Here is a 60,948-nt window from a genome sequence, read left to right as displayed (position 1 = left end):
AACAAGTGACGTTCGTTTGCCGCAAATCAGCTTTAACGAACAAGAAGAAACTCGAATGGATGATTACGTTTGTAAGTAAAATTAACTGTCATTATTGCCTTCAGACGGCTCGTGACTCTGGATTTTATCACTTGTGAAAATCAAATATGGAATTAATTAAAAGTTTTTCTATGCGTCACAAATATTGCACTGAGACAATGTTGCACCGAATGATATTTCGCGTAAACGTTTTGACATTTAATTTTGGAAAACAATTGTCACAAGAACGGTGCACACTATATTTAAAAGTTTAACGCTTTCTGCAAAAGCAAATTATAATAGAAATTCAGCCGTTATTGTGAAAACATTCGTTGCTATATCTTACTAAAAATGGATTCACATTTTTATTTTGTTTCATACATTACAACACAATCAATCCCCTTCGATACGCTGAATCGAGTGCCTTACGAGTATCTTGTCGGCCGATCGATGCCAGTTGCACTTCACATAATACATGAAATTGATATTGCGAATGTTTTTTACTTTTATTAACAATACTCCAAATCGACACTGCCGGCACCGGGTCTCAGCACCCGACACGAAATACAAAGTAAATAATTGCTTTCTTCATTATTAAATTACGCGTACAAGTTTCCGTACTACTTTTTTGAGGGAGAGCAATTTCAGGGCGTGGGTGTCTTTTTCTTTGTTTAATAAAAGATGACGCCCACAAACTATTTTATTAAAACTGATTTCAAAATAAATAACTGCGAAATAACTGATCAAGGCGGAAAGTTTGTGTGTATACATATTAATGCCTGTCTGCGGCGTGCGGCTCTCGAGATTAGGTTAATTTCTCGTACAAAATTTTCTTTTTAAAGCGCCGGCCTGCGTCGATATTTCCCTTTTCTCGCGTGTTAAGTACAAAGTTAGGAATCTTTCTGAGCTTCGTTTCATAGAAGAGCAATCGCTGGCGCTCCGCTCGTCACAACTTGGCGCCAAACATACGCGTCAGTTAATTGTATTATTCAATTTTATTAATAAATGACATGTGACAAAAATCAAGTATTTATTTAAATCGCAAAGTTTCAGAAAAGACGCCTCAATTTCGAGTTCAAATATACAATTTTATTTAAAACAGATAACACCCATCTCTTTTTAAATTTTTGATTTTGTTTCAGAAATCCTTTGATTGTATTAGTACGGTTATGGTAATAGTAAATTATCACATAATTAATAGAATATTTTTTAATATTTAAATACGTCGGAGTGCAAAGAAAGAACCGCTTTCGATATGACCATCATCGAATTAGGCGCTTCACCTGAAGACCTGTACTTATATGAAAGAAAACAAGTGAAATTACGGAAATATGATTCTTTTATTAGGAAAAGGTTTCAATCGCTCTCTATGTATAATGTAAAATAGCCTCTGGTGCCTTAAAATTCTGGAGTGGAGACCACAGACCGCGCAGTACAGGAAGTGCACCCACAAGGTGGTGAGACGACATTATTAGGTCGCAGTAAGCCGATGCAGGCCGCATTCAACCGATCCTATTGGAAATCTATTAGTGAGACTTATGTCCTGCTGTGAACGTCGTACAGGAACGCCGAGGGGAGTACCGCACACTCCGTCCAGTCAGTTAGTTGTCAACGCTCGCGGCGCTAGCGTTCGTGTCTTTTCCTCGGCTCCCTCTCCTCCGTGCGTGCGCGCTTCTGCGTTTTTACTTGCGCATGCGTAAGAGTAATGTGATGTCGCGCATGCGTTGTGTGGCTTTGCTAATGCATTCTAATATTCGTTATGTATATAATAGTTCTAATTTCATACTGTTACAGTTTGCACTGACTGCGGTTACTATGTTTACGAATTTTGTTCCGCACACGGGCCTTTACAAGTGATACCTGATAATGATGTAAGTGTTATCAATGTAAATCTTAATTGTTATAATAATTTATTAATTTCCAGAAAAAAAAACATACGCAATAATATAAGTGAACATTTCTAAATTGAAATAAAAATTGTGCTGCTAATTATAAACTAAATTTTAATTAATGCTTATGAGAAAAAAAAATGAAATAGAAAACATTTTGTAAAATAAATAATATTTATTCTGGAGCGCCGCTAACGGTCTACGAGCTAAGTTTAAGCTTTCAAGACAACCCTGTCCTCCTCTCCTCCTCTTCCCCTCTTCTTCCCGTATTCATGCTACCTTCATTGGTGAGGGTCGTGATCCCTTGGACATGGAGTAATTATCACTACCTTGCCATAATATTATTAGATTACCTTGCACTACCTCTGAATAATGATGCAACAATTTGTGAATAGTACAGAACAGATAGTCGGTGGTGCCCCGAAGCTCTAGAGTGTAGATAGCGTGCCGACAAGAGTAGCGTAGGATGATCACAAGGTCGGCCGGGATTGAAGCCGCTTCCAACTCGCCTTACTGACTATCTAATGGGAAGTATATTATATATATACTATCTAAGGCTTAAAATAAACCTATCTGAGCTAGTTGTGAGATCTTCTCAGATCAGGCCGTGCACAGAAACCTTGTGGCTTCAAATTTGAAGATGCTTTTATAAGGGAACTCAATGTGATTCTAGTTTCTACAAAATTACTGACATTGTTCTCGTTTTATACACACGTATATTAGGTTTATTATAAGCCATTTACGTGCCACACTGTTTGTTTGCGACCAGAACAACTAAGTAAATTCAACAGACAAATAAATCAGCTGAAAGAGCGAGACCCAAAGGTTATTTTTCAAAATGAGATGAAATCAAAAAGAAACTAAACATTTAACTAGTGTAGTGTACAATGTAAAATAACAAATAATGTTATATACAAACAATTGTTAGGTTCCTGCTACATCACAGTCCCTATTCAACATTCCGCGAGCCGCGCTGACCATTCCTGCTGCGTTCTTACACCTTGCTTCCTCAAGAATACCAGGTCAAATATGTATTTTATCTCGTTATTCACAAAGTCTGTAAACTCTTTGGAATGTACAGCTTCAGTATATGTACCTGCACCTTGCTTCCTCCAGCGTACCTGTTCGGAGCTGCCTTTTTTGTCTGTTTATTTTTAAGGAGAGTTTTGTGTGGTAACGTGATTAATGGTAGTATAATAATTTTTGGCAAACTCGAAATAAAAAATCGTTTCAATGAAATTTCTAACGATCAGATAAAATGTCTTAATTCGAAACTTTTACATATATATATATATATATATATATATATATATATATATATATATATATATATATATACATATATATATACATAATTATAATGTATATAGTTATTTGCGGTGCCTTGTAGCGGTGCCCAGACGCTTATGAAACTTCAATGATTTTTGCTTTACCACCGCATTCGGAAGGTAGATATGGGTCAAGAAAAAGCAGCAAAAAACTGGTCATTTTCTCTCTTCAGAAATGCAAGGACATTACATTAATTTTCTGAAAAAAGTTGGAAACATTTTCAGAACTGTTGAGATTAATAAATATTAAGCTAGCACACTAGTTGAAAACAAATTACAAATAAGTAAAAGTAAAATAGTGGACTGTACAAATGCGTGGCCGAAGGATATGACGGTAATTTATTCCGGTGGGTATTAGCGCTTACAAGGGAATTGAATCGGCTATATAATTTATTCACACATTCGGGGTTTTGGCAAATAACAGCCAAAAATAGATGTACTTGACGTTGAGAATAAACAATCTGTTTTTTTATTAACTAGATAATTAAATTTTTTTAGGAGCTGGTATTGGGGTGTTTTCAACGTTGACCCTTCCGTCAAACGTGCGCTTCGGTCCCTATCTAGGTAAAATAACCGACCGAATTGATTCGAAGTATTCCTGGCAGGTAAGTGGTGTAATTTAAGAATACTATCTACTATCAGCCGCTGTAAAAATTTGTCACAACAATCCGTGAAGCCTTGCTTCATTTTGAGGTCTTTGAGCATATAACCACTAGTGCGAAGCCATCATAGCCGCTGCAGTTACCATTTACCAGTTTGTGGTGTTCATTCTAAATTCCTAAAGCACCAGCGTCCATCTGTTCAGCATGCTTCTGCCAGTTCACTTCGCCAGTCTAATGAGTTATGTCGTATACTTTAGTTTATCTACGGGATAACTTCGCTCAGTTTTAGCATTGTAGAGTAGTTTCTAGCACAGTTACTATTCTCCAGGGTTTATTGAGCGACTGTGAGGCTGACTGAGAGAGAGTCCACGTTTCACTGACGCAATCCAAAACTGGTAACACACATTAGGAGTAGACTTTAGTCTTGAAGCACTGGCGGATATTGTACGAGAAGATGTTAACGTATTTACCCGATTCCTGCTCAAAGTTGGACTTGACCAGTTTGGATTTTTATCTCAAGTGCATAAACGTTTTTGGTCTATTTCTCAGACTGTCTTAATTAAATCCTCAACAACTTGTCATGCGTTGTATAATGTCATTTTTATTTTAATATCCGAAGCGTTTATATTTTCTACCCTATTCCTTATTTTAGTTATACCGTTGTTACAACCAGCCGAGCCACGTTGTCGATGCCGGGGACGAGGACTGTTCAAATTGGATGCGCTATGTCAACTGCTCGCGGCATTGGAACGAACAGAACCTGCTCGCCTACCAGTACAAAGGCCAAATATATTACAGGTATAATGCAACAATGTTTATGTAATCTACTCTCTTTGGTTTTTCGCGTGTACGCACACATTCCATTGTCGACTGCGACACAGTCAGCTGTTCTAACCATTGCAGCTGCCAACAAACAATCGAAACTCGTTTCACGCACATTTTTATAGAAAATAAATAAAATAATATTATAATGATTATCTGTCTCGCAGTTCACACGGGTTATTATTTAAATAGTAACGATTGCGTTTAATTTCAAAACAAGTTGGCGAACTCTACCGTTGGGTATAAATTGTTAATACCAAAGGACTGTGGACCTACGCAGCGACACACCTTCATGCTGATCAGTTGGTCGGAAAGGGGCAGCAATGGAAATAGCAAATTCGTTATGAAAAACTACACGAACATTTCAAGTTTCATCGAGAAAACTAAAAATATTTTTAATTTAAACGATTTCATATACAACAAACGTCTGTTTTTATATGCATCGATAATATATTGAAATAAATCTTAACAATATACCTATATATATGTCTGTTCGTGTCATCATTGCATTCGTTTCATAATGTTTATCTGTTACAGGACCACTAAAGTTATACCTCCCTTCACCGAACTTCTTGTGCATTACGGCATAGAATTGAAACAATGTTACTCTACTGAAGATTTATGCGGTGAGTTTAATTTATTTCCAAGTCGATTTCAACAGATGATTAACTGAAACGAAGAAAGATAGGAACACCTAGTTCTCCTGTATCTGCTACAACAATCGAGTTTCTCTTAGACAAACAATAGGTACCTTTTGTTTTATGCCCGTCCGAGTATCATAGCTAACTGTACTTTACCAGCTAACCGTGAATAGTTTGACAATTGAAGTTGTTTGTTTATCAAAGCTGTAAATGTTGACAGCTTTTGGAACCGATTATTTTGTATGCAGCAAATGCATGAGCGTCAGCGGAAACTTTTGATACGTAGGCAGCTCAGCGTGATCCAGCGAGGCTTTGCACAAAAATTTCCAAGACCCACACAGGACTCCGTCGTTGCACTCGGCCCTGGGATAACGAGCTGACCCGTATTCGCAAAAGAAAGATATGAATGTGAAGTGTAACTGAGAGAAACGGTGGAAAGTGGCAACATCACCTCCCTAATGGCAAGTAAATAAAGATAAAATATAAATAAATGGAAAGATATAAGAATACAGAGAGAAGTAAAGATTAAATTGAATAAAAAACAAAAAAAAAGAAGAAAAGAAAATGTGATGAATGAAAGAGGATGCAGCAACAGAAATTGTGAAGAATGAGAAAGGAGAAGGAAAATAAAATAATAACAATGAATTACTGAAATTATTACTAAATAACTTCCTTGTCCTAAATACGACAAGGCGAACAAGACGCCACCAATATTGGGAGACATAAATACGATATTTTGAGAGCACCATGAACGAATATGTAAAAATATCGCACAAACAACTTACCATTAGGTGAATGTTCCAAGTCGAGCGTGATATATGTACATCACGCTTGGCTTGTGATAATGGAACTATAAAAGATAAGGATATAAATATAAAGAAACTAACATAAGTTCCCACATAAAAGCCTATATGACGAATAGTCGTCAACAATATTTCCTTATATATAGAATATTGTTTTGTCTCCTCAACCTTACATTTATGTTTAATAAATTGCATTTTTGAGAAATTGAAACAAAGGGAAACTTTTCAAACATTTGGGCATCTGCAAAACGGCCAGATGAACTGGAGAGAAAAGAAAACAAGTTTCCAACTAAGAAGAAAAAACTGGGGGAAGTACATTTAAAATCACACAACACTAAAAAGGTTTTGTCATGTCCCACATGTAAATACATATGTACTACGAAAAAAGATTTAAAAAAACATTTGCGAACTCACGCACGAGATTAGCCATTTAAGAGAATTAATTTAAATATATTCTCACTGCATAAGATCACCGGGGTTTCTAGCCTGACTGACATGGCAGCGTTTCGATACAAATACCTGTGACATAGTACATGTATGCTCAAATTATTTTTCATTCCCTCTCGAGTACAGGTGTAGTAAAAATATAGTTTAGTTAAACATAAAAAAAAAACATTTTATGATATGTCTGCGAGACACAACCGATTTTAAATAAAACTTACTTCTTTAAATTGATTATATGTTAATTGAAAAAATAGAACGCCCTGTGAAATTATTTTCTTGCCCATTATATGTAATTTATTTATAAGTCTTAACTAAAATTCGTTAAGAGTAAGTAACTTAAATGAAAATAAATAATTATTTGATTAGATATTTGTTTTATTTTGATTTAATTCGACAGAGACCGCACATGCTGTTTCAGAAAAAGAAATGCCAGTCATTGCACAAAAAGGGACAAAGGTAAATTTACTAAGTTATTTCTGTAAACAATTACCGTACAGACACCAAATAACAAATGCTTTTTCCGCACATGAAACTTTTGTTGTATTTTCTATATATATATTTTTGGATATAATTATGTAAACAATTGATTGAATCACAACTTTTTTTTGTTCTTTGCCCTTTTTGTCAGTTTGTTGACTTGCGTCTGTAAATAATTAATTAAGATTTCGCAATCAACTCTCAATAGAAAAGAGATTATATTTTCAAGAAAAGGCTAAGATTATATTAATTATATTCTTCCTACAAACATAAGTCTTTGATATCTGTGAAAACATTTATTTTTTGGATTAGATGTATCCTATATTAAATGACAACGAATGCGCAATACATTCACCCATTAACAGCCTTTTTCTGCCCATTTTCAACCACCATATATAGCCTTTCTGAGTACTACATGTCAACCATATGAAACATACCTTACCATTGATATAGTTTGAATACAAAGAATACTGAGAAATCGAGACCCAACACATGTAAACGCATGTAACCGAACCCGCACAGACACACGGACGCACCCGGGAGTCACCAAACGGTGCACGGCCCCCACAGGATGGGCACGCCCGCTGCCAACTACGCTCCAGCCACTGATGTCTACCAATTCACATCACTACAGAGTAACACCGATAACGAAACACCTAGATCCACCCAGGAGTGATAGAAACCCGGGCACGGCTCCCATGTAAAACAGGCGGACCCACTGTCTCAAGCACATCGGCCTCTACCTAGGACACCCAGTCTTACCCAGGAGTCCCAGAAACCCGGACACGGCTCCCATGTAAAATAGGTAGGCCGTCGTCCTAGGCTATCAGCAAACACGGCCGGATCACTGATCCGGAAGGGTTCTCCACACCTCACCTCACTTTTACAGACCCGCCCCAACCACCATTATTAAACATGGTCTTTAAGCTATATCTCAATATACATCATCACGTAATACCAATCAATCTACCAAAGGTTTGTGAAACTTACCCGGGCCAAGGGTAAGTACTAACTAATCGTCATCCTCCATCTCCTTGGTGGAAAAAAGACCTTGAGCGGCTTATATCTGAGGTCGTTCATCTACACCGTCGATTACATGACACGATATTCGACCGATTATGCGAGGATCTAATCTTTAAGCGCACTGAATACGCTCGAAAGCTTAGAGAGACTTTGACGGCCGATTTCCGCACATTCTGCAACCGACAAGATAAGGAGAATGTATGGTCAGTAACTAAACCTTCGCCTCCTCAAACACTCGACTCGGCGACAACCTCCTACCACTTTGAAGATAGACACAGGACACACAAATGCCCGACAAAGCGCCACAGCCCTCTTAAACCATTTCTATCCCAACGATTCTCCGGACTTTTCAGCCTGATACAGGCATCTTCGACGTCACAGACAGGATACTTCTGAGGCCCCTGACGAACCTCCTTTCGCCGTGGAGAAGGTACTGGAATTACTAAAACTTATGAATGCAAAAAAGGCACCAGGCATGGATGTCCTCACTCCTGACATATGCACACAATTTATACAGGCTCACCCATAGCTAATAACAGATTCATTAAATAGATGTTTAAAATTGCATCACTTTCCTCGCCAGTAGAAGCAGGCATACGTCAAGATCATACCGAAGCCTGGTAAATCTGATTACAGTACCCCCAATTCTCACAGACTAATGGCCTCATTCCTGTTTTCAGGAAGCTGTTGGAAAAGCTCCTGATCAAAAGGGTGATCTTTGTAGCCACGGTTGCAGGCAAGCTCAACGGTCACCAATTTGGTTTCAAGGAGCAAACTATTACAACCATGATGATCTCCTCGGCTCTTGATGTCGTTCGCTCGGTCAAACGAGCTAGAGAGGCCGTCATCGCCATCTCCCTTGACATCAAGGCGGCATTTAATAACGCCTGGTGGCCAGCTCTATTCGAGGGCCTCAGGCGGAACGGCTGCCCTCGAAACAATTTTTTCAATTATCGAAAGCTATGTTCAAGACAGGGAAGTGATTTTAGATTACGCCGGAGAACGAGTGACCAAGATGCTAAGAGCTGCGTTCAGGGTTCGGCATGTGACCCAAATATGTAGAACATTATCCTAGACGAGCTTCTCGAAATGGATCTGCCTGATGGATGCCACTTACAAGCGTTCGCCGACGACGTCTTGCTTATTACACACCACACTCGCGCTGATGGCCTCCAAGATTTAACCAACCCCGCGCTTGGTAAAATTGTTGAGTGTTTTAAGTAAATTGATGAAAGTTTTAAGCTGACCTTTGGCTCCGAAAAAACACAAGTTATTGCATTCACACCCACAGCCAAAAATGCTTAATAAGAATGGGCCAAAACTGCCTTCCGTTTATACACGAGTTCAAACTTCTGGGAGTCAGAAAAAAGCCAAGAAATTACTCTTTAATAATGTTCAGTGTACTATCAAAAAAGCCTCGCGCATATTCAACAGACTTTGTCTTTTCTGTAGACCAACATGGGGGGCACATCCCTAGAACATCCGGACAATCTACATCAGTGTTATTGAGCCAATTATGACTTATGCTACTGGCACTGGCAAGCGGCTATGAAAAAAGGGATAATAAGACGGTTGTTAAGTATGCAATGAGGCTTTGCCATCAGGATCACACGGGAGTTTAAAATCATATCCACCACAGCCGCTCTAGCACTCAAAGTTCGGGAGGTACAGGCACTGGAACTCACAAAACTTACCGGCGTCTCTCATCTTTGTGAGAAATAAGCATCTCCGTATCAAATAGCGGCAACCCTCTCGCAACTGTCTGCGTTTAGTAAAAAATACAAATTAGAATTAATAAAAAAAAAACAACCGTCATCGTGCAAGAATCTTACCATGTTAGGCCTGTGACCGTTTTACGAATCGGTCACAGCACAACACGACTTCACTTTTGCACTACTCACGCGCGCACTCCGTGCGCCAACACATGCCTCACCAACGCACATCGTATTCTCCTCCGTGCGCCATCACATGCCTCACCAACGCATGTCCTCTTTATCCTGAAAAATGCTTGCTCCGTCTTTCCGAATAAAAATTCGGTCTTCATACTTTTTCCACCTCGACATAAACTGTCATATTAAAATGTAAAAATAGCATAGCGACAATACATTGTCAGAGTGACAAAAGAGGTTTAATACATTTAATTGCACTAACCACGCGTCAGAAAAATCGCGTATTTCGCGACAAACCTAGTGGATGTAAGTGAAAAAAATTGGGAGCAGTAACACTATACATAAGTTAATTTTTAAATGTTTGAATTTTCGATGCTGCTTAGCGATAGTATGTATATTTGTCTCAATAGCGCATCATTTTCTTTAATATAATAAAATAGCATTGCAACAGCAAAATTATTTAATCAGCCGAGTTAAATCTGTCGAGTTCGTATGGAACTATAAGTATATATGACGGTCGTAGCGTTCGGCTATGTTGTGTTCTGTTTAATGATACCTACACTCGTGTACAGTAAGGAATTTATTCAGAAACTGGTTTTACGTGCGGGCTCCGGTACAACTCGGAATAATAATTAAATGGTGAACCTCAAAGAATCCTTATTATACCTGTCGACTAATCTAACAAAAAATTGTTTATTCTTTAACGGTGTATTACTTTCTATTGTTAAGATTAAATTTGTTGTTTTGAAATTTTTTTAAGTTTGAAAATTTAAATTTTGAATATTTTAAATTTATTGATTGTATAATTATAGAGATAAAGATAAAATTAATTTATTCAACATAAGAACTTTTAACTCAACTTTTATTGTTCGACAACTTATTATTTATAATTTTTTTTGTACTATTTTATTATTGAATTTACGTTGCTTCGTATGGTGTTATAGTTGTGAAGAAGAAACAGGAATTAATTCCGCAACAACATATATAAAAAAAATTACAGTTTACATATACACCCCGTCAATATCCTTTTAATATGCGTTTTAAATTTTTTTAAATGCTAATCCAATAATGTTTCGCGGAATTTTATTAAAATAATATGTTCCCGTTTATTCGTCGTTCATCTGCGAAAAGTACAATATCAGAATGGTAATTCATTTGCATATATTAAAAATATTAAACGCTCCAATATTGAACCCTTTGTTTCGCCCACTGCTTCTAGGCGCCGGAGACTTCTGTTTTATTACTTTGCACAATTTGTATTCCGTTATTTAAATGTAATTACTTATATACTACCCGGCGATAAATATTGCACATCGACCTTTGGAAAGAGACAATCGGCTAATTACGGCTTCGTAGAGCGTTATCTCCGAAAAAACGTCACATAGGTGTGCGACAGATAGATATCGCCGGGTACTGTATATCAATTTTAGCGCATTGTCCACTCCGCTAAGCTCCCTCAGCGCCTTTCCCAAGTAAAATAAAAAATGTATAACTCTTAAGCTGTCAATTCAGGCATGGTAGGTACAATTTATCCAAAAAATCAATGATTTCAGAATTGTAAATGTGTTAAAAAAACGTTTTGAAAAATTCTAATTATTACATATTAAAATTAATGTTTATTTACAATCGGTCCTTGCAGACAGGGACTGGACGAGCGAATTAATCTTTACTACCCTTTCAAGAGGTTTCCTTTTCTAACGACTAGCGGTATATTTGGAAAACTCGTTGGAATGCTTACCAAATTATTATGAGCCGCTGTATGAGGAAACCACAGCAATATATAAAAGCGCTTTGCTAACCCAGTCTTTAAGGGTAAACAAAATATTTTATTATTACCCACTCTATGAAAGAGTATTCCCCTCCACATCCGCCAACTGTTGCTATTAGCTTGACTTGAGCTCCACTACATAAATAATATTAAGAAGACATTATCATGCTTACTTTGATTTTTTTTCACATAGTTCACTTTTACTTGAATAAGAGTTTTCATTAAATTGGAAATATCGGTGCAATGCATCTCGTTTGGCTTGAGGCATTTTCAAAACAATAGAATATTACTTAGGAACCGCAATGATACTGCTATATCTCAAAAAACAATACAAATCTGCAAATGCTTCGTGACTTCTGTTACGTCAAAATAGTAAACAAACTTCAATATTATTGCGCGACGCAGTGGTCGGGCGGATGGCCTTTGTGAAGGCAATGTTTCCGCCGTTAATTCTAGTTACTATTATGTAGTTGCTTATACGGTTCACACACGCTTGAATTCACATATTTGTTAACGTTTATACTTTGGTATCTCCTTTGGAAAGTGACAGTGGATCGATCAGAATTTTTGTCACGAGTTGCAAAAACTTTAATTATCAATTGGAAAACCCGTTGAAAGGGTTTCCATTGGAAAGCTTAGCTAATAAAATATCCAGTCATATCATAGGAGTGTTTAATTGAGGTCAAATATACTAGCACTTCGAAACCCGGGCAAAAACCTTTTTAAGAGAAAGCCGGTTCGGTCCCTGCTTGCAGACATGGTACTACCAAAAGTTATTGGCATGTCGAATTTCAATAGATAAATAAGTTAATGTAACATATTTCATAGTGACCATTTTATACAAGGTGATTGGAAAAAGGTGTAAAGGCTGTAAAGATTTTTGCTGACAAATTAGCTATACATTCACACCTTTAAAGCCTTTACACCTATTTCTCATCACCTCGTATACTGGGACAAATGGCGGAGTAATCTGCAGAACGCTTCTATCGATCACTGGGTTGCCTGGTACATAAAGCCACTGTGTTCAGATAAGCAATCAATGTAGTTGGAATGGCATTCGTTATAATCATATCAGCCGATAAACGCCCACTAAAAAACATAGGTATACTCTAAATGTCGACACGAGGCAGTCCGTTGTCTGTATCCAGACTTCCTGTGACTTGGATTGTTGTGGGTCCATCTAGTATGGAGAGTTACTCTCTATGCCATATTGAATATAATATTTCGTAACAAAATCTGTGTGTCTTTTATTAAAAAGAACAATGAACTTGGAACTTAAAGGAATATCCTAGAGGTTGTAACACAACAAAATTAAAAAACAAATCGGGAATAATTATTTTAATTACACATAATTCCTTAATTAACAAATGAATATGGCGAATTAATATTAAGTAAATGCTTTATAAAAATTACAAATAGTCGACATCATTAAGAATTCTCTAGTTAATTGAATTTAATAAAATTAAAACTAATAACGTAAATTTAAATTATTATGCGAAGTAAACATTTCTTAGGTGTTTTATATAAAATGAACCTTTTACGATGATTAAAATTACACATTTTATAAAATATTAAGTCCTTACCTACGAAACTGCTAATGCATTATCCATTAAATAGATAGTGTACAAGCTAACAATTAAAAACAAGGTTTGAAAAGCTCGCCATTAATAACACTGTCCAATTGTTTTAGCCCTCTGCTCTTACAGGACAACGCTGGGCCCAACAATTTATAAATTTCGACCTTCGTCAAACAGATAACCATTTTTTATAATTTGGATAACTTATTGTGTGGAAAAGAAACCGATAATGGAGTGGCAATCGAAATCGCCATCCAATATTTTTGTCACGTTTTAATCTGCTTATTTTTAGCGAAGAAATCAATAAACTCGTAGTTGCAGAAACCGTTAACAAATGTGGCTACTTACAGGTAATTAAAAACGACCATTTCATTTTATGAAATTGCCTTTTTTAACACCTTAAGGATATTAATATGGAACTGACCCTGGACGAATGATACCCAGCAATCTGCACTGCCTGCTTGGATGACTTCTCTGCACATCCTTGAAAATCCGCTAGGAATTTTCAACATTTTCTATAACGAAGGTAGTTAATTTTAATACAATATTCTAAGCACAGCCACGATCACGAAAATGATCACACAGGCCCGAGTATCCAAATTTTTTTGGAACGAATTGTCAATGACCTTTTGAATACGGAAATATGTTGCAGCTCGTGAGTTTAATTGTTCTAATATAAAAAATATTCGTAATTAAAAAATAATATCGAAACAATGTAAAGAATTAAAATCATTTAAAATTATTGAATGAATTTATAAAAATACCTTATTGTATTAGTAATACTAATGCGAACAGCGTTTACGATTGTTGTTAAAATTTAAATATTTTCTTTAAATATTATTTAATTCTAATATCTTTTAAAGTAAGAACATAACGACAGTATTGTGTATAGTGTATTCGTAATGTAAAAATGATCTATATATACTTATTACTATATACTTGCAAAATCAGCTTTTATCGTTAAGTTTTATCGCGAAAAGATTTCGTAAAAAAAATTTGGACAATGTCTTTGGGCCGTTACATCAAAATTTTGTTTAACTATAAAAATTTCCATCTTAATGAATGAATTAAAAAGCAAATTACATTTATGGTGATTCAAAATTAATTTAAGTTGATTAGGAATTTATAATGGTAGACTAACACTAATATCTTAATATCTAAAATTAATCTACAATACACAAGGACATAACTGTCACATTGCTTATTTTCTAAATTATTCATTGCACTATATTTAATAAAAACCAAAGACCATTTATCGTAACAATGGTAGTTTACAAACTTTTTATAAATAAATTGTAACTAATTAGTATTATTGCTTATTTAATACACTCATTTGTAAGTGTTCTATTCTAAGTAATAATGTGCGTATTTGATTAAAGAGTATCACTATAAAACTCTTGTATAAAAACATACATTTATCTTTATGGAAGTCATCAAGGTCGTATGACTTTATTGGCTTTCTGTACACGTAAGCGTTATTACGTTTATATTAGATCCTTACCTATTAAACTGCCGATTATTTAAACTCAAATATCGTGGCGTTTTGGTTTGTAATTCCAAATTTAAATTAAAGTCGGCACAATTTTTGTCATTCATTTGTTTTCGCCTCTATTAATTTTATTCTAACGTTTTTATTCTGTCAACGAAAACAACTATATATACTTATAAATACTGTAAGTAATAATATTGTATTATTTTTAATTAGAGTTCCATCACGGTAATTAAAAAACACTGCACAAGGATTCAAAGACGAGTATGGATCCGCTACTTTAAAAACGGTGCAGTTTTGATTCCAAAGTTTTAGTTTTAGAAATATTTATCTAAAGAACGAACCACGTGTACAACAAGAAATACCTGCCGACAAGAAAACACTAACATATAATATACACAAGCCATAAAAAAAGACACGAAAAAAAAACATTTCTTTATTGGGTGCACGCTAATTCTCAAAACTTGTAAGTCGATAATATTTTGTAGTCCTCTCTACTTTTTGCCACTGTGTTTTGAGGATAAAAACGAAATAAATTTTATTTTAAGGCCTTTGGAATTTGGTGATTAAAGTGAGTAATTTTAACCCGTTTCAAAAATTCGAAAATTTTATTTAGATTAAATATTATGTAATACGTATTAAATATTTAGTATTATGTAATATAATCACTGGCAAAGATTATAATAATTGATTTTTCTATTTTTTTTCGATATATAAAAAATTTCGTTTACGTGCACACAAACATATTGATTATTTTGTTTTTTATTTAGATAAAAGACGGCAATTTTTTTATGTAAGGACTTTATAATTTCTACCAACTTTCAGAGTGTAAAAGTTTACTCGTATAAATGATAGAATACACACAATTTTTTTTAAGTTCACGGACCCTTCCGCTCCGTGAACTCAGTTCCGATAAAGAAATAAAAGCCCCCGGGCTAACAGCATCAACTTCCACCGAAACCGACTAGTAAACAATGTAATTTAAGAATATAAACCATTATTTTAAAAAAGAAAAATTTGATCTAAAGCGTATAATAGAACAAAACAAATGGATATCGCGAGGTATTTTTACAAACTAAGCATCATGAACGTTGCCTATATTAAAACATGTTAAAATAATAAAATTAAAAATATAATAGTATATATAACAATCTTGTTACCGCATTAAGCAGTTGGAACATTTAAGCATTGGCGTTAAAACTGCAATAAATCATAGTAAAGAACAATTTCTTTACTTGACTTTCTATATACGTCGAATGTTGTCACACCTGTACATAAAATATACAATCAAAAATTTATCTTGTTCGTGTACATTGACAAATAAAAGTTTATATAGGTTGATTGTTTACAGTATATAAAAAATACCTGAAAGTATAGCTCATTTGTTGTTAATTGATTTATGTAAAGAAAAAACGGTTTCGATTTTCAGAATAAAAATCTATACTATGTATGGATACTATGTATTACAATTAATCATAGTTTACTATCTGCCTCCGGCGACTTTATACTGCCAGAAGATATTGGCTTATCACATTATAAGAGAAAAAAATGTAATATATTTCACACTAATCACTTTATACAGGTTAATTAGAGGTGTTAAGTTCTTGATAGCAAATGAGCTATACATTGTCCCGTGTAAAACTTTTACAATTATAACCAATCACCTGTATGCCTATTGGAAGTATTCACGCCCTTACATAAAATTTAATAAAAAAATCCTAGGTTTAATTTTTATGAAACTGATGTTATATTTAAACACATTAGCTATTGTATATTATATTAACAACCTCCAACCATAGCGACTACAATGTTATGAAAGTGTATTTTTAATATTAAAACATGTCTTTCAAATAAAATTATAGTTACAATTTAATCACCTATATATGTAGCTTACATAATTCGAGTAACATCTCGTCAATATAATTTTGGGACATTGACGAAATATTACGAATCAATTAATTTATATTATGTGTATTATATAAAAAATAAGGCGAAGTAATAAATTTCGTAAATAAACACTAGTTTAAAACATGGTGGGCCAGAAAGATGTGTGAATTTCAAGTCTTCACTATCGAATTTTTTTTCCCAAAATGCATAATTAAGCCTGCAAAAGTAGGAACTGGTTCCAACAAAATGGCGCGATATCCCGTACATCCATTGAGTCTATAGTAGTTATAGTCATCTACCGGACATTCCGTGGCCTCCGCGAAGCCCAGATCTCATGCCATTGTATTTTCTTCTCTTGGGTGATTCCTGCTACAATATTCGCGAAGAAGTGCACGCTATCACATGAGCGATTTCCCATCAAGTTTTGCACGAATTGCGGTCTACATTCGAGAAGTGTACTTTTAGATGGCACAGGCCTCTGTTATTTTATTTTTAAAAAAATAAAATTCCCACGTGTTTACATGTACAAATTTTCTCTCCTAAGTTTTTTTTAAATTTTATTTACCATTTAGTATGTACTTTTTTTGTTAAGAAAAAAAGTGAAAGGCATGGAACATGGATATTGCTCTTAAGTCAATATTTCACCAGTAAGGCATTATTTTAAACGAAACTGATTTTTAAGTAATCTGTAATTGCTTCGTTATCTGTGATGTTTTTATATACGCTTACTTACACGCATTATAAGATCATAACTATAATTGCTATTTTTACAGCGTGTTTTTGTTAGATGTTTGTTTCCATTCGACACAACACGATTCGATTTATCACACAATGAATTATTATTTCTAAGCCAAAATACGTAGTTATTTCACGATTTCACTCAGTACATAAACATTGAAAGGCTTTACCAAATTTTAATGCATGCCAAAAAATTTTTTTGTTTTCTTTTTTGCATTAGATATGCAGTTTTGACAGTATAATAAAGAAACTTATCGTTATTATATATATCTTTTCTACTTGATATAATCAGGTGTAAACTGTATTTTTTTCCTTTTTTTAAAATTGTATTTATTATTTTAGTTGTAAATGTAAATTATGTACTAAAAGCTTACAGGAGGAAAAAATATAGTTTTTTACAGTTCTAAAAGGTACATCATATATACAAAATGTAAATATGACAAACATGATCGTGTATTGACTATATTGGATAAAAGGATCTAAAGAATAAAAAATGGTTGTGTAATTTAAAAAAAAGAACGACCCTATACTAGGTTGTAATTTTCAACTCAAGTGGCTTTTGCAGAATCTGCGAGTTAGAGGCGGCAGAGTCAGAGTTCGCCTGGCTCAAGCCTTTTTTTTAAGGTATCAAAGTGCAAGGGCTGCAATATACTACTATTCCACTGGATTGGGAGGCCTATCAGCTCTTAGATCCCTTTGGCGCTCCCCCCCGGGAGACCTCGGCTTGGTCTGTCACTCGTATAGTCCCCCAGGTTCTAATCTAAGTTTGAAATCATAGGCTATCAAAATAGATTAATAACATTCGGTATCCCATAATTTTTAACGGCTTGAAAACAAATATAAAATTAAATAAGTGAGAATTAAATAAGGTATTCTTTTTCAATTATCGATAATGTAATCACAGTCTAATATTTTAATGTATAAATATTTGTATACGCATCCAAATTTGTATAAAATGTTCGTTGTGAATATGACACCTGTGTTATCCAGGTTTGTAACCTTTAAGGTTTTACACTACAAATAATTCGACCATTAAAATGTCGAAACCGACTAATAATTGTAATTAAAGTTCAATATTAAAAACGATGACGTGTATTTATAACTATTTCCAACTATTAATGTAGAAATTCTCATTATTATCGGCGGAAAACTTTAAAGTACGTATGATAACAAATACATGAGAACATTGATCATAAATCAAATGTCAATTAACTTATATTACAATTTACAATAATGTTTAATGGAGGAATGTACGTATGTATAATAAGCGTAAAGAATTATGAATAATTTCGACAATTGAAGTGTACAATAAGGATAAGATAGGACACGAACTGTGCCAGTTCCGTGGTGCTAACACGATTTTTAATTGGGGTACTCGTGAATACACATTCAATTAACACTATCGCGTTCATAAAATGATAACATTCATGTGAATGTAAGACTCGTTATGATATTGTGTTGCCAATTAGGTCATTTTTTGAAATTGATCAGTATGCCAATCAGAAATTGTAGCAATACTACTATTGCTGCAATTTCTGATGTGCAAATAGTACACCGATAAAAGCTTACTGGGTAAAAGTGACCATAAAAACTTATTCAAAATTTTTTTCGTTACATAGAAAAAAATTATGACATATGAGCACTAGAATTATACGTTCATTTTAATAAAAGTATATCGAAAAAATGTCAATCCTATCAACATTCTATTTCAGTGCGAGCATGGTTGCATCTATTGTGTAAATACATTTAATTACAGAATGTCATAGAGAAAAGATATTCGGCCTCACATTTACCTAATGGGTTGGCTCGTCATAGAAAGTACCTGAGAAATAAAAATATCTAGAAAAGTATAGGCAAGTGTGCTGAAAACTATACTTCCTCATGCAAGTCAGACAACAAACTGTATCTGCTTGTATGCAGGTAAATTCTCCAATATTAACTATTTGAAGCCACTTCTATAATATTATATTCATTTAATCATTTCAGATAAACATGTATACAAATATTAGGGGGACCCGGAAAGTAATGTTGTTTCTGATGACATATATTACAGAAAAACCGATTGATTTTCACCACTCCGGCATTGAAAATTTTTATATTAGATGGCAAATGGTCGTTGATAACGAAGGTTAACAGGTCCCCCTAATATATGATCACTTCAAATAAATGTATACAAAATTTCTCTCCTTGGTTAACTTAATAAAAACAATTAAAACCCATTTGATCATTAAAAAAAATAATTTAAGTATACTTTAAAAAGAATTATCTAATTTTAAACATAAATAAACAAGTAAACTAAATTATCATCATTGTTGTTTCAGCCACAGGATATCCACTGCTGGACATAGGCCTCTCCCATAGACTTCCTGCATACAGTATTTTCCGATCTTATGAAGACCGTTTCTCAACCTTCCGATGGACATTCTACTCATAATCAATGAATTCAAATTTATTATGAAACATATATAAATACACTTCTTGTAAACTACAGATATTGTGTGAAATGAGCTGATTATGGCAACATAAATTTTTATAAAACATTTTAAAAATTGACATTATTGCATATATGACACAAGATTTTTTAATTTGAGTTATAGCAACTTTATATAATAAAGTATTTTTGTACTTTTGTCCATTACCAGGCTTCAGATATCTATGAAAAATGTTTTCTGGAACTTATTTCAAATGATTTAATTTTAGTTAGTTAAACATGTTTAATATACAATAACACTATATATTGTACAACATATATAATAATATAATATCCTTTCTAAAGGATATTATTATTAATTAATAAATGATTTGCATTGATAAACGGAATCAAGTAATGGTGTAAATTATTTACAAAAATTAGGCATAGTAATCTTATAAATATTAATTCACTGTGCATAATATTATTTAGCTTGAATATGCACAGTGATAATAGCATACTGAAAGACAAACAACCACAATACAAGTGTAATATTTCCACTTTGTTTTAGTAATCAAGCAAAACAATTTTCATAGATAACATTTTGTGTATCGACAGAGCCCCAATATAAGTCTGGCATTAGATAAATAATTTCCTTTACATTTTTTTAAAACTATGCATAAAAAATACAAATGATGGAAGTAATGATGTAGTAGATGTAATAAGTTAATGCTAAACTATATACAAATTGGCAAAAATGTATTTCATTACATCTTATTGATGCAAATGTATTTCTTTCAGAAAATATCCTATATCTAAATACTTATAAAATGATTATTATTCATTATTCAAAATCAGTTTCATTGCAAATATATATAGTATTTTAGCTTATTAAGCTTAACAAATTCTTCGTAGGACAATTAACAATCAATTAGAGTGCATATGTTATTAAAACATAAATTTCATTATATAAATTATTTTACAAATGTATAAAATGATGAATAATATTACATGTTATCTTTGGTTCAGACCAAGAATACTAAAAATTTATATAGCACGGTTAAACATGTTTGATTTAAATTATGTCAATTTTAAATAATATAGACAATAATATTTTCAATAATTTAAACTAAACTGTATCAACTTTTGCATTAGCTTCATTCAATAGTAAATGTGTAGTAGGTTTACGTTTAAATGTAACATAAGTATAAATCAAACTTGCTAAAACACTGATATTTAGTCCTACAAAGTTCAGCCATGAATAAACATAGTCCCCACCAATAACCATACCTAAATAGGTAACAAGAATGTTTTTAAGACAACCAATGATAGTTGTGGTTAAAGCACTATTGTACTGGGTACACAACATGACACTGTAAGATAAAACAAATCCCATCACACATGACATGAGAAACTGCATCAGGAAAAGAGCATCACTCCAGTGTTGATAGGCTGCTGAACGTTCCAAGTCACCAGTACGCCATGCCAATATTAAAGCCGGCAAAATCATGAACAAGGCATTATAATACATCAGGCCATACTTGCCAAGTTCCTTAGAATCTAACTTTTTCTTCATGTAAACTCCATTAGCTGCTGTAAAAGCATCATTTAATAGTACGAGAGTGTAGCCAGCACATGAAAATGAGACATCATCTGCTGCTGCTAACAGTGCTCCTGCAACCATCGCCAACACACTAGCTTGAACAGGCCATGAGGCTTTTACTCCAAGTACAAATCTCTCACCAATCATTGTCATTAGTATACTAAATCTTCGTAACGCTGTGAACATTGGAAGACTAAGTTCTTTAGTACCTCCAAGTCCTGTAGCCATGTTTCCCATGTAGATGAGTGGTAGAGGCCAAATACGTCTTGCGACCCCTCTGTCCAATGGTGGAAACTGGACTATACGCAAATAGCGACCGAACCAAAGCACCAAAATTGTCGCCAGCATCTGTCCCAGTCCCAGTGCTTGGTAAGAAGGAAATGAATACGTCGTTAATACTGTTTTATTGACGACTGTTATCATAAATGAAGCTAACGCGTAGAAGGCTGCGCTTAATATCTTCCTTGCAAGTTGACTTCTGTCAGTTTCAGCGTCATCCAGCGCATTATGTCCCGACATAGCGATTTATACAATTATTTCAACTAATAAAGTCGTATTAATATAACATGATCAAATAAAAACGTCGTTAATGCTTACCGACTGTTCTCTCTTTTCATTACGAGGGTCATTTAATTTACGAATCAGTCACTTTCATGGTCAGTATTCTTCTATCTACGAAAAAACGTAAATAAAAAAATCTTGGTCCAAAGCTATGCCAACGTACTCATTACATTACCGTTTCATGACAGATAGTTGACAGCTAGTTAAAAACAGATTTTTCAATTAAGACATTGACATTTTTACCAGTTGCCAGGTAAAAGAACCCTACTGTTTCGCAAAAAAATACTATTGTAGTCTATACAATTACATACGATATTATTGAATATCACGGTTTAAAAAAAAGTTTTATCAAAAATTATCAAATTTTTTTCGAATCATTGTTAGTTGAATTTCTTCGGTTACTTTTCCCAGACAGTAAAAATTGGTCGCGTCTGAGCACGGTGTGCTAGGACATCTTTGAATTTGCATTCTAAAACAGTATTGAGTATTGGTCTTGCTAAGAAGAAGAACTTTAAGTGGCTTCTCGATCAAGTGAGATATTTATATAAAGATCGCAGTCAAAGTAGTCCTCCACCTTAATTACTAATTAAAATTAGGCTAAGCATCCATAAGTCTACAATACCTTAAATGTACAAAAACTAAAACCTTCAAAAGTACACAGTGGTTTTTCATTGGGAAACAAAAATTCAAATAAAATTACTTTCAGATAAAGAAAATTTATTCAATTTAATTTGGACTCACTAATATTTGACATATCTTTTTTTTCATTAAATATGCTAAATAAAACATTGATTTGTTAAATTTACTGGCACATATTTATTATGTTTTCAAGCTTCCGTGAAAACTGTGTGAAAACTGAATATTACAAATATGGATTAAAAATATTGAATTACTATAATTAAATAAAATGAATTGTATACAACATGGCTTTTTTAAATTTAAAAATTAATTTGTTATTAAATGTCTCGTTTTTATCTAAAGATATTAATTTTTTTTGCGGTATTTATCAGTCATTCGTGATGATGATCGTTGAACAATGAACAGTACGTTGCGAACCAATTGTGATCAAGCGACATTTTGATATTTTATTCGTGTATTGCCATGCCAGTCACTGCGATCGATACTATTTATTTAATATTGTAAAACCTTCGCGAGTGTCGTTGTTAACATGAATGTTTGCCGTTTAAAACGTTTTTAAGTACAAATCATTACAAATAAGCTCGGAATCGTCAATTTGTGTATAGTTTTCAGTAAGTACGGACGCGTAGATGTTCTGAAAGTTGGGTGTACAGTTAGTCGCATATCTTGGGTGTCAGCGTTTTCTATAGTTGGATGACGTTTTATAGGGCGAGATGTCGGAGCAATTTTCTTTGCGATGGAACGATTTCCACACAAATCTATCCCAGTCCTTCCAAGCTTTATTGGATGGCGAGGACCTGGTAGACGTGACGTTGGCGGCGGGTGGACAGTACGTTCATGCACACAAGCTCATCTTGTCCGTTTGCAGCCCCTACTTTAAGGAACTATTTAAGGTGTGACTCACTTCTTACTTATTTTTATTATTATAAGTTTGGTCTATTGTATTTAATCAGTTTGGCTTAACAAAGCGTTTTTGAGATGTTTGTTAGTTGAAATTGGGTATCAAACGTAATAAGAACTAAGTGAATAAATAATGCTTACATCATAATCAAAATTGATTGTTTTCAAAAAATATTTTAATCAATTTAATATTAATAATTATTACAATTGATGACCTAAATCCTCATTAATTTTAATTAAATATAAATTCGTACAAAAACATTACTTAGGCTTCAAAATTTTACACATTTTTAATACAAATCTTAACATTATTTTATGTGTAAAACAAGCTAAACAGAGCTATTGATTGTTATAAAATTTGTTTGTACAATTGTGTGTTAAATATAGAAGATAATGTTTTAATATAAGACAAAACATTGAGGAAAGTTAGTATTTATATAATATATAGTCAATAAAGAAATTGTTTTATTTAAATTTTTTGTAAGATATTTATAACCTTCATTTTAATTTGGATATTATTTATCTATTAATTATACATTTGATTTTTTAAAATAATAATTTGTAATATTAAAGCCAGTTGGTAAAGCTGTGTAGATTAAAAAAATACCTATTCTCAACTTAAATTAGAAAAGTAGCAAATCCAATGATAAAGTGAACTAAGGTTTTGTACTACTTAGGCCCTAGAGTTTTACCTATATTTTACAATATCAATAAATAATTTATTTAATTTTTGTGGTTTAAATAAATTGAGAGAGAAAACATATTTGTAAATAAATAAACTTAAAAGAAATATGATTATTGAGCAACTGGTTTAGTGTTTTATGGAATGTGTTTCTTTTGTGATTCACTGGAAAGTAGTAGGGGACCTTTGTTCTATTTTGTATTGATATATAGATCATCTGTCTTGTTAAATTTTGTACTTGGGATATAAATTTGTCAATTTTTCTTTATCATCATTATCATTACAACCGTAGGTCCCCCACAGTTGGCAGTACAAATTATTTTAGTACTATATTAAAAGTTTTATCCATTGCTATTTTTACATATTCAAACCTAACTTACAAGTATAATTTTCAAGTCTTGACTTTTGATGTACAAAGCTAAGAGACAATTAGTAAACAAGTAATCAGTTTTTGTAAATGAAATGTAAACAATTAGTAATCTTAGCATTGTCTCATGGATGAAGTAAAATATACCACTGGAGCATTTTTAAACAGACAATGCTAAATATTATCATGTAAAGTATATAATTCTGATTTGTAATATAAACATATTTAGGGCAATAGGAGTACTTTCTAAAATCATCAGAGCATTGTTTAAAATATGCCACAGCAATTATGATGTGAGAAAGTTTTCTTCCTTAGTTATTTTTAAGCATTTACAAGTGAAAATTCCATTTTCTATGTCTGTTTTCATGTTTGGGCACAAAGTCATCTTGCTTTGAACCATTCCCAATGATTTAAATTGTTTAGAAGTTATCTCTAATTTATAATATATATTTATTGAGTTACAATTAAAACAATGATTCTACAAACTCCTCTTGATTTATGCATTTTGATTTTTTCAATTCTATTAATTTACCATCCATACAATGTTGAAACTAAGATGTATTAGTTGATATAGATGAACTTTTCATCCAGTTAATATAGAGTTATTGTTAAAATATAAATGATTGTATAGTTATAGAACTAAAAATGATATGTGTTATTCCTAAAACTACCTAATTTACCAAACTGTGAAACATTCATTGAACCACAGCCTTATTTTGAAAATGACAAAATTAATTTGTGCTTTGTTACATTTTATCTTTTGCCAAATAACAATTATATATGTAATGCACAGCAATTTTTAACTAAAACAAAAAATACCTTTTATTGATTTTATTTGATACCAATACAAACAACAACACAATAATTTTAGGGAAGCATTTATAAAAAAAGTCTATGTAGAGATTCATGATTAATTAATAGATGAATAAAATATAGATATCTTGTTAAGTTGAAAAATGAAGATTTTTCTTATTTGCCAACAGATGAACCCCTGCGATCATCCTATTGTGATCTTAAAGGATGTAGCTCATCAGGAACTGCGTCAACTTCTTCAGTTCATGTACCGTGGTGAGGTTCATGTGCGACAGCAGGAGCTCTTTGCATTTCTCCATACAGCTGAGCTTCTTCAGATCAAAGGATTGACATCAGGAACAGAGGTTTGTGCTTTTTACTTATCATTTCAAATATATGTATCATAATAAAAAATATGGTTTAATAGGTTTATAGGTGTCTCTCTGAACTTTCCATTCTTTTCTACCTTTTAGAATTATGTCTCTACATACAAATATATACTTCCTCAAATATTAATAATATTTGAGTTCTCTATGTACATGTAATATATATTTTTCAAATAGTAGTGAAGAGTATTGGGCCAAAATCATCAGGTAAATGACCTGCATATGTCAATAGTTTATAAATAAATGCAAATACTATTTGCCTAAGCATTAGTAGCCATATGCATTTTCTAGAAATATTCTCATTGGGGACTAGTTCATTAACAAAGTTTTCATACAAAATAAGTGCCAAGTGACTGCAAATCATATTATTATATTGTATTAATTTTGGTCACTAAAGAGTATGTTAAGTTCATCAATCACAAGTTAGAAATCTTTTCCTATATAACACCAAAAAATCCTTTTAATTCCATTCCATTCTATCTTTGGTATGTTATCATTTAAATTCTCTGAATCATAGCAACTGTGAATGTAACATATTAAATTTATCCCTAGTACTAATATTCTAAATATTAGCACTATACTAACTTGTACTAACAAAATAGTAGTATTTTTAGTACACAAAGAGTAGACAGGGTCATAAAAGATGTTAACTTTCAACCTTTTAAACAGTATATTGGTTTATTCACATGTTTATTCATATTTATGTTGCTTTTAATTATAATTGATATAAAATAAATGCTGCCGCCGCCCAGACGGGGAGATTTATGTTTCATTTTGATGTCTGCGCAATTAGTTACAGATGAGTGGTTTATTAAATTTTCAAATATAAATATACGTGTATACAGCACAGCGAATCACCGCCGCCCGTGTCGGACGAGAACAAAGGGCCCGACGTCCCGGAGCCATCGGGGGACAGCCAGACAGAGTGGGTGCCTGGGGGTGAAGATACCATAGCAACCGAATCTCCCGCCGATTTCGCCATCGCTACTATCAAAGAGGAGGCTGCTCGCAGCCCCCTGAAGCGGTACGATTGATCGATACGTTATATTTTGTAGACAGGTCTCCATTGCTGTCTACTTATTGATGTAATATTCAATTTTATAGGTTCAGACTGTTTAATGTGTTTTAATGTTAACGCGTAACAATGTGAAATACGGTTTACGGTTCGGTTCAGAATTCGTATTAAAATTATGAAATATTGAAATTTTACCTTTCTAAGCTGTTTTGCTTAGTTGGTTTTACGGGTTCCGGAATCAACGAATTTGGCACGCACCATCTTTATTTTTTTTAATGTAAATATTGATTTTTTATCTATTATTTTATTTTTTTTTTGTTTTAAGATTACTCAAAGACGCACCGAATAAGAATAGCTGTAATATAAGAAAAAAATCGCGACCAGTTAATAACAGCCCTACGCATATCGAGAACACTGAATACACTTCTGACGGGTATGATTTTATTATCTACCTATAAACCATTCATCGCGTCAACCCTTAGACTTTAATTGTTTTGTTTAATTACGAAATAATCAAGGTCACTATCATTACTTTTTTTTTTAATTTTTGTATTAATTTTTTATATCACTATTATATCTCGAAACTACGAGAACAGATACTATTTAATTTATTACGTGCACTTTTTCATTTGTTGATTTAATTTTGTTTTTTTTCTTGAGTTTCTTTTTTCAAATTTTACAGTGAGCCACTGATCGACTTCGACTCTGACGTTTATAATAATGTGTTGGTTATGCCTGAATCGGCTAAAGAGTCTGGTAAGTACAGATCATGCAGTTTTCAGTCAAATATTGTGAGCTTGATAGATGTTTGCTTTATAAAAATATTGAATTTCGAATTTAACTATTGTTGTGTGGATTGTCTAGGTTGGAATTGCAAAACAGGCGGAGTAAAATGCCCATCGTGCCATAGGTTCTTCGCCAATCGTTACAATCTTAAGGTTCATATAAGAGACAAGCATGACACCCGGGAAGGGACACTTCAATGCGATATATGTCAAAAAAGGATGCGGAATCCTTCATGTCTACGCGTTCATATGTATCACCATCGCAAGCAAGCGGCCTATCTCGCCCAGATCAGCACCCAAGGAGATCAAATGAGACATGTGTGAGTATGAATTACATCCGTACGGATTATAAACAACATCAACATCGTGTCAGCCGCTAGGCGCCTACTGCAAGGCATAAGCCTCTAGGCATAGATAGCAACGATGACCGGATGATGCGTTGTCCCGCATTCAGCGACCTCTCGCGACCTTGACTGTCATCGCACCACCTAGTGGGGGGAGGGGTGGGGGGGCGGCCTACCAAGGCCTCGTATACTGATCTAACAACATATATTAACATTTATATATATAATAGTGTACTTTGACTTTTATTAATTTATTTTCCGTTAGAAACATTTTTAAAATACACAAACGGATGCTTGGAAAATGATATGTCTTAGTGTTTATAAATCTGATATTAAAAGTATATTAATAAATAAATCTTATTACATCATTTCAAAGTTTTTAGTTGATTCAATATGTATGTTGATATTATAATGTATATATCTAACATTTAAAAAAGCCGCTATTGAGTTTCTGTTCGGCTCTTATAAAGATAAAAAAAAAAAATTCAAAAGTGCGTTTAAACGCCTATTTGAATAAAAATAATTTGAATTTGTCTATGGGCATGTTTTATTTTGAATTTATGTTATCAGTTATGATCTTGAATCTTAACATAGAGAACTCTAATATCGTCGTGCGAAAGATTAATTTATAATATATTACTGGATGCTGAGATGGTGTATACATGAACAGGCTGCCGCGTCCTTGAAACTTGGTGAATGGTTATGTTTGTCTGACATTACAATCGGCAATGGCGACACATTATAGGAGGCACAAGTAATTTGTAACTAAATTTTATTAATTTAGTTAATATATAACACTTATTTTATAATTAAGACTGTATAACCAACTATGTACAGGATGATTAGTTATGTATAGGTATAGAAACTAAATGGGAGAATGTATAGTTCATTTGACAGCAGAGCTTTTACAAACATTTATATTCAACATGTATAAAATGATCGGTCTGGAATATGTTACATTTATTTATTTTTTCGTTAAAATACGACAGGCCAATAGCTTTTGGCAGTATATAGTCTGGAGGGATAGATTGTAAACAGTAATTAGTTTTAATATGTTTTGATTTTAATTTTTCCAACGCTCTTTCTTACTTTATCATCATTACTTTATTTATAAATCCACAAATAATTGATTTATGGATTCCGGCTTTTATTCCAATCATTCCTGTTAATACTATATATATATATAGAATAAATATATTAAAAAAAAATAAGTTAAGGTTTAACTGCTAAGGAATAGAACAAGTAGGGTTAGATCAATTAATTGCCTATTAAATATATAGATGCGCCTTACCCTTAAGTAAAATGTTACTGATGTAATTTTTAACATTTAGTACGACACGCATCGCCTTGAAATAACTAGTAATTCTTGTAATGCAAAAAAAAATATCACCGTGGAATTTCCATGCCTTTGAATGTTACAAATTTTTCCTTCATTATTGCTCCATGTTTTTAAATGTGACGTTTGATACATTTGAAAATTGCATGCGGAAAGTACATTTTAATTTTACTATTGCGTTTCGTGGCGTAAGTTTGTAATATTCCGCTTGTTTTATGCCCCCTGTCCTTGACATTGCACGCGAGCTTCCTTATAATCGCATTCCGCGTGCACTGGTAACTAGGGTAGGGGTGGTGTGAACGACTTTACTTATACAAGGAAACTAAATATACAGATTGATTGCTCTTAGTTGAAAAGCTTCAGAGGTTTGAATGTATAACTCATTTTCTATCAATTAATGTTACACTCTATTCAAAAATCAATTTCAGAAATAATAATGATAACGTTGAAAGAAAAAGCGTATACAAATTTCGGATTATAACATATTTAAATTATTTGTTGTTTACTATCTGTTCTTGCAGACCTTATAATGCTAAAAGTTGTTTGTTTTTCGTATAACGATGGAAAAAAACTTTAGATTTAAAAACTTTAAATTATTTTATTGACGAATGAGCTACATATTTCATTACTTTACAGCGTTTGCATATAAAACCGATCATCCCTGTATAGGTAATACAGATGTAATAAAACGTTTCATTTTGATATGAGTGTATATATCTATGTATAATATTATAGTTTCAATATACGTATTCTCTAATGCCCTTTGAAATATGAAATAAACAAGCTGTTCCAAGAATGTCTATTTCATACAAAATATTAAGTCGTATGTTTTATTGAAAGTAGACGTTATTGGATGAAACTGCGTCGTTTATTTGAATCTAATGGAGTGGGCGATGTTAATATGCAGTCGTCTGGAATTATTGAAGCGTAATAGAGGGGTGGTGCAACCCACGCTCAAAGGGGGGACGGATCGGACGACTCTGGGGAGATGACGCCCCCGTTGTCTGTTGCAGCCATGTTAAGTTATTGATCGCAGTGGATGCATTTACGCAGCCGCTGTGCCTCGTAACCCCGGCCGGGTCTCGCAGCCAGCTCACAAAGCATTCGGATTGTGACTAAGTTAAACGTGCCGTTTAGAAAAATGATCATAATTGAACTAATAAGGTTCTTTACGTTCATACTTCATCTGACTATTGATTTAATGAGGCGATGGACGATACGATGGTATTATCCGCTTTTTCGAATTTTAAATTCAATTAAAGTGTTAATAGATCTTTTGCGATCGATCATTGAAAAGTTTTTTTTTTGTTTACAGCGTGCAAAACATCGTCGGGAATAGGTGGCGGTCCGACCCGGCGATTGGCTCCGCCGAATTAAAGGATGGCGAAAAGTAAGTACTTTTAAATTTTCTTGCGGATTAATAGATCCATTTGTTTTTTTTCTCTTGACAATGTTTAAGTATTTCTATGACATTTGCTTACCACTTTTTTTTTGTGCAAACAAGACTATCTACTAGATTTGCAACAAAGCTTTCAGATGCACTTAATTAACATTTAACAATAATTCCTTTAAAATGTCAATAGATTCTAACACGAATATATTAACTTTTCTATTTTGCTTTTTATGCTTTTGTTATTATTTACTTTTGTCTATTACCGGTTCTCTGTTCGGGATTCGATTCTTTTTTTTTTAATTTTCTTATTTAACAATATCATGTATAGTTTAAGAATGCTAAAGCGATAAAATGAAATTGACTATTGATTATACTGACTGATATTTGGAATTCTTTCTTTAAATATTTTACAATTGGTGCTTATAAAAAAATCTTCATTTATGCAGTTAATAAATGAATTTTACAAACAAAATGTTTTTAAACACCAACCTACTGAAGAATACCTGCATGGGAGTTTATAAATAAACAACAAAGCAACTGCTAATACCCTTCTGGCGTTTACCCATAATCCTTTCTTCAACAAATGAACAGATGGAAAGTTAAACAATTTTAGCTTTACAACACCAAGTGCTATTGTAATTGGCTATTTATTTTAAAAATCATTGCTATGCTAAAATAAAAATATAGCTGCGCGCTTACTTCGCGAATTGTTCTATTTAGTGGCTATGCATTATGAAAATAGTGGTGACAGTAGAAAAGGAAGTGTGAAGTTCATTGTTTTGATTTGATTTTATTCTGAGAAAACAAAACATCGAGTTCTCGATTCGTTGGAAACCATTGCGCAAGACAATATTGATCCACGAATCGATGTTGCGCATGACAAGAATACTGCGCAGTGCTTCATGTAGTTTGAATGTGGCGACTCTGTAGCGAATTCAGGGAAAAGAACGGTAAACCTTACCTATGTATTCTTTTGTAGTTAGTTCTCTTCATTTTAAACTATTTGCGAATTATTTCTGTATAGTGAACTACGCGAATGTATTTTACTGATTATAGAATAGTAGATTCGTAGATTCACAGGTTCCTGACAAAGTCGTTACCGCCATCTTCCAGATGCTAATGGCGCCATAGGCGTAGCTTGATTTTCATTAAATATATTTTAACTAGCTCTATAATTGTTAAGGGGCCTTTCATAAAATATGTTCATTTTGAGGGGGGGGGGAGCTTAGGGGGAGGGGAACGGTTTGTGTGACCGGGAGGGGAATAGAATATTAAGAAAACCGTCGGACATTTGAACAGTAAAGAAATCATGTATTTTTTTTTTATTCGATAATCTTATAATTAAATTTATATTTCGTTACTATAAAAAATCTTGTATGATTATTCATTATTCTCGTGGATAAAGGGGTCTGGGTTTCTATCTTTTGAGGGAGTGTTCGCGAAAAGTTTAAAGGGCTAGAAATTTCAAGTACCGTATTTTATAAACGGCTCCTAATTAAGTAATAGTAAAATAGGGCATAGTTTTTTTTTAATTGGAAGAGGGCGGTAGTCTCAAAGAAAGTCGGGAACCTAAGAGGTAGATAGATGTTCGGGAATATATAGGTTTCCGATTGATGCATTGCCGAATGTCTTGCAGCATATCCCCGTCTGCATCTGCTCCGGATTCGAAGAACGACAGCGCATCGGAGTCTACCCAGGTGTCGGTTGAGACTGTGGTCCCGAAGACGGAATCGACTCCTGAGACCGTATGATATACGAACGCTGATCAGGCCTCTGACACCGACGAAGACTACGATGGCGACGACTTTGAAGACGATGACGAAGAGACGGAGGAAGAAGACGAAGACGACGATAACTTCGGCGACCCGTATGAGTTGTACTACTTGTTCACGCAGCAGTGCCGATGGCATTTCGTGCCGCTTGACCAGGATGATTAAGCTGCGGTTACATATTGATTGCAGTACCTTAAGCCCGCGTATTTTCTCCCCTTTAACCTATCCTCAATACAGAATATAGATCCTCAATATAGAAAGACAATGCGGACTTTACTTCGCATCTATTCATTTTAAACATTTAAACTTATCCGCCGACTTCGAAGTTTCCTTATATTACCGTAATCGGATTTTAGAATTAATCAGGTGTTGCCTGTTTTTGCGCATATTGATGTTAGCTTTCAATGTTTTAATGGAATCTTTAAATGTTATCTAAATTTCGATGGAAATAGTCGTATATATAGAAATTCATGTTTTAAATATAAAGGATATTAGTTTCGATTTCATCTTGGGTCATTGGAGGTGTGAGAGATTAATTAAGATTGGATGCATGTTCCAAATTATAAACTTACTAGTGGAACATGTGTGTGTAACTGCATAAGTATGTGTAACCTTTGATGTTTGTAGTGGATACGATTGCCCTTATTACATAGCAAGTATCAATATTGTATAACCGTAGTATACTGCCGTGGTTTAGTTCAAACAGCATTAAACCTTATGAGACAGCAAGTATTAAAAAATATACACACTTTTTTTTAAATGAAAAACAATAGTTCTTTTAGTTTACGTATGACGGCAGTATATCATAGGATAAGTTATATCAATGTCTCATGTAGCGGTATAGTAATGTTGATGTTTATTGAAACTCGTTGTAGCCGTAAGATGATATCGCTCTTCATATCCTTATGTCGCACGGTAATTTGAAGGAAGCTCTATCAGTAATGCTCCAAAAGTGTTGTTTTATACTTTCCACCACACAAAATCCAAAGACTGAAGCAAAAATTAATCATTTTAATTGTACATTTTTTTTAATTATACAGCTTTTATTTGTATTGTCGAATAATACGCGTAGGGTATTTTTTTATTGCATTAATTCACCGGCTGAGCGACCCAAAGCAGATCTTAGCCTCCAAAACCAAAGTGCACCCCCAAACCCGCCCTATTTATGATCGGTTTCACCTTTCGGACGTGGAATATATTCCGTATATCTACAAATTTATTTACCGTCAACAATATTAAAATATGATTGCCATATATACAAACGTTTGCCCGAAATCTTATTATTTTGATTACCGAATTTGTGCCGCCTAGAGTTTTCTTAAGACCTAACCTGTTTAAATTCAATCAATTTAACAACAACTCATGATTTATTTTAATGTTAAAATCACAATAATGATGTATGGAACTCACATCACTGACTTGCAATAATCGATGATAAGATTTTATATTTTTTTTATTATTTAATATGTACTAAAGAATCTCAGTTCATCACACTATCATGCGGTTTTATAAGGTATGAAATAATTACGGGAATGATGGGGATATTAGTTTTGTTTTGGAAGATGTAATATTTTAATCTATTATTAGTTTATGAAACCATTATTAGCCGGTTTAATTTTACTGGCAGCTTTTATGACGATAATGATTATAATTATTTTATTAAATGAAATGTTGCCATTAGTTTCAAATGTACAAATACGTCTCTTGTCTCAAAATTACACTGCGATATGATTATGCTGGACAGTGTGCTAGGTGAGCACGTTAAAAACAAAAGCATAACCTTACAGTACAAAATACAATATTGTGTATATTATATCTATTTACGTATGCTTTACTTAGTGTTGTAAGTTTTTTTTTAATTAAGATCAAATTTAAGTTACATTAACGAAAAGAAATCCGAACAATTTTTATACGTACAATTTAGATTACATTCTCTTTTATTATTATTAATATTTTTTAACATAATTTTAATAACAAGGGTTGTTAGATATTTTAAGAGAAATTCGTACCTCAGACGTATCAAGCGACTGTCTTTCTTCTTCGTTAGTTTTATCGTATCGTGGTGCCCCAATCTCTTTTCAAATCATACAGAGAAGTCAACGAAATGAACTGACAGTTGTGGAATACATAAAATTGTATCTGTTTTTTTTTTTAAATAAAAATTAGGTAATACAATTTTGTAAAAAAAATAGGAAACATTATTTTTGGAGTAAGCGGGAATTTTTTCCTTACATCCATCTCGATCATATGATGTATATTTTATAATTCTGGTCCTACCAGCGATTAACAAAGCTTTAATTTAAGAAAGACTTGTCCCATCGTTATGAAGTCGGTAAAACGTATCGTAGTCATTAGCTCTCTTCAATAAAATTCTGTTGGAATGGTAGATGATAAGATGTAAAAAAAAAAGAATATTTTTCAAAGTCCATAGATGTAAAGCGGTGTACAATTTAGATTTACGTTCGAATTTTAAAAAAATATGCCTAATTATTTATATCAAAACTTTTAATGGCACTACAGTAACTATTTTTAGTTAAATTTTATCTGTAAACATCAGGGTCAAAACGATTTTTTTTCTCTAGCGAAGTAGCGAAAGGAATGTTATTAAATTTTGTAGGATGCGTGGTGTTTTTTAAGTTCGATGTGACGTTATAGAGGGACTCTGTCACCACAAATCCTCGGCCTCCAAAAACGTCATCAGGGCGGCAAAAACGTCAAAAAAACCATTAGTTATTTTCAAAACCACGTGTCCTATTTAAAAATTTTTAACCAGCACCTTCATTTGTACACCGCTGAAGTGATGTATTTAAATTTTCTTTTAATATTCAACACGTCCATTTTAGATGTATTTTATGAAGGTTTGGGTATATCTAACCATTAAATTTAAGGGGTAATAGAACTAACACACTTCGCTGTTGAAGTATAGTTATTTTTTTTATTTTTCTTTTACATTCCATTAGTTTTAATTCTGCATAATCACCTGATAAGTTTTATCTTAGATTTTTATGAAGATATTTATGTAATTACTCTTAGAGTTAATTGTCTTTTACATATATTTTTTTTTATAAAAAAACCTTAGGAGATTATTAAAATGTTTACATAAGAAACATTCCATATTTCGGTAGCTGTATTATAGTTTTAGCATTTATGAAGTTTTTTTACCAAATTTTTTTTATACCAATGCTCTTACTTTGTAGTTCACGATGTAACAGGGTGCAGCTCTTCAATACATTCAAATAGCTCGGCCTCGTTTAGGCTTCAAAGATCTGGTAAGCTCCGTGTTTGCACCTGAGAGCTTTCAATATATTCTAAGTAACGTAGATCTTCGGTTTTAATACTCAATTTTTGTGGCCAAATCGATTTTCATGCCTCTAGTGTTTATTTTTTATTTTGTAAACTATTGGCGTGATTTATGGCGAATATGAAAAAGTTATCAATAGTTCTTTTGTGATAGAGCTTTCACTGTATCAGGGATTGTACATTCGGAACAATAAACATCGAAAGTTATTTGCGATTAAACTCGGTAGCGTGATATATCTATACATTCCATTTTCGAGTTCCAATTCCGCTTTCTACAACAACAACAACAACGTGCTCAAATATTGTCTATGTATTCGTAATTATCAATACATGTCCTTGACGTTTAGTGTTAGTTAGCATGTAAGTTGTATTAGATGTTGTCTGCGTTCTATTTACCGCTCAAACTGTTTTTTATAATATTTATGTCTATAACTTAACACTTCGAATTATATAATTTTACACGAAGCCATCTTCCTAAGTATACTCTATATGTCATATCTAAGTAACATATTTAGCGATAATCATCGAAGACGCTTATAAAAAATGTCAATTCGTTCAATCCCACACAAATTAGTTTTTTTTTGTTCAACAAAAATGTAATAATTAGAGAAAAAAAAAACATTCCAACCTATATAAGAAAATGATTATCAGGGTAAATAATTAAATAGGGGATCATTGTGTTACAAATTCAATACATATAAATGTTTTGCTATGATAAAATCTAATTTTTGATGGCAAAACTTATTCGGAAAACAGCGTAAATTTCTTTGATAGTAACTTAATCGCTATTGAGCGTTTATGTAAAATTAAACTGAAAAGATAAAATACTACAATTCTGGAAACTAATTAGAGAAATTCGCGTCTATATATATATATATTTAATACATTCCATTAGTATATTTAGGTGACTGTGTTTATAACATGTCCTCCACACCGACATTAGATTGTCATTAAATTGGCCAGTATTTGTCAATGTTTTAGGATAAAAAGCATGGATGTATGCAGTGATATTTTCGTCCGTTTGAGATGGAATCTCGTATTATGTGTAAGGCTGCTATGGAAGGAATGTGATAATATAAAAAAAGTTGGCACTTGGTTTGTGTTCTTTCACATAGAATTTGTGACTGAAAGTAAATTTAGAACATCTTGTATGCGCACGCGTGCGTTATGTCGCTTCGAGACCGGATGGATGTTGTAAGATATCACATTTCTTGATCCTCTTTGTAACGGAAACGAATGTTAATCAGTCATTTTTATTAATCTATTTATCAATTAAAATTAATCTATTCATTAAGTAACTCTGGTTGTTTTACGAACCTCTTATGCGTTGTGATCTTTAACTTAATTATGAAAAAAAAATAATTCTGATCTTATACTAATTTAATTTCGCCATAAAAATGACTGAATGTTAGACACTTATAATATTTAAAGAAATTCTTTCACCTCAGTTTGTATTTTGTTGAATCAAAGCCATCGTGTGTTTGGCGAGTGTCAATAGCAGAATGATAACACGCATGTCAGAGGATGAGTTGGTTAACACCGGATGCTGTCGAGCCTGTAACATTTTACGCGTACCGTACATCGGACTCGAAAAAATCATGAACATGTAATATAATATTATGTGTAATCTCTAATATCTGTTTAATCTTTGTGCGACGGTCAATCCGTTTATAATCAAGTGTTTGTCGACAATCTAATTCGAATCTATCGAGCTCTCTATGTTGTGATTGTCTATTATATATTACTATATAAGAAATTTGGTAGAACATAAGGGATCTTAAATTTCTCCTTCTAATAATATTTTATGTCAAAATGAATTTATGTTTATTTTTAATCAATTTACAAATACAATGTCAATACTTTGTAGAAAATGTTTTTGGTTGTCATAGAAAAATCTGTTCTTAAAAAATAACTGTCACTGTGTTACTGTCGCTTATTCTATGTACCTATATTAATGTATGAAATAATAAATGTGTCAAAGTCAATGATGATCTCCTACTATTTTTTAACCCTTTTATATTTACAATTTTTCAATTTTTTTTTTATTTAAAATTTATCATCTTTAAAATAGATTAAATTAATTATTTGTGGATGTGTATATATATATAAGTATATGATTATATATTTTGATCGATTATGCTCTACGTGAAAACACAGTATACACTAGTAGGAGAGCATCACAATTAGCTTGTATTCTTTCATTCAGTATTTATAACAGTGGTAACTCAAATGTTCATGAAATAAACTTGTTTAGATTAAGTGTCTATTGTTAGTTTTACATAAAAGGTAAGATATTAAAGAGTTAAATTATAATAATGAAAATAATTATAATTTAATTTTTTGATATTACATACGTTTTCTAAAGATCAATTCTCAGTTTCAAATGCGGCTTCGATTTTATTCTGTTTTTGCCAATAATTTTGTTCACTGATTTTATACTCATCAAAATTATTATTATTTTTATAGTATTTTAAAACGATGTAATAAATTATAATTTTTTATTTTAGTTGGTTATTTTTATTTACTTTTAGTTTGTTATTTAGTCTAGCTTTGGCGATGTAATTTTTCGTCGCTGAAAGTGGTTTTAGAACTAGGAAAGGAGCTGATAAGAAAAGTTAAATTTCAGACGAGACATATTTTATAAACACCATGGGAGGTGTCAAGCAATAAGCGGGCGAAGACTCGGTTAGGTAGCGATTGCAGTAAAAATTCGATCAGACGCAGATTTTCGAATAGCTCGCATAGGTTAATTAAGCTATTTTCATTGTTGTCTCTTAAGGTATACTAATGAAGGTAATGATGTTGCAATCAACATTATTTTTATATTAAATCGCGGTGTGTTTAAGAGAGAAAATAAAAAAAATATTGTCTGTAGCTTCTCAATACGTTTATGAAAATAAATGGTGTTCTTAAAAACATTACCGATTTTATCACAATATATTTAATAAACGCCAAAAACAAATGGTTTAAGATTCGACTTTATCCGGTTAGCAAATCTTTCTAAGGGCGATTTATACGCATTGATAATAGAATCCTAGATAAATTACAGGAAGCTTCCATTACAAAATAAAAGCGTCCATGTTTATTAAATCACTTAATTTCATATTAATTTTTTTATAATGTTTATAATCAAAGACTTCTCTGTCAGATGACGTCGACAAAGATTTTTTTAATTTGCTTTTTAATTATTAAAATAAAAAAATCCGTACACAGTATGAATATTAAATTAAAGAAAAACACATTACAATTCTAACCTTAAAGTCTTAGCCAATATGTCTCGCTTCTGATTCTGGCGTAATCGGTAAGACTTTCAGTGGGTCCCATGGCGGCTACAACTGGACATTTATCGTACAGGTATTTGTAACAAGCGCGTTTTACAGAAGCCGAGCTAATTTCATCAATAGCTCCTATGCCATCAAATACAGATAGCACGCAGTCACGGTAAAGTAAGGATCGACCGACTCGATGACTCGTCTTCAAAGTGCTCTCGGAATCTGAAAGCCACTTTGTCTTCAACTGATTTTTCGCTCTTTCTATCTGTTCGTCTGTTATAGTGTTAGATAAGTTCATAAATTCGTTTTGTAACATGTACATCATGTTATCCAGACCTAATCGTGGGCCTATGAAATGTGCTCCCCAAAGGGCGGTGTCTTTATAAGCTATGTAAAATGATTTATACGAATCGCATGCGTTTTCGTATGACGCCCCACGAGCAACGTTAGTCCCGTGACCTAGACCGCCGAGCTGTGATTTATCCCAACCACCTACCACCTCCGAGGCCAATTTCATTACATTGTAATCATCGTCGCAATAAGAGGGGCCTTCAAATGCAATGGCAACATTCGCCATAGGCTGCGAATCGTCCCTGTACCTGACGTCACATCCTGTATATCTATATTCCTTGACTTCCTGTTGTTCCACGGGATCCAGCTTACACAAATACCTTTCTGCAATTTGAACCATTTGATCATGTTTTACTCCACCAATACATGTTAATACCATGTTACCAGGGCTGAAACTTTGATAAATTACTTTACAAAGCATTTTTGAATTGAACGTAGCAACATTATCAAGTGGTCCCATGACAGTTTGTTCTAATGGTGTGCCTTGGAACGCGGCCGAATGAAGGTAGTCGAACAAAACATTGGTACAATTCTCGTCGTGTTCCAACATCTCCATGCATACAACCTGTTTCTGAGCTTCTATGTCTTCGTAACACAATTTATTATTGAATATACAATCCAATAAAATGTCGACAACAAGGGGAACATCGTTTGATAAACATTCGGCGAAGTACACCGCCATTTCGCGTGTAGTGAAACATTGAAATTTAGCCCCTGTTGTCAATATTGCGTCTTCGAGCATTTTCTTCGTTCTAGCTTTCGTACTCTTAAATGCAACATGTTCTAGGAAGTGAGTCAAACCATTTTCATACGTATGTTCATAACGTGATCCAGCATTTGCGTAAACTCCAATACAGGTGTTGCAACTGGCTCTATCTTGTGTTGCCACAGTTAGTCCATTTGAAATTTTAGACACTTGAATCGAAGGCAAATTTCTTATTATATTCGTATATGGATCTGAATATTTAAAGCGGACATCCCTAGGTTTTATTGGTTTACAGAAACCAATGTTACGCTTTAATAAGTTATAATTTTTAAACATTATAATACTCCACCAAAAACTGTCAAATATGACGTTCGGTTACGAATTTAGTTCGTAGACATGTACATATTTTTTTTGAAACAAATGGCGTTAAGACTTCAAAGCGGTTGTAAAAAAAACTTAATCATTTTATCGTAAAAAATAAATAACTGGAATATTGGTAATAGTAATTTTTATTTATTACCAAAAATTAGTGATAAAAAAGGTTTATTTTGTTTTTTAGCTTATTATAATGTTACCATATTAAAAATACGTAAATATTTGTAATTAACCTCCGGCAGACATATTATTTAAAAAACAAAATTATCAAATGTCAAAACAGTGGTGTGTCAACCGTTAATCTACTAAATTTGAATGCAGAAAATTGATTCTTCGCGATATTTAAAATATAATATATTCTACAAAGATGCATAGTTTATTTATTCGTTGGACTTCAAAACTCGTTATACCTCAACTCCGATACTATGAAACGTATACGGGACTACTTAAAAATGGCATCAGAGTGGCGGTCGAAGAAACGAGTTCCCCTTTGAGCTGCGTTTCGTTATTGATACAAACAGGACCACGTTTCGAAACTGCAGAAAAAAACGGCATAAGTCATTTCATAGAGCATATGGCTTGTATGGGATTTGAGTGTATGAATTCACAGCGTCTAGAAGACTGCCTTAACTGTATAGGAGGTCATGTAACTGCAACTACTACAAGAGAATACCAAACATTCTCTGGACTAGCGCCCACTGATTACACATTAGATTTAATAAATATCCTATCTTTTATACTAACAAATCTTGAACTTCGCGATTCGAACATTCAAAAGGAAAAGGAGACGATACTCATGGAATTAAAAGATTGTGAGAATTCACCAGAGCGTGTTGTATTCGATTATTTACATCAGGCTGCATTCCAAGGGACGTCTTTAGCGCAATGCGTTATTGGACCTATTGAGAACATTCAAAATTTCGACGAGCAAGACGTGAAAAGTTTCTTCAAGGAACAATACAAACCTGAAAACATTGTGTTGGCTGTATCCGGAGCAGTTAGTCATCTTGACGTAATGAGCCAAGCTCAGAAAAGATTCACTCATATTTTCTCAGAATCGAACCACACCGTAGAACATAATTTGTGTCGTTACACAGGCTCTTCGATGGTATATCGTGATGACTCTATGCCTTTCGCTCATGTCGCTGTAGCTTTGGAAGTACCTGGATATGGGCATCCTGATTTTTGGCCTCTGTACGTTGCAAATTGTATTTTGGGCGTTTGGGACAGAAGTCAGGGTGGTGGTGACGCAAACGGTGCATACTTAGCTCGTGCAGCAGCTGTTTGTGACTCGTGTGAATTTTACGAGCCATTTTATATCACGTACAAAGATATCGGACTATGGGGAGTAAACTATGTAGCAGAAAAGGAGAATTTAGATCGTCTTATGCATAACATTCAGGAACAGTGGATGCATTTTTGCACTAGTATCACAACACCCGAAGTACAAAGAGGTATTAATTATGCAAAGCTGAAGATATCTAAGAAAGTTGAGAGTTCCTTTAACTCCTGTCTGGATGTCGGTCTTGAGATTCTGTATACATGCGCAAGGACGCCATTGAAAGATAAATATAGAAAAATTAATGACGTCAAAGTTGATAATATTAAAGAAATCGGACAGAAGTACATATATGACAAATGTCCAGTAATCTCTGCGGTTGGACCAACGGAATGTTTACCAGATTACCTCAGGATACGATCTGAAATGTATTCGTTGAGATATTAAAATCGTTCTAATGTTCGTTAATGATTTTAATTAAAGGTTATGGCAACTATACACTTTAAATTAATATTAATAAATTAATATTTATTTGTAAGTGGTTTTTCATTTGAACAGATAAAAAGAACCATATTGTCTCGCGATATATATATATATATATATATATATATATATATTTGAAATCGAATAGTTATTTCAATGTCATAATGTATTTATTAAAAATGGCGGTGAAAAAGGAGAATATTTAATTTTTTTCTCAGTTGACACTTTAATCTCATCATTATCATAATCATCATTTCAGCTTTTCTGGACATAGACATTCAACACTGATTTGAACCGGCCTTTTTTAGTACATATATATAAAAATGAATCCATATTTCATTTATCACGATTATAGATATATATTAGATTTCATTTACTTGGGAACGATTTGTCATCTCATTAATTTTTCTTTTTAGGTTTTCTTATACTTTGTAGATGGTTCTTATGAAACAAGATTACGATTTGCCGTGTGGCGTACCAGAAAAATAAATAATAAAGCTGTGAACTAAAACACATTACAACAAATATGATTTTCACATAACTTTTGTCTAGATTTGAAAAGTTTTCCTAAAGTTGTAAAATTATATTGATATCTTAATGATACTGGACAGAAAAAAAATTAGACGAAACGAAAAAAGTAGTAGCAAGTTATTTAAGTTAATCTAGTAGGTTACTAATTAAAATGACGGGTCAAGGGGAACATCTCGGTGTTGTATTGGATCTGGGTACACAAAACACAAAAGCAGGTTTTGCAGGCGAAGCTTTTCCTAGATATGTTATACCAACCAAAGTTGGACGGTGAGAATATTATTTTTTTACTATTTTATCTCATTGAAAATTGCCACGTGTCAATATGGGTAATAGGCCGGGTAGATTTAACTAGTTTTAATACGATTCACGTAAAATTATGACACGCAGTATGGCATATTACATAGCGCGCAGAACACATGGCTTTAGGGTTCTGTGGCAGAGACCACAGCCACGAGTAGCGTCGTCCATTCATTAGGTGGACAAACGGCGTTGGATATTGGATTTTTATTGACGAGACTTAAGTCCAGTAATTGACATCATATGGCTAAAATGATGATGAGAATATTCAAAATGGAAATCAAAAGTTCGTAAATGGATGCTTAATTTCATTGTTCTGAGACATTTAAAAATGCAAGCAAACACCAGATGATAGAGTTGTTTATTCTATTTTATACTTCTATAAAATGTATTATTGTCATCGTTATTATTTAAGCCACATGACGGCTACTGGACATGGTCCTCTCCTGATTTCCAATAAGATAAATTGGAAACTCAACACCGGTAGACGATCTACACTGCACTTGCCAATCCGTAATTTCCACTTCAGAACTTTAAGGCCCCAACTGCGAGCCGTTCTTCGAGCTATGCATATCTCGCCCACAGTCAACATATTTGCCAATTCGTTGGGCTGTGCAGTTACATTCGTTCAGACAAAGATCTCGTCATTCCTGATTTTATGTTTAGTTTAAGTTATTGTAATATAATTATGTTCATTATTCCAATATTTTAACTGATACGTATTAAAAGTCGACTAGATGGACTCGTTAACAGAAATAGAGTTTACCTAGAAAATTTCATTTCTGAAACTACGAAACCTAGTAACATTATCAAATAAATGTGGCGTAAACTTTCGTGATTCGCTTTCCTTTTCCAATCACATTAAAATAAGTACATTCTGTCCCGGTCTATTGGGCATATGTGTCAATCAATTTTAAACAGGATTAGATTTCAAGCGGCCATTTATTCTGCGCGCTATGTGGCTTGCCTACTGCAATTCCAATTTAGTAATCCGATGGGCTATATTGGTTATTTTCATTTGTCTAATGATCTCATCATTGCTAATTAGATTTTTAGTTTGGTTCATGATTATTTAAATGTTTTGCAACCGTTAATATAGTATATTTAAGAGTCTCCTTAACGGACTCCACATTTCTAGACCGACCAATAAACAAATGTGTATGTATTATACTAATATTATGTCAATCTGATACAGATTTAGAAACAGTGGCCTTTTAGACGGTTTGCCTGACTTCGTATTTGGAGAAGAGGCTGTAAAAATGAGGGGAGTAACCAATTTGTGTTCGCCCATACAAAACGGTCTTGTTAATAATTGGGATGACATGGAAAAACTATTGCATCATATATTTTACAAAGAGCTTCACGTAGCTCCTGAAATGGCTAAAATAATGTTTGTTATTCACCCGTTAACTTCGAAAAATGATAAGTATGAATTTTATTTACAAAATTATACGATTACTTTATTAAACCGAATTGTTTGCACTATGCATATTGCAAGGCATAGTAATCCATCACAGATCGCCACTATGGCCGGTTCTTCGCTGCCTGCGTTTACATGATAAAACTGTTAATGAAACAATAAAACAAAGGTTTACTATTTCGAATAGGCATTGCTAAACATCTTCGAAAAGTTAGGCATAGTACATTTTTTATATACTTCTACCAAGTTCAGAATATTGATTCTATTGAGAAGAATCTGATAAGAAACTCGATAGTTACTCTTTTTAAGCCAATTTTACAATTTATTCAAGTAAGAAATCTATTTGTCACATGAAATTCAGCATGATATTAACCATAGGCATATTTGTCTTAGATATATATAATTTTTAATTCAATAATATGATTTATTGATCAATTTTCCTTGACTATTTGACAGGGAGAAGATAACAGAAATTTTATTCGAATCGTTCATGGTACAGGGAATGTACTTAGGTATATCTCCAGCTCAAGTTTTATTTGCGAGTGGTAGAACTTCGGGAGTTGTATGGGAAAATGGTTGTTCTTGTACGTATGCAGCACCGGTGTTCGAAGGGTTTTCTTTAAAGAACTCCATTGTTACATCGGAAATTACCGGAGATGTTTTAACTAATCGACTGTTCGATCTAATGTCGAACATTGGATATTGTTTCACAACGCCTGCGGAAAGATTAATCTTGGAAGATATTAAGGTGTTTAAACATTTTTTTTTATTAATAACCATCTTCTCCGGCAGACTTTTTACTGTGGAAACCTATAGGCCTATTCGTCACCATCGTCATATTAGCTGATAAACGCTCGCTGTTAGGAATAGGCTTCTTCCGAAGATCGCTATGATCATCGGTCCTGCACTGCTTGCATCCAGTGACTTAATTATGTCGTCGGTTCAACTAATGGAAGCCCTACTGCCGTCGCGTGTACCGCCTCGTGATCGCCACTCTTTTGACCCCAATGGCCATTAGTTTCATGAGAAATATGCCACTTCAAACGAGAAATCTTTTGAGCTACAAGGTCTATTGCAGTAAAAAAAGAAAAACGAACGTTACGTATTTATTGGACACTTTATTTATTGATTTTATGTCTTTATAATATACAACGACAACTTACAAAAATAAATTGAAAAGGAAACTTAAATTCTGTTTATGCTTTACATAATGGCTGGGGTCGTCAAACGATAGGTAGGGAGCGGTGTTATATTACAGACTGTGATTTGTATGGAAAAAGAAAAGTATTGTTTTAAATATATACTGTACGTAATTACTCAGTTTTTCTTTCAATTAAAAACTTCCTTTTATCGTAATAAAAGATAAAATCACATTTTGATTTTAGTAGATAAATAAATCATGTATAAAAAAGTAAAACTAATAATAAATTTATTTATTTAAGTCAAAACAATGCTACGTCGCTAAAGATTATGAAAATGAAATAGAAATTTTCGTAGCGACTGAAGAGAATAAAGTACAGTACAACCTTCCGGACGGACAACACATTTTTCTGGGCGAAGAAAGATTCAAATGTCCGGAAATTCTATTTCAGCCTCAACTATCGGGTCTGAAATGTCCTAGTGTTGTTGATGATATTTCTTCTAGTATTAAAAAATGCGATTTCGATTATAAATCGTTATTCTATAATAATATAGTATTGTCTGGTGGATCCAGTTTATTAAATGGGTTAACAGATCGATTGACCATTGAACTGAGTAGACAGGTGAAGAGTTTAGACGTGACGTGTAAAATTGATGCAATGCAATCAAGAGATCTAGCTGCATGGATTGGGGGCTCTATTACAGCTTCGTTTACATCTTTGAATGGATTTTGGATGACAAAAGATGAATATAACGATTCTGGATCCGAAACAGTCGCATACAAGTTTTTTTGAAATGTCAATAAATTTATGTACCCGATACAGATGTTTTATTGAAGTCAGAAATTTGTCATAAAAATAGATGCAATGCAATCAAGAGATCTAGCTGCATGGATTGGGGGCTCTATTACAGCTTCGTTTACATCTTTGAATGGATTTTGGATGACAAAAGATGAATATAACGATTCTGGATCCGAAACAGTCGCATACAAGTTTTTTTGAAATGTCAATAAATTTATGTACCCGTTACAGATGTTTTATTGAAGTCAGAAATTTGTCATAAAAATAGATGCAATGCAATCAAGAGATCTAGCTGCATGGATTGGGGGCTCTATTACAGCTTCGTTTACATCTTTGAATGGATTTTGGATGACAAAAGATGAATATAACGATTCTGGATCCGAAACAGTCGCATACAAGTTTTTTTGAAATGTCAATAAATTTATGTACCCGATACAGATGTTTTATTAAAGTCAGAAATTTGTCATAAAAAACGCCACAATGACCAGTCCTGCGCTGATCACATACTGCGACTCCTGCGATCTAGACTAAGTTTACTGGCTTGTGGCCGCTACTCTCCTTAACCTTTCAGCCCAAACGATTGCCGTGTATTTTTTATAAGTAAATAGTTTAATTTCCCTTTCATTGGATCTGAATTGGGTTAACCTGTAAATAGAATTAATTACTATTAACTCATACTTATTTCTCGATTGAACTTTGATTTTATCGTGTTTAACAACAAACCGTTTTTTTTAAAAAAATTGGCAGGGTATTTTTTCTCTAGCTGTTATATAATGAGGTGAATTACCTTGGCAGCATAGTTGCTGTGAAAAAGCTAAAATAAAAATAAAATATATCTCGTTTCAAGGCAAAATGTGACAATCAGTCTTATACTTAGATGCTATGCTCTATATAAAGCACCACATCTGCTCGTGACAAGGCATGTCTCATTAGACTACTAACACTGGATATCTACATATCTCAGGACAAGCGACGAGCTTAATGATTGATCGCTAAGTATGTAGCCTGAGCCTCTTTTCTCGGATTTACTCTCATGGAATGTTGCTCAAATTGGGATGTCGAAGTCCTTGGTCTTGTAAAACGGACTCACCGTACGATTTATTAGAAAAATGGTCCTCTTTTTGCGTCGAAGGATATCGCATGACGAGGAGTTATATGCGGAACATAATTTTAAATTATTGATAACTTGCCGTATCGTTTTTCGATTACTGTTTAGACTGAATTTTGACTGCCTCTTATGAAACATTCCTACTACCGATTCATATTTTTGGTCCCTAGAAAATATATGTCTTGGTGGAGTGAGGGTGAATTTTCTTTTTTATTTTTATATAATTAAAAATAATTGAGATAATCAATTATTTTCTCAATTTCGTTAAGAAGTAATACAGATATTTATCTGTTCCTTCATTATCGTTCAAAATACAGGTAATTATATCTACAATATTGCATTAGATTTGCATGCATTAGATTGACATTGACGTAGTATGTCATTATTTGTCAATTGCGTGTAAAAATCAAGAATTATTATTGTTAATTAACGAAGACTTTTCAAAAGCCCTTGAACTTCGAAATGTCTCTGGAGAAGCCGACTGTGATTATAGACAACGGAAGCTTCGATATAAAGGCTGGATTTTCGTGTGATAATCATCCGATTTCAATGTTCAGAAACGTAGTTGGTCGACCGAGTTATCTTAACGGAAGTTATGGGCGCGAACATTACGATGTATTTATTGGGGATGACGCTGTAGACAAGGCCGGAGCGCTGGACTTATGTTATCCTGTTAAAGGTGGTCGGATCGATAACTGGGACAACATGGAGAGGATTTGGCATCACATTTTCTATCGCGAGTTAAAAGCCGCACCAGACGATAGAGCTGTGATGCTGGAACTTGATACTTTGACGCCTTTAAGCGAAAAGTAAGTTATTTTAATAATAAAAGTCCAATAATTATTAAACATGTACTTTCATTATCTATAAATAATGCTGTTTGAAGCGTTGTCCCTATTAAAAAAGTCACAGAGACGACTATACGATCGAATCAAGAATGAGAAGATCCATAGATGAAAGATTGTAATCGTCATTGCGTAACGAATTGACAAGTTGCAGATAATGCCACAATGCGCGCAGAACAGGGGTTGGTGTCTTAAGATTCTGGAATGTAGACCACGGATTGGTAAGCATACCGTAGAACGTCCAATGAACGTCAAATAAAATGTTCCTCAAAATGGACAGTCTTCCTTATAATCGTCGGAAGACGCTGAATGTAGGACGCTTCCTAAAAGTCCTATTGAAAATATAATGGAGGGGGGAAGGTAGGGGGCCATGATAATATGATAATGTTTTCGTGTATTTCATTTGATTATTTCTTTTTAGGATCAAATGCTGCGAAATTTTTTTCGAAACTTTAAATTGTCCGTCGCTATGCATACGGCCTCAAAGTGTACTAGCCCTGTACGGATACGGTGTTACAACTGGTATATGCGTTGATATTGGATGTGATAACGCTAGCATTACTCCCGTATATCAAGGGGGTCCTATCACGTACGCACAAATGCAAACCAACCTCGGCGGTAATCAAGTTTCGGAATATTTAAAGAAAGAATTATATGAGAGAGGTTTATATGCTGGCTCACAAAATGATGAAACGATTGAAATAATTAAAAGGAAATGTTTGTACATAACGCCCGATGCAGCGATCTCAATTAAAGATTGCTGTAAGAAATTCTGTTTGCCAGACGGCAATGAGGTGAATGTAAGTCAAGAGGTGTTTATGGCCGCCGAAATGATTTTCCAGCCAGATTTGATAGCTTGTGACAAATGCAACTATATACCTTTACATAAGTCTGTGGTCATGTCCGCTTTGAAATGTGACGCGGAACTTAGACCTGAGTTATACGAGGCGGTTCTGTTATGTGGTGGGTCGTCTATGATTCCAGGGGTAGGTCCAAGGTTGAATACGGAGATAGAAAATTTGACGGAATGTCCCGTGAGTGTGTCAACCTCGCCGGAAGGCTATTCAGTGCCTTGGTTAGGCGGGGCTATATTCGCTTCTTTACCTGAAGCTAAGCAGTTGTGGGTTTCAAAGAAACGTTACGAAGATTACGGTGAAAAGATTGTTAAAAATAAATTCTCTTAATGTCTCAGTTTAATGGTAATTTATTTTGATTAATAAAGTTTATTTTAAAACTAGCTTTTGTTTGTTTGCATTCCTAATAAACTACACACAATACAAAGCGTAACACATAGTACATAGTCATTGTTAAGGTATTGCCAATGGCGCAAAAAAATATTTAATTTAAAAATAAATTGGTTTTCTCTCTATGCATTCGATTTTTAAATTTTTCTTAATATTAACAAGGGGCAAAAGTTATTTAATATAAATAATATATTATTTGTGTATTTATTATTAAAGCGTTATTCATTTTGCAGATTTATATACTACATTTAATGGTATGTATAAATTGCCTTTTTTAAATATTCAAATACCATATATTATTCTACCACTAAAAGCTGTTAAGGGTGGTACGGTTGCCCTATTTGATTATAACATGGTTACAACATTTTAACGACATGCATGTTGACTATTGATGGAAATTTTAGAAATAATTAAAAAAAATTGTTAATGAAAATCCGTGGATCATTATGATATTATTACAGAAATTAAAATTAATGTAATATTTTCACACCTATTTCGACTTAGTGCTGTTTTTAAAACGTCATCTCAAATAAAAATTGGCACGTTGATATTTTCGTTTAATTTCAACGTTTAATGGTTACAGATAGATAACATGTTGATTTATACTATAATATTAACAATATATTGATAAAGTATAGTAGCAAGTACGATGTACCAATATTTTTAATCGTATAAATCTATTTTTATATTGCTACTTCTATTATATGAAAATCTGAAGTAAGGATGTTGGGTTCAACAAATCAATATACATTTGTGAGTTATTCAAAATTAACATATATTGGTCATTATTAAAGACTTTTATCTCTCTAGCAATAGGGCTAAGTCCAGCTAAGCAAAAATTCCCCTTCATGTTCCCCAGTATTTATTTAAAACGGGTTTATTGAGTTTATTTGGTCACGAACCAAACTACACGACGATTTAAAATACACATAATTATTACCGTTATTTTTTCATTATTTATTCTTCACTAATTATTCATTATTGATTTGGCGAAGCATTTCCTGATGTTTAGCGATGACGAGGTTTACGATGGAACATGTTTGCCTGGAAGAAACATATACGCTTTTGTCTTGATGACTCCCAAGTTATAGTTGGTTGGAAACGCTAAGACATGTAGGTTTTTCAACTTCCTTACTATTACCACTATAAAAGTAGTAGCGAAACGCTTAGTACGGACGGAAGGGATTTCAACCATTTAAAAAATATCGGAACTCAATTTGAAATTTTTCATTTTAGAATAAAGATTTTATTATTTAATAAACAGTAATATCAATAATAACGTTTTAATACGCAATACTGCTCTATTAACGGAGGGGAATGTATGCGAGATACAATTGGGGTCATGAGAATTAATTGAGCCGTGATGTTTATTCGACAAGCATTTACAGACTCCTTGTTGCGCGCGCATATGTCATTTCGCTTAACCTTTATTCAATGAAACCCTTTATCATTCAAGTGAATTATTAATCAATAACGTCACACAATAAATTTGGCTTAAATTTTTAATATTAGTATTAACTTTGGAACTAACTTCTAAATTTGAATGTATGTATATTTGTTCATGTATATTTGATACTTATGTGTTCATAGAATTGATGTTGTTTCATTCTTATATACCGAGTGTTACGTGTAACGTCGGATACATTGTAGCTTGAACTTTCACCTACAGACACATACGCCTGTGATATTATGACTAATCTGTTTTAAGATATAAAATATATCGTAAAGAAACAAAAGAGTAAACATGTTACTATTCAAAGAAAACTCTTGTTCTTGTTTTGACATTTATTATTTTGTATTAAAATGTAATAAAACTATGGTTTATTTGAGAACTATAAACTTTGTGAGTTTTACCGAAATCCATTGTGATAAACAAAAGTCCTTAGTTCTTATTTATTTTCATAACAAACCTCTTGCGCGTGATGTTATTTTAAAAATGTGTAATGAATGCTTAAAGCACTCGAGCAGTAATGTAGTTGTTATGAATTTTGTTCAAATTATCAATCGTTATGTTTCTATGTTCACAGCGTTCGAGAGCTGATAGTGAATAACTGACGCGCAGCTGATGGAAGTTCTGCAGATTGTTGCAAATGATTCACCTGTTCGAGGATCATCTAATGTATCTGGTAAATATTTTTCACACTGTTGGAACACTTTTTAAAACAAATTAAAACGTACGTAATTGAGCTGACATCACAGTTATTATTTCCGTTTGCTTTCGCTAGATGTCGCTAGGTTTATTTTAAATCGCGATATTGTTTGGTCAGCGGCAGCATTCAAAGGTCTTGGCGTCGGAGTGACTCTTTGTACCTGATAAACCTGTATATAAATACAGTACACCTAACGAGGAATTTTTGCTAAGCGGCCCTCCTTAGTCCTATTGCTAGGGAGATAAGGCGCTTTAATAACAACCTGTGTCATGGTACTTATGACCAACCTACATAATATATATAAATATATATATATATATATATATATATATATATATATATATATATATATATTATGTAGGTATATATATATATATATATAATGTGGAGTGGCATCTGGAGACAATTACTTAAATAAACAAAAGAGACGTTTTGATAATATTAAATTCTTATATAATACAATTTTTATTGCTTCTTCATCTAAACAAAGAACGGAAGTTGTATATGATGGGGTCGCCTAGACTGTAAGTATAAGTTTGACGAGTTTTCAAAAAACGTCAACATATATATAAATATAAATAAATATATATATAAAGTATAGTAGTATAGTATATAGATAAAGTATAGTAGCAAGTACGATGTACCAATATTTTTAATCGTATAAATCTATTTTTATATTGCTACTTCTATTATATGAAAATCTGAAGTAAGGATGTTGGGTTCAACAAATCAATATACATTTGTGAGTTATTCAAAATTAACATATATTGGTCATTATTAAAGACTTTTATCTCTCTAGCAATAGGGCTAAGTCCAGCTAAGCAAAAATTCCCCTTCATGTTCCCCAGTATTTATTTAAAACGGGTTTATTGAGTTTATTTGGTCACGAACCAAACTACACGACGATTTAAAATACACATAATTATTACCGTTATTTTTTCATTATTTATTCTTCACTAATTATTCATTATTGATTTGGCGAAGCATTTCCTGATGTTTAGCGATGACGAGGTTTACGATGGAACATGTTTGCCTGGAAGAAACATATACGCTTTTGTCTTGATGACTCCCAAGTTATAGTTGGTTGGAAACGCTAAGACATGTAGGTTTTTCAACTTCCTTACTATTACCACTATAAAAGTAGTAGCGAAACGCTTAGTACGGACGGAAGGGATTTCAACCATTTAAAAAATATCGGAACTCAATTTGAAATTTTTCATTTTAGAATAAAGATTTTATTATTTAATAAACAGTAATATCAATAATAACGTTTTAATACGCAATACTGCTCTATTAACGGAGGGGAATGTATGCGAGATACAATTGGGGTCATGAGAATTAATTGAGCCGTGATGTTTATTCGACAAGCATTTACAGACTCCTTGTTGCGCGCGCATATGTCATTTCGCTTAACCTTTATTCAATGAAACCCTTTATCATTCAAGTGAATTATTAATCAATAACGTCACACAATAAATTTGGCTTAAATTTTTAATATTAGTATTAACTTTGGAACTAACTTCTAAATTTGAATGTATGTATATTTGTTCATGTATATTTGATACTTATGTGTTCATAGAATTGATGTTGTTTCATTCTTATATACCGAGTGTTACGTGTAACGTCGGATACATTGTAGCTTGAACTTTCACCTACAGACACATACGCCTGTGATATTATGACTAATCTGTTTTAAGATATAAAATATATCGTAAAGAAACAAAAGAGTAAACATGTTACTATTCAAAGAAAACTCTTGTTCTTGTTTTGACATTTATTATTTTGTATTAAAATGTAATAAAACTATGGTTTATTTGAGAACTATAAACTTTGTGAGTTTTACCGAAATCCATTGTGATAAACAAAAGTCCTTAGTTCTTATTTATTTTCATAACAAACCTCTTGCGCGTGATGTTATTTTAAAAATGTGTAATGAATGCTTAAAGCACTCGAGCAGTAATGTAGTTGTTATGAATTTTGTTCAAATTATCAATCGTTATGTTTCTATGTTCACAGCGTTCGAGAGCTGATAGTGAATAACTGACGCGCAGCTGATGGAAGTTCTGCAGATTGTTGCAAATGATTCACCTGTTCGAGGATCATCTAATGTATCTGGTAAATATTTTTCACACTGTTGGAACACTTTTTAAAACAAATTAAAACGTACGTAATTGAGCTGACATCACAGTTATTATTTCCGTTTGCTTTCGCTAGATGTCGCTAGGTTTATTTTAAATCGCGATATTGTTTGGTCAGCGGCAGCATTCAAAGGTCTTGGCGTCGGAGTGACTCTTTGTACCTGATAAACCTGTATATAAATACAGTACACCTAACGAGGAATTTTTGCTAAGCGGCCCTCCTTAGTCCTATTGCTAGGGAGATAAGGCGCTTTAATAACAACCTGTGTCATGGTACTTATGACCAACCTACATAATATATATAAATATATATATATATATATATATATATATATATATATATATATATATATATATATATTTATTTATATTTATATATATGTTGACGTTTTTTGAAAACTCGTCAAACTTATACTTACAGTCTAGGCGACCCCATCATATACAACTTCCGTTCTTTGTTTAGATGAAGAAGCAATAAAAATTGTATTATATAAGAATTTAATATTATCAAAACGTCTCTTTTGTTTATTTAAGTAATTGTCTCCAGATGCCACTCCACATTATAAGTATAATTGTTATTGTATAAATGAGTAATTAATTTAAAAAAAGGATTGTGTCAATTTTTATTAATTTATTAAATATAATACATTGGGGTGTTATTGTTCTTGAATGGAGACCGGCGAGTGTAGCGAAAGACGACCGCCCAACAAGATGGACAGACGGCTGAACTAACGACTATTTTTGATAAATTTACATTCGAGGTTCATTAATACGCGGTGATTAGTTTAAGGTGTAAAAGGTTTAAAGCTCATATGTTATTGAATAATGTACAGTACATACAGTTATTGACTGCCAATAATCTGTACTGTTACCGTTTTAAAGATAAGCTCATTTTTAATATAAATATCAACATAAGTATCATTCCGTAAATATTAACTATTGCTTATCGCGTTTCATTTTTAAATATCGCGGGATGGTGCGCTGTACGCTGCTCCGGGTTACAAGTTCCGACGCGTGCGGACAGATGGCGCCACGGGTACATTTGAATCGCGCTATAGTTGTTACTCTCGGGCTTATACAAGTCCCAGTGCTATCATTCGACAGCGACGCGAGATCAGGTCCACGAGCCCGTCCAATCAGGTCTTTAATTAGCATATATTTTTGTATAGCCGCTCCTTCAATCCTGAAGTCGGCTTTTAAACAAAGTATAAATAGTTTATTTATAGGAGAGGTTACAGTATAATCACTTTAAATATATATATGTGTATGTATGATATATATATATGTATGTAATATATATATATATATATATATATATATATATATATATATATATATATATATATATATATATATATATATATATAAACGCGGCGTTGTTATCGTCTCGGAACTAGTGACCTGCGAGTGTAATGTTTTTTTGTAGCGTTAGCATAGAAAAGATTGCGTGTAATCGTCGTTATTTAAATTTTTGTACACCGCGTCTTCAATCTTCGAAGTCTGCTTACTAACCAAGTACACACTTATCATTTCAGGATGTCCGTTGCACACAGGCCTCCCCCGCGGTGCACCGGCGCTTGTATGAATAGTCTTCACCCTGCTTGCGCGCTCGCTGCAAGAGCCGGCTAAGAGCAAAATATAAAGGGACGACGACCAGCAGAATCTCTCGAAAGGGCGGGGCATACAAAGCGAAGATTGTCACACACGCCCGGTGAGGAAGACGTCATTGACAACTATAGATCAGATATCAATAACACTTGTGTAATTTCAGTATCATGTATATCGTTTTACTACGCATCAGCTAAACTGATTAGGAAAAAAAAAACTCTATTTCAAGTAAATGTGTTGAAGGCAAATGTGTTCTTTGTAATTAAATTATTGATTGTCATTTTGGTTTGACCAGGTCCTGAAAAAGAATTTGTTTTTATTACTTTTAATAAAAGATGCATGCTCACATAATCACATCAAATTAGACAAATTGAAAACTCGTATGTTTTGAAGGCCATTGTGTTTATATCTTTTTTTGTTTCAATATTCGCTGTGAGCCGAAAACCGCAACGATATTTGGTAAAAATAAATAGGAAAAAAGTGGACTTCCGCTGCACTGATGCCAGACGGTTGGGAAAAAGTTTTTCTTTTGTTCTCCGAAATTCTACCTTGCCCTCCTCCTCTTCCGGGAGGTTAATTGGGGTCGCTGCCAGGATTGTTATTTATATCATTTGATACATTCATGTATTTTTCTATTTGACTGTCTCAGGGCAATAAATTTTGGCATTGTTGTTGAAAAAGCAAGATGGTCTTGGTTCAAGCTGTTCGTCCAATCGAGATTCTAGTAATTTCGCTAGTATTTTTGAATAGCCACGCCTTCAATCTTAAAGTCGGCTTATTACTAAGTATCAAGAATGTATTTGTACTTCAACTCAGAGGCGTAGCTAGTGGGTGGCGAGCGGGGCGGACGCACCAGGCACCACAAATAAGGAGGGCATCAAAGTTGAAAATATTTTTTTTGATTTTTTTTTTGAATGATGAATAATGAAATGTTAAAAGAAAAACGAAAACCATAACTTAAAGTAAATAACATAAAAAGAATATCGAATTTTACTATTTTTATGCTAAAAAAGTTGTTAAATAATATGAACACTAAAAAAATAAACGGTTACAAATTACATTCACAAAACACATAAAGTGTTTTTTAAAAGGGCCCTAAATGACAAAATAATAAATTATTACATTTTTGCAAGATTATTTAATGATAAACAGATTAAATAATCTTGCAATAATGTCAATAGAACATGAACTAGTCGACACTGTTGATTTTGAAAATGTGATTAATGACTTTGCAGGCCAAAAAGCGAGGAATGTTCGTTTTTAAATTTTCCCAATAAATTTTATTAAGATCTAATGTTATTTTATATATATTTATTATTATTTTGAACCAAAAAAATATATATTAACTACATTTTGTTCTGAATTTTGAAATTATTTAGACTCTTTGGGGGGGGGGGGGGGCACCAAGCCCCAATCTGCCCCAGGCCCCAAATACCATAGCTACGCCACTGCTTCAACTACTTTTCATATTGTTTGTACGCTTAAGATAAACAAGCGTTTCCAATTAGAGCGAAATTTAGGTAATCTACTATGATCAGGTCGGCTTTCAGTTGTACCTAAACTGCTGTACCGCGTCTTAGATACACCCGTTGAGACGTATCCGCTGTCTACCCCCTCGATGGCAGCGTTTACGTCCTGCTATACCCCCCCCCCGCTGCTTTTTCTTAAGGCGCGGTATTGCGGTTTCAGTAGCTCTATTATTCATGAATGAATTAAAACGATATTTTTAAATGTATTAAGTTTAAAACTAATACTTATATTGTTTTGTATGTAATTGAATTAAAATATTCCTGTCTATTCATACGTTCGTGTTCACAGAATTGATGTTGTTTTATTCAGAAATACCAATTAGTCTCGTGATTATATTTAAATTCGATTTTTTGAGATCTATAAACTTTGTGAGTTTTACCTCAATCCATTGTGATAAACTTACAAAGTCTCTTAGATCTTATTTATTTCCATAACAAGGCTCTTGCACGTGATGTTACTTTAAAAATGTGTAATAAATGCTTAAAGCACTGAAGCAGTAATGTAGTTATTATAAATTTTGTTCAAATTATCAATTGTTACGTTTCTATGTTCACAGCGTTCGAGAGCTGATAGTGAGTAACTGACGCGCAGCTGATGGAAGTTCTGCAGATTGTTGCAAATAAATCACCTGTTCGAGGATCATCTGTAATATTTTTCTCGTATCTGGTAAATATTTTTCACACTGTTGGAACACTTTTTAAAACAATTTATAACGTACGTAATTGACCAGACATCACATTTATTATTTCCGTTTGCTTTCGCTAGATGTCGCTAGGTTAATTTTAAATCGCGTCATTGTTTTGTGAGTGACAGCATTCAAAGGTCTTGGCATCGGAGTGACCCTTTGTACACTTGCCAATTTAGAAGTCTCAGCATGTAGATTAGCTCTCACAGGCCACCCCCCGCTTATTTTGGCAATTAGCGCAACTGGCTCGGTGTATCAAAGCAGACAAAGTTCCCCCAACCCCTCCTCTCTTACGCGACACTGACTACTCCCTTGCCTTTGATGACATCGACAAGGTTGAATGTTTGGCTGACAGCGTGGAGAAACAATACACTCTCTCAACCACTCCAGTGGACAAACGACATCTGCGCGCGGTAGAAAAAGAGGTCAGACTCCTGTCGGTACATCCCCCCAGTGATCTCCGAGGAGGTCACTGACCTAATTAAGGGTCTGAAAAATAAATCCCTGACGGCATCTCCAACAGGGTTCTGAAAATGCTCCCCCCACCTTATACTCCTCCTTGTCTCGATTTTTATCACAAGCTACACTTTCCCTAACACCTGGAAGGAAGCAACAGTGATAGAAATTAAAAAAAACCAAATAAACCACCAAACTTCACACTTCTTACCGCTCTATTAGTCTGGGCAAACTTTACGAGCGCGTGCTACTCAAGCGCCTTGAGCAGGTTTCCCGCGAACTTCGTCCTATTCCCGACGAGCAATTCGGATTCCGCGCTCATCATTCTTGTATCCACCAAGCCCACCGATTCACGGAACACATTTTAGCAGGTTTCGCAAAACCCCGTTCTCTGACCACGAGCGCTGTTCTATTTGATATTACCAAAGCATTCGATAAGGTCTGGCACGACGGCTTATGTGATAGTCGTTATTTAAATTTTTGTAAACCGCGTCTTCAATCTTCGAACTCGGCTTACTAAGCAAGTACACAATCATAATTTCAGCACGTCCGTTGCACACAGGCAGGGGAGCTGCGGAGCACCGGCGCTTGGAGTAGTCTTCGCCTCTCTTGCGCGCTCGCTGCATGAGCCGGCTAAGAGCAAAATATAAAGGGACGACAAGCAGCAGAATCTCTCAAAAGGGCGGGGCATACAAAGCGAAGAATGTCACACACGCCGGGTAAGGAAGACGTCATTGACAATTCAAACAACAGGCAGATCAATTATTAATAACAGTGACCACTTGGGTAATTGCAGCGTATGTAATCTCCAAAACTAATTCGTTAGAAACTAAAATCAAATTTAGTTTAGGAAGGGAAAACCTACAGATATTAGGGTCAAGAGTAAATTGAATTTCTTACATTTTCTATGGCTTTTGCGAGCAGTTTTTTTCCTTCCATGTGTATGTATGCAGTTGTACCAGACATTAATTGACGTCAAATGAGCTACGCTTTCCTCTTTTAAAGAGTCCTCTATTTACAATCATTCTGTATGTATGAAATTAAGTATAAATACGTATAATTATCTGAAGAATTCTGACTTTATTTAATTCGTTAATAAATCAAGCGACTCCACCGATGCTTAATCCAGTTTAAAATTTCCTCCACGTGAATTTTTCACAAGTTCCGTAATTAATTAAGTTAATACGCATTAAATCGAGTGATATTACTCATTTAAAACATTCATTTCTAGTACTTGTGTTTCTGACCAAGCTTTATTCACGCCACGTCAAAACGGTTTTGTTAAACTTTCAAAATTATAGTTGCTTCTAATACATCCAACACAGACACCAAGGTTGAGATGGATTGGGTGGGGCCCACGGGAAGTCGCTGTGTCCACGTCCGAATCTGCGCAGGCGTCTTTTTTGGCGTCAGTCACGATGTCGGCATCCTCAACGCTTTCAGTGTCGTCGCCTTCTTCAGAGTGGGCGTCAACATCTTCTTCTGAGCAGGCGACGGCGTTTTCTTCGGAGTTAGCAACGGCTCCTTCTTAGGAATAGTTGTCAGAGTAGAAAAACACATCGAATTAGACAAATTAAAAAATGGCATGGTTTGAAGGCCATTGTTTTTATAGTTTTTTTTTGTTTTCCTATATTAATTACATTCATTATTCGCTAAGAGCCGAAAACCGCAACGATATTTGGTAAAAATAAATAGGAAAAAAGCGGACATCCGCTGCACTGATGCCAGACTGTTGGGAAAAAGTCTTTCTGTTGGTTACCGAAATTCCACCTTGCCCTCTTTCGGAAAATTAATTGGGGTCGCTGCCAGGATTGTTAATTATAATATATGATACATTAATGTATTTTTCTATTAAATTGCCTCAGGGCTATAAATTTTGGCATTGTTTGTTAGTGCTGTAGAATAACTTCGCCCATTTAAGCCTTCAGTTAGGCAGGTTGACAGTTATCTATAGTTATCTGTATTTTGAAATTGCTTTTGTGTATTATCATAACGCTATTTATTATTTTTGAAACTATTTATTATTGGACAGAGAGTACCATACATTATTTGACCGGTCCGCTGTCAACGCCCCCGACGGCGGCACTTCCGTTCTCCTACATTCCCCTCCCCCTACTGCTTTATCCTAAGGCGCGGAATTGCCGTTTCGGTAGCTATGTAAAACAATCATGTAAGTGGATTATTCATGAATAAATTAAAACGATATGTCTTAATGTATTTAGTTTAAAACTAATAGTTAAATTCTAATGTATATAATTGAATTAAAATATTCATGTTTATTCATACGTTCGTGTTCACAGAAGTGATGTTATTTTATTCTGAAATACCAATTAGCCTCACCTCGTGATTATATGTTAGTTCGATTTTTCGAGATCTATAAACTTTGTGAGCTTTACTTCACTCCATTGTGATAAACTTACAAAATCCTTAGATCTTATTTATTTCCATAATATATATTAATGTAGTTATTATAATTTATGTTCAAATTATCAATTGTTACGTTTCTATGTTCACAGCGTTCGAGAGCTGATAGTGAGTAACTGACGCGCAGCTGGTGGAAGTTCTGCAGATTGTTGCAAATGATTCACCTGTTCGAGGATCATCTAATGTATCTGGTAAATATTTTTCACACTGTTGGAACACTTTTTAAAACAATTTATAACACACAATACAGTTGTACCAGACATTAATTGACGTCAAATGAGCTACGCTTTACTCCTTCAAAGAGTCCTCTATTTATAATCATTCTGTACGTATAAAATTAATTATTAATACGTATAATTATCTAAAGAATTCTGACTTTATTTAATTCGTTAATAAATCAAGCGACTCCACCGATGCTTAATCCAG

General features: G+C 33.5%; 3 protein-coding genes and 2 pseudogenes across 4 annotated transcripts; 3 read left to right on the top strand and 2 right to left on the bottom strand.

Annotated features, from left to right (window-relative positions):
* Window positions 1-20,934: 20,934 nt before the first annotated feature.
* Window positions 20,935-22,131, bottom strand: frc (fringe connection). Its single transcript, XM_068763740.1, has one exon. The coding sequence runs from the start codon at window positions 21,925-21,927 to the stop codon at window positions 20,935-20,937; it is 993 nt and encodes a 330-aa protein (XP_068619841.1). The 5' UTR covers window positions 21,928-22,131.
* A 937-nt stretch (window positions 22,132-23,068) lies between these two features.
* Window positions 23,069-38,111, top strand: LOC137933622 (broad-complex core protein isoforms 1/2/3/4/5-like). Of its 2 annotated transcripts, XM_068777654.1 has the most exons (9): window positions 23,069-23,219; window positions 23,316-23,501; window positions 25,541-25,714; window positions 26,581-26,759; window positions 27,076-27,183; window positions 27,433-27,506; window positions 27,615-27,855; window positions 30,531-30,605; window positions 32,245-38,111. In XM_068777654.1, exons 2-9 carry the CDS (start codon window positions 23,322-23,324, stop codon window positions 32,357-32,359), a joined length of 1,146 nt encoding a protein of 381 aa, XP_068633755.1. In that variant the 5' UTR covers window positions 23,069-23,219; window positions 23,316-23,321; the 3' UTR covers window positions 32,360-38,111. The 2 variants fall into 2 exon arrangements, with proteins under 2 accessions (XP_068633755.1, XP_068633764.1); XM_068777663.1 differs by lacking the exons at window positions 30,531-30,605; window positions 32,245-38,111 and adding an exon at window positions 28,550-28,609.
* An 824-nt stretch (window positions 38,112-38,935) lies between these two features.
* Window positions 38,936-40,345, bottom strand: LOC137919666 (cytochrome b-c1 complex subunit 1, mitochondrial pseudogene; annotated as a pseudogene).
* A 406-nt stretch (window positions 40,346-40,751) lies between these two features.
* Window positions 40,752-42,110, top strand: LOC137919659 (cytochrome b-c1 complex subunit 1, mitochondrial pseudogene; annotated as a pseudogene).
* Window positions 42,111-42,828: 718 nt separating this feature from the next.
* Window positions 42,829-49,471, top strand: LOC137919650 (uncharacterized). The gene is made up of 6 exons (XM_068762782.1): window positions 42,829-42,944; window positions 44,170-44,400; window positions 44,851-45,142; window positions 45,837-46,307; window positions 47,878-48,251; window positions 48,709-49,471. The coding sequence occupies exons 1-6, from the start codon at window positions 42,829-42,831 to the stop codon at window positions 49,469-49,471; spliced, it is 2,247 nt and encodes a 748-aa protein (XP_068618883.1).
* Window positions 49,472-60,948: the final 11,477 nt, after the last annotated feature.

This window comes from Battus philenor, unplaced genomic scaffold (assembly GCF_028537555.1).
Source record: "Battus philenor isolate CCGP_79_NKW_IND1 unplaced genomic scaffold, ilBatPhil1.0.hap1 SCAF_1, whole genome shotgun sequence".
NCBI classification, from domain to species: domain Eukaryota; kingdom Metazoa; phylum Arthropoda; class Insecta; order Lepidoptera; family Papilionidae; genus Battus; species Battus philenor.
This window is presented reverse-complemented; position numbering and strand designations above follow the sequence as displayed.

Coding starts and splice junctions, on each gene's coding strand:
- LOC137919650 (XM_068762782.1), top strand. CDS start 42,829: ATGACGGGTCAAGGGGAACATCTCGGTGTTGTATTGGATCTGGGTACA. Junction 42,945..44,169: donor ATACCAACCAAAGTTGGACG/GTGAGAATATTA, acceptor AATCTGATACAG/ATTTAGAAACAGTGGCCTTT. Junction 46,308..47,877: donor ACGATTCTGGATCCGAAACA/GTCGCATACAAG, acceptor TAATTAACGAAG/ACTTTTCAAAAGCCCTTGAA.
- LOC137933622 (XM_068777654.1), top strand. CDS start 23,322: ATGTCGGAGCAATTTTCTTTGCGATGGAACGATTTCCACACAAATCTA. Junction 25,715..26,580: donor GATTGACATCAGGAACAGAG/GTTTGTGCTTTT, acceptor ACGTGTATACAG/CACAGCGAATCACCGCCGCC. Junction 26,760..27,075: donor GCTCGCAGCCCCCTGAAGCG/GTACGATTGATC, acceptor TTTTGTTTTAAG/ATTACTCAAAGACGCACCGA.
- frc (XM_068763740.1), bottom strand. CDS start 21,927: ATGTCGGGACATAATGCGCTGGATGACGCTGAAACTGACAGAAGTCAA.